At 43.0% G+C, this 72,089-nt stretch overlaps 1 protein-coding gene across 2 annotated transcripts; it reads right to left on the minus strand.

Annotated features, from left to right (window-relative positions):
• Positions 1–12,404: 12,404 nt before the first annotated feature.
• On the minus strand, positions 12,405–48,537 carry selenoe (selenoprotein e). 2 transcript variants are annotated; one of them, XM_060843953.1, is made up of 4 exons: positions 48,290–48,537; positions 14,340–14,416; positions 13,887–13,965; positions 12,405–12,674 (listed from the first exon to the last, which is right to left on the minus strand). In XM_060843953.1, exons 1-4 carry the CDS (start codon positions 48,320–48,322, stop codon positions 12,531–12,533), a joined length of 333 nt encoding a protein of 110 aa, XP_060699936.1. In that variant the 5' UTR covers positions 48,323–48,537; the 3' UTR covers positions 12,405–12,530. The 2 variants fall into 2 exon arrangements, with proteins under 2 accessions (XP_060699936.1, XP_060699935.1); XM_060843952.1 differs by lacking the exon at positions 48,290–48,537 and adding an exon at positions 40,269–40,352.
• Between the last annotated feature and the right edge of the window lie 23,552 nt (positions 48,538–72,089).

Consider the following 72,089-nt stretch of genomic DNA (forward strand, 5'->3'; position numbering starts at 1 on the left):
CTTATTCATGACAGCCAATTTTGATTTAGGATCAGTATAGAAGGAAGAAGTCTTTTAACCCATTGCAACTATGAGATTACCCATAAGAACAATCCACTTTTGGCCCCACTTTTCTTTCCCATGCCCTTTTTAAGTTTTCTTTTCAAGAATGAATCCCATTCACTTTGAAAGAGATCTTGTTGGAGCTATCTATATCAAAATAATCATTGGTGTAAAATCAATTCTCTTTTCCTAAACTTCCTTGGCATTGAATACTTGTATGAGGGAGATGAAGTTCTGAATTTAACCATTAAAAACTAGATTTGCTGGAACTAGAACTGTTAATTTTACCATTTGGTCAGTGATGGAGCAGAACACCCATTGTTTTGTAGAATCCAACCAACTCCCCACACATTCACCAAAAACAGGTACAGTCAACTTAACAGAGTTTTAAATGTAAAGTATCATTAGTATGTGGCCCTGAAGAGTAGGATTGAGCTGTTGAATAGCAAATGCAGCAAGGAACTGAGAAAATTTGCCAACCATGGCAATGGAATCCAATGGAACATTTTAAGGACTTGAGACAAAATGAATTGGAATTGTTTGGAAAAAAATAATGAAATACATTTCTTCTTCAGGCTTCAAAAAACATATGGCCATAAAGACACTCCCAATTAAGGAAAATATTTAAAATATGCTTATAAGGATCTTTCAAAAATTGCTAAACAGCATGGCTGAAAAGGGTTTATAGCTTGGAGATTTGGAAAGTGTTAAAATGCTGTCCTGGCATTGCCTGTAAACATATGTAATTTTACGATAGTTAAATAATTTTCATTTTTTTCTGTCACTGAACAGTGGAGACTTTGTCCCAATCGTCAATGCTGGGGTATACATAAGCACTAAAAAGCTTCAGGTCCAGGTGGCAGCTTCACAGAGATCCTGTAATAAAGAGTACAGCTTCATCGAGCTGAGAACACGGCTCTGTGAAGAAAGCATTTGAGTGAGATTCTGAATAATAGCAAATATCAGACTCCGGCACAAACCTGCCAGAACTTGACTCTCTCACACTAGAGGGTTTGAAATAATCAAATGCAAACCAAATGCAGCGTGATTTAGGGTAGTGCTAGTCTGCCATCTGCTGATCATCTTACAATAAACTGCACAAGGCAGCTCTTCACAAATATCATTGATCTAACATTTTCATATATACCTGGGGAACTTCAGTTCCATGGAGATCCCAGAGATTATTTTACAACAAATTGTCTTTATGTCACTTTTAATTACACTCTAGCAATTCAGCAGCAGCACCTTCAGAATGTGTGACTCCTCCTGGCTAGGAGGACAAGGGCAGCAGATGAATGGGAACTCACCTGCACATTCCATCCCATGTCACACACCATTCTGATTTGGAACTATGTTGCTGTTCCTTTACTGTCATAGGGTCAAAATCTCGGAACTCAGCTTCAGACAGTATCGTTGGTGTAATTACACAGACTATAGTAGTTTAACAAGGCAGCTCCCCATCACATTGTCAAGGATCACTAGAGATGGACGTTAAATACTGGCCTTGCCAGTGATGGTCACATTCCACAAAGAAGTAATTTAAAAAGTGAGTCATTTGGTTGTACAGAACTTGAGAATTGCTGACAAAAAATAAAGTTCAAAATCTCACAACACCAGGTTATAGTCCAACAGGTTTAGTTGGAAGCGCTAACTTTCGGAGTGCCGCTCCTTCAGGTGGTTGTGGAGTGCACAATTGTAAGACACAGAATTTATAGCAAAAGTTTACAGTGTGTCATAGCTGAAATTATACATTGGAAAATACCTTGATTGTTCATTAAGTCTGTCATCTGTTAGAATGACCATGATAGTTTCACTTCTTTCATATATAAATCACAAAACCTTTTTTAAAAGTTACATTCTCAGGTTAACTGTAACAAATGGTGTCAGCGCAGATAAAATGTTGAGATGTTGAAGGTGTTAGCCCTCTGTGTTCCCTGTCTGTGCCATAATGTTTAGACTGATTCTAATCTAAAAAGTGAGTTAACAGAGTCTTACATGGATTCATGCAGTTTTTGCGCAAAGTACAATGTAACTCTGCAAGTACAAATTCACCTCACAAATGTATATGTGTATGTGTGCATGTGGAGTTTTTTTGCGTGTGTGTGCGTCTGGAGGGGGGGATTGTGAGTGTCTGTGAAAATGTGTGTGTGTGTGTGTGTGTGTGTGTGTGTGTGTGTGTGTGTGTGTGTGTGTGTGTGTGTGTGTGTGTGTATAAAGAGGTCTAGGTCTGTGAGAGGGTGCATGTGTGAGTGTGGGAGTGTGTCTCAGTAGGAGTGTGTGTGCGTGGGTGTGTGTGTGTGTGTGTGTGTCTGGGGTGGGGAGTTGTGAGTGTCTGTGAGAGAGAGTGTATATATGTTCTCCAACTGGGAGGTAACACTGCTGTTTGTTGATTGTTGAACGGTGCCCATTCATCCATTACTGTAATCTTTGCTCGGTTTCACCAATGTACCATGCCTCAGGGCATCCTTGCCTGCAGCATATAAGATAGACAACGTTGGCTGAGTTGTAGGAGTACCTGCCACGTACATGGTGGGAGATGTCCCCTCGTGTAATGGTGGTATCAATCAACAGACAGGAGTGTTCTCTCCCAGTTGGAGAACACTTCATCAGACCTTCAGGTGACCATCCTCCAAGGCAGACTTCGAGACAGACAGCGGTGAAAAGTGGCCGAGCAAAGGCTGATAGCTAAGTTACCCATAGGGAGGGCCTCAACTGGGATCTTAGATTCATGTCACATTACAGGTGACCACCATTGCACTATATATATATATATATACATATACACACACACACACTCACACACACTCACTTTCTCACAGACACTCACAACGCCCCACCCCTGACACAGACACACACAAACCCACATGCACACATATACATATATGTTTGTGGGGTGAATTTGTACTTGCAGAGTTACATTGTATTTTGCTCAAAAACTGCATGAATCCATGTAAGACTCTGTTAACTCACTTTTTAGATTAGAATCAGATTATGGCACAGACAGGGAACACAGGGGGCTAACACCTTCAATATCTCAACATTTTATCTGCGTTGAAACCAATTGTTACAGTTAACCTGAGAATGTAACTTTTAAAAAAGGTTTTGTGATTTACATATGAAAGAAGTGAAACTAACATGGTCATTCTACCAGATGAGAGACTTAATGAACAATCAAGGTATTTTCCAATGTATAATTTCAGTTACATCACACTATAAACTTTTGCTATAAATTCTCTGTCTTCCAATTGTGTACTCTACAGCAGTCTGATGGAGCAGCAATCCAAAAGCTAGTGCTTCGAATTAAACCTGTTTGACTATAACCTGGTGTTGTGTGAGTTTTGACTTTGTACGCCCCTGTACAACACCGGCATCTCCAAATTAAGGAAAAAAAAAGACATACTGTCAAAGATTTTTTCTTGCACTATCAGGACTGATGCAAGAATGTAAATTTCAGAGGGAGTAACAATTTACACTACATAAGAAAGTATTGCTTTGCCATAGAGAATTCACCTGGAAAATATTGCCCCTCACGCTTTTATTTAATTCGAGAAAAGGTGTAATACTTTGACTTGTTCATCTTACCTTCAGAGGATAGATACCTGCTTATGAAATATGTAGCTTCTAGTATGAGTGAGTTACATTTTAAACCTAATTGATTACCTTAAATTGACTGTAAATGTGTTTCTTGGCATATTTGAGTTGTTCAGCAAGTGCTGTCCAATTGCAGCATTACACCTTATGTTGGACATGATGTTCTGAGTTCAACAAGCACAGGACTAGTTAAGTGCAGTTGACACTGTGGTAGTCTGCCAATTGCAAATAGTTAAATGGTTGTGCTGTTAGATATGAGCATCCAATCATTGAATATACAGCTACATATCTGGCATTGGATCAGAAATTCACACACCACATTACTCATTTGTGTGATACACAAAACTTACTTCTGGCTTAATTTCAGTATCCCGTTGGTGGAAAATACTATCCATGTTGCTCCTTCGTAATAATAGAGTGAAGGCCAGTATAACCTATTTGTCAATTGTTTTTCTCTCCCTTATCTTTCTGAGGTAATTCAAGATAGACTGGACACTTTTCAAGTCTGAGAGTGGTGACCATTCATGAGTATGCATCTTACATGGTGAGCAATGACCTGGTCAGGCTAGCCATTGTCCCAAAGGACAGTTTTAATACACTCTGTTTCAAGGTCAAGCTTCCATGGTGAGCAAATGGTTCGGGCCTTACTTTGTTATTAGTTTCAGGTTATCCCAATTTTACTTCATGTACAAATCTTACAGTCAGCACAGATAAGGGATTTGATCTATCACACTGAGCTAGATTGATTAGGAATGATGGGTGCACTTGAATTGTTCCATTAATGTTGAGGAGTTCCTGCACCCAACCTATGGACACGATCTTCAACCTTTTAGTTAAGTTCAGTTTGCTTTTGTAATCCTCCAGCAGAGTGGAATGCTTTGCAATAACTGCTGCTTCTGCACAGAGCATAATTGGGTGGCATGGTGGCTCAGTGATTGGCACTGCTGCCTCACAGTGCAAGGACCTGGATTCAATTCCTGCCTTGGGTGACTGTCTGTGTGGAGTTTGCACATTCTCCCTGTGTCTGTGCGTTTCCTCCCACAATCCAAAGGTGTGCAGGTTTGGTGAATTGGCCATGCTAAGTTGCCACTTTGGAGTAAATGTAAGGGTATGGGTCTAGGTGGGTTACTCTTTGGAGGGTCGGTGTGCCAAAGGGCCTGTTCCCATACTGTAGGGAATCTAATCAAATATTTTTGAGAGTTTCTACAGCAAAAGATGAGGAAGTAGCTGGCCAGATGATGCCCTGAATCTAACAAGCGTGAAGGTTTGAGGACAGAACAGAATTCCACACCACATGGTCTATTGATTATTATGACAGGGAACTGTTTCAGCTAAAGACACTGATTATTTGGTTGTCCTGGTCAGGATCTTGGTAACATCTATGAGTCACAGCACGTAAGCTAAACCACCTCACCAAACTGATAGACAACACATCCAACAATACAGCATTGAAACGCTTCTATGTATTATTTCTAATTGTTCATACTCTTCACTGTAACCATTTCATATCGTGAATGGCCAACAAACACCTGCCTTTATAATGATAGAAATCGTATGAGGTTAAAATGCAACGATAATGATGTAACACAGTGCAAAATACCATGGCCCGTTTACTGCCTTCTTTGTGCTGGATACAGGCTATGGGTGAAGAACAGTTAGAAGCTGAAACTTTGTTCCAACCTCCTGGTTGCTAAAACATATCCACCAATATTGTCTGCTTGCGATGTGAATAGCTGAATGCCATTTCAATTGTCGAAGTTTCTATCATGGTTAAAACATCCAACTTATAGTGCTTTGAAACCATAAATTATGAGAGAACAAATTGACTCGCATAAAAGGCTGTTATCTTAAGGGGGTAGGTCTATTTGTACTCACGACTACAAATTTAACATAGGTACATGTCTGAAATTGTTACTAGATAATTAAAATGGTCATTGAAATTCTTACAGTTTTAACAGGTTGAATAAAGAAGGGAAAATAATAATTAAAACACAGCAGCTGCTGTATGACTTTACGGCCAGCAATTTAACTCTTCACTAATATTTAGCATTAGGAGGCTCCAGTATATTGTTATACTTAGAACACGCAAACACTTCACCACAACCAAAGCGAAAAGTGCTGTTAATGGTGAATGTACACACAAAACAGAGGCCAGCTCCTACGCATGGTGATTCCTTTATTGATGAAGGAGCAGGCTCTCTCTTCCTTTCTTTGAGATCTCCTTCGACCGATTTATAGGAACTCCTTTTGTTGATCGTGGGACAGGTCTCCAATATGTTCAGTCTGTTACAGCCCATTTCAGGGGGTGGGGTCAGGTGACGATATTGAGAAACCAGATTCTTTTACAACGCAGTACACAACAGCAGAAGAATTGGGAGCAGGAGAAGGCCATTCAACCCCTCAGACCTGCTCTGCCATTGGAATGAGACTACAGCCAATCTGAGTGGGCCTCAATTGTACTTCCCTGTCTCCTCCCGCATTCTCCAACTCCCTGTTGATAAACCATCCATCTAACTCAGCCTAGAGTGTATTCAATGAGCCCCCCACTGCTGCTTTCAGAAGACTATTCCACAAATTAATGACCCACTGAGAGAAAAAGAATTCTCCTCATTTCAGACTGAACTGGGAGAGTTTTTAAACTCAGTCTCATGGTTCTAGATGCCTCCACAGTATGGGAACATCCTCTCAGCATTCACCCCATCAAACCCCCTCAGAACCTTGTTTCTTTTAATATGATCATCTTTCATTCTTCTAAACTCCAACAGGAATAGGCTGAACCTGCTCAACGTTTTCCCATAAGATGAACCCTTCATTTCAGGAGTCACTCCAATGAACCTTCTCTGAACAGGGTCTAGTATAATTATTTGCCTTTTTTAATGAGGAGACCAAGTGTATACACAGTACCTCAGATGTAGTCAAACAAAGGCATTATATTTGGAAGAGGGGGCAGAAAATTACAATTTCTGGAGCAAAGTGCAAATTGACTCATTTAAGGAATTCTTACTGTGGGGCTTGGTGAGATTTATTACTGTAAATACCTCACACTCACTCTGTTGTTGCTGCTGCACCCATCTTTTGCCAAGGCTCAAGTTCTACCACTCTAACTATTGTCTTCAGTACCTTCCCTTAATCAATTTTGTTACTTCACAAACTCCCATACTGCTAACCCTCATGATCTCCTCACTGCCTACTCACTCACCTGAAACACTTCACTGTCTTACCACAACCTCCATCAGCACTAAGAACCGTGCCATTCAGTTTCATCTCACTCAATCCCTCTCTTTCTCTCATTCCCCGTAGAATACAGCCCATAGTGGGGCAGAAAGGATGGAGGGGTTCCCATCTTCTCAGCCCCTACAAGCCCCCTTACAGAAAAAGACCGGAACCATTTCTGTGGGAATGCTGCTCCATCCAGGTCCTGTCAAATACATAAGTGCTGCTCCTCATTTCACTGTAACTCTCACATAATATCACCATCATTCTCACTCATTACACACCACTTCTAACCATTAATCTTGACCTTTTCTCTTGTGTCTAACAGATGCTGTCAATATCTCCACCACCATCATGGAGAAATAGCTGGTTCCTCCCAGAGCCACCTCCTCAATCTCTGAGAATGAAAGTACTGAGGGCTCAGGGGAAGCATCAGCAAGGCAGCCTTCTGTCACCCTCCCCACCAGCTCAGATACTAACACCTCGATGGGAGCATTAAGCTTAGAAAGTGTGGGAGCACAATGCAGTGACTACCTCAGTGTGACAACTCCACAGCTGGCCAAGGTAAAAGTACCCAGGTCACTGGCAGACGGAGGACTATTGGAGACCAGGCTCCTGCACAATGAAACTAGAGACCACATTAAGGCATTGTGGCAGAGAGAAGGAAAAGGAAATCTGTTGAGGATATTTTGGAGACATTGCAATGTAAATGAGTTCTCATGTTTGTGAAAGTTTCTTGGTTTTCTATAGATGTTTGTTTGTCCCTCTGAGTGGCCCTGAATGTGATTGCATCAGTGTGATGTCTGACTTCATGGTCACACAGGATGTTCCATGGATTAAATTCTGTGTCAATGGCCTTCTACAGTGTCTGGGGCCGGTATCTGAGGATGCCGTTGACTCACTGTGTTAGGGCCCCTTGATTGAGGGGTATCTCTATGGACTGTGCTAAAGACTCCTGCCCTGAAACCACGCAACATAGCTGACGGCTTGCTGTATACATGCAGTGTGTTTGCTGCATTGGCTGCTGGCATGTAGTGTTGGTGCGAGATTGACGTAGCACAGAGTCACACAGAGGTGCACTCAACTTCCAAATCCCCTTCCCCAATGGAGCATTGCTGAGCAGCAAGGCAAGCTGCCATGTTGTGTGCCAGTTATAGTCAGGTAAGGACGCTGTGAGCATGAAGGTAAGCAAGCACTGAGAAAGACGATGACCAACCCTGACATGCACCCTGCTCCACTTCCTGCCCTGGGTTCTTTTCCTCACATGCAAAGCAGCAGCTTTTCAATGCAAGTGGCCACTGCATCTTGCACTGAATGTCTTTGCTTCTGAAGCAGCATATAGCTGGATTGGACTGGTGACGGAGTTGAAAAATGTGGTGCTGGAAAAACACAGCAGGCCAGGCAGTATCCAAGGAGCAGGAGAATCGACGTTTCAGGCATAAGCCCTTCTTCAGGAAGCCCTTCCTGAAAAAGGGCTTATGCCCGAAACGTCGATTCTCCTGCTCCTCGGATGCTGCCTGGCCTGCTGTGTTTTTCCAGCACCACATTTTTCAACACTGGTACTCCAGCATCTGCAGTCCTCACTTTCTCCTAGTTGGACTGGTGACAACAGGGTTGTCCAATGTTACTTGCCAATGTAAATGGAAAGGGGCATTGTGTGGCTGATGCCCATGGATTGTGCCCTGAGATACTGATTGATGTTAAATAATGTGCAGCCTGACCACAGAGAGCAGCGATCTAAGGTCACCAGGTAACAGCTCTGACTTCCATGTTAAGAATTCACGTACCTTCCTCTCCCAACATCCTCACCAGTAACCTTCCACTGACACTCTCATTCATTTGGCTGAACTGGTCCTCACCCTTTATAATTTCTCCTTTGAATCCTCCCACTTCTTCCAGATAAAAGGGGTAGCCATCGGCACCTGCATGGGCCCAGCTCTGCCTGTCTCTTTGTTAGTTACAAGGATCAGTCCATCTTCTGCAGTTACACCAGCACCATTCCCCACTTTTTCCTCTGCTACATCGATGACTCTATCAGCATCGCCTCGTGCTTCCACAAGAGGTTGAACAGTTCATCAACTTCACCAACAAATTCCAACCTGACATTAAATTCACCTGGTCCATCTCAGACACCTTCTTCCCTTCCTGGACCTCTCCATCTCCATCAACAGTGACTGACACAACACTGACATTTTCTACAAACCCACTGACTCCCACAGCTACCTCCCACCCTGCCTCCTGTAAAAATGCTAGCTCTTATTTCCAATTCCTCCACCTCCACTGCATCAGCTCCCAGGAGGACCAGTTCTACCACAGAACACACCAGATGGCCTCCTTCTTTAAAGACCGCAATTTCCCCTCCCACATGGTCAATGATGCCCTCCAGCGCATCTCATCCACTTCCTGCACCTCTGCCCACCAACCCTACGCTCCAATCGCAGCAAGGATAGAGCCACACTCATCCTCACCTTCCACTCCACCAATCTCCGTATACATTGCATCATCCTCCACCATTTCCGCCACCTACGAATGGACCCTACCATCAGAGAATATTTCCCTCCTCACCCCTATTCGCTTTCCATAAAGACCCTTCCGCCCACGACTCCCATGTTAGGTTCACTCCCCCATCAATCCACCCTCTCCTCCTGGCACCTTCCCTGCTACCTAAGGAATTGCAAAATCTACATCCACACCACCTCCTTTACCTCCATCCAAGGCCCCAAAGGAGCCCTCCATGTCCATCAGAGTTTCACCTGCATTTCTACACATGTCATTTACTGTATCTGTTGCTCCTGCAAAGCGCTTCAGAGAATATCTCTGGGACACCAACCAAGCCCACAACCCCGTGGCTGAACACTCCAACTCCCCCGCCCAGTCCACCAAGTACATGCTGGTCCTGGGCCTCCTCCATCGCCACTCCCTAACCACCTAATGTCTGGGAGAAGAATGCCTCATGTTCCACCTTGGGACCCTCCAACGCCACAACATCAATGTGGATTTCACCAGTTTCCTTATTTCCCCTCTCCCGACCTTACCCCAATTCCAACCTTCCAACTCGGCACTGTTCTACCTGTCCATCTTCCTTTCCATCCATCTGCTCCACCCTCTTCTCCAACCTATCACCATCACCCCCACTACCATCTACCTATCATACTCTCAGCTACCTCCCCACCCCAACAACCTCCCCCTCCCCCACAACCCCCATTCATCTCACCACACCCTCAGCTCACAGCCTCATTCCTGATGAAGGGCTTTTGCTCAAAATGTCGATTCTCCAGCTCCTCAGATGCTGCCTGCCCTGCTGTGCTTTTCCAGCACCATACTCTTGACAAGAATTCAGATAAGAAACTGAATATTAATAAGGGAACTTCTGACATTAATAAAGTGTTTAACAATAAATCGCTCCCTAATTGGGTGGCACAATGGTTAGCAGTGCTACTTCAACAAGTGTCAGGGACCTGGGTTCAATTCCACCTTCAGGTGTCAATTTTCTATATTCTCCCCAAATCTGCGTGCGTTTCCTCAAGGTGCTCCAGTTTTCTCCCTCAGGTTAGATGGATAGATCATGAGAAATTGCCCATAGTGTTCAGGGATATGCAAGCTAGGTGGGTTAGTCATGGGAAATGCAGGGTTATAGGGATAGGGTAGGGGGGATGGATTTGGGTGGCAGCATTTCAGAGGGCCAGTGTGGATCCAATGGACTGAATGTCCTGCTTCCAAGCTGTAGGATTCCATGATTCTTAATTGGCAACTCTTCACTGTCTAACAGGGAACGTAGCTTGCTATTCAACAAGTAATAAAAGATTAAACAAATTGTTCCCGACATTGACAAAGACCTTACTGGACATTCCACCTAATTCTGCCTCAGATCTTGCTACAACCCAGAGGATTTTGTCAGATCTCAACAAGGGTCAGGTGTGGACGCTCTTGCATTAGTCATCACAGTTGGTTGCATTATCTTTGTTGTTTCCCTTAAGGGTGTTTGTTTTGCTCTCTCAGCTTGGTAAATTCAGAATGTTTCATTTTAATAGACTAGAAAATTGGCATCTCTTCATCAGCACTTTCCAGGTTTCCCAAGATATATTGAATGACAAGCTTCAAAACAGGGACATGAGGGTTTTGGCCTGCATCCCGCTACAGTCAAACCATTTTGTGATTACCAAAAAGAATAGATGGTAGAAAGAGCTGTTGAGTGACAAGACTCTGCTATGTGGAATGTTCCTGTTTGTGACACCCATGGTGTAAGTGATACCACCAGGGACATTATTGATGTCCCTGTCACTGGGTATCTCCATTGAGATGAACTGATCAGCCACTCTGTTTAATGAGGAGCTGTTGAAGCTGGTGGTCTCTTCACCAACACCTGAATATTTACAAGAGGTGTACAGACCAACAGAAAGGCTTGAGGTGCTGCACTATAGAGAGCCTTGAAATTGCAACTCTCTCCAAGGCTGACTGCTCCTCCCCTTTGCACCCAGCAATGCTCAATTTCTTAGAACACTGCAGGGGGGTGGAAGGGTTTACACCCCCTTCACATTCCCTGTGGATTAGCAGGGGATCACACCCACAGGGATGGCAGAAAAAGGTTACCCTTCCAGCTGGTGGAGCAATGCTCATGAAGTGTAAAAGAACAGAATTGCTTTTCCACCCTCATCACTATGTTTCCTATCGGAATGCTGGATGGTCACTAATGTGGGGCACCATGGAGGTTTATCAGGTTGAAGATAGTTTATAAATGCAACCTGTAGGGTTTGTGGGGTGCAATAGTCATGTCATTATCTCTGGATCTGGAGACTGCATTTAAGCCCACCTGCTCCAGAGGAATATGGTACTGTCTTTGAACAGATTGAATAAAAATATCTATGAATGCAAGTTGTTATTGTTGCATCAGGCATGTTCTAGTTCACTGTCTGTCACTAATTAGTGCTGACTTGAAAAATTAGCTCGGAGGTGGGGTGGGTCAACTAGCAAGAGGAAGCTCTATTCTGCTGCGTCTTGGTCTCCATTTATACTCACTCGATATGTGGGAGTCACTGTCCATCTCTAATTATCCTTGAGAAGGTGGCTGGTGAGCAGCCTTTGTGAATCATTGCAACACTGAGGGTGTAGTGCTGTTAGGAAGACCATTCCAAGATTTTGACCTGGTGACAGTGAAGGAACAGTGATGTCATTCCAAGTCATCATGAATGGCTTGAAAGGAAACCTGCAGATGGAGATGATCGTGGGAAATGATATTCTCAATCAATTAAAGCATACCGTGACGATTTTCCAAATGCATCGTGCCAGTGAATTGTTAAATCATTCTGTTCAGGAAAAAAGTATGACTTTTCTTGCGTTAGTAAGCTAAGGAAATATTCTCCCATTAATAGAGCAGCATCAAGTGATTGACACTCTGTATCTGACCTGTGCTATGTTCGACCTGGGTGTACTTCATGAAAATTGTAAAGGGAGCATTTCTCTGCACTGAATGATTCTTCATGCAAAGCCAAAATAGAACAGATTGCAAAGGTTAAGGATGAGTGCTGGGTTTTTTTTATTCTTGAAGCATTTCCCACACCAAGAAGCAGACATTCAGTTCGAGCCCTGACTGTTGACTGCCTTTTAGACTCGAACATCATCGGTGCATTTTGGAAGTCATCTCCACACTGAATGTGCAGTCACCACTGTGCATGACATTCATTGATTTACAGCTCATCTCGTGGAGCTTTTAATGGAAAATGCTGGAATTCCTTTGGGACTTCTTCTCCCTTCGCTGACTTTTTGTAAAATCCCAATGATTCAAGGAGAGCTGAAAGCTGATCGGCCGTCATATCCCTTACCAGGTAACGCTAAAGGAAGGAGAGCAGAAGGAGCTCAGTGGAAAGACATTTCTATAAGACATCATTTGGAACAATTATCTTCCACTGCTAGCAACTACTTTTGATAAAATTACATGGAGAAAGTAAAAGAAAAAAATCAACTGATCACTAATTGTCATTTCCTAGAGAAGTTGGGATTGCAGAATAGGTTAAGAGGGGATTTAATAAAAGTGTTCAAACACATGAGGGGTTTTGATAGAAACTGTTTCCATTTCCAGATCAGTCAATAGCTAGAGGACGTATTGGCAAACGAATCAAAAACAATTCGGGGATAAATAGGATCCATTATGATCCGAATTACACTGCTTGAAAGAATGGTCAAAGCAGATTCAGTAGTACCTTTCAAACAAAGAATTGGATTGCAATGCTATGGGGAAAGAGTAGGAGAGCAAGATTAATTAGAGAGCTCTTTCAAAGTGATGACACATGCACAATGGGCCAATTGGCCTCCCTCTGTGCTGGAAGATACTATTATTTGTAACTGTTAGCTTGTGGTCTGAGGCCATCAGCAGAGTGAAATGCTGCACAATAATCTTTTATTTTTACATGGGATGAGAGACACTCTGCACAACAAGGGTCAGGTGTGGATGCTCTTGCATTAGTCAACTGACTGACATAAACATGAGAAATGGGGTTTTATTGTATCACCAGAAAACCAAAGATCAGATCCCTAGCCTACTTCTGAGATCAACTGAGAATTTGTTAGCCTCTATTAAATCATTCTTTGTTAAGTGCTGACTCTAATTACTCACTGCAAGACCTGTCCTGACACAGGAGGTCAGTATATCAATGACAAACCATTCAGCTGCAGTTCCTGCTCCCTTTTCTTTCGTAGCGATAATGAGCAAAAGCATTTATTGAGCAGCATCCTTTGTGCATATTTTTCAGTGTCTCTGTCCATCTCTCTCCCCATCTGTATTATTCATCCTTTTCTTTGCTGACTTCCTTTGTTTTTCTTTTCTCATGCGAACGTTTGCATGTCTGCATGTCTTCCCCTCTTCTGGTTAAGTGTAGCGTGTTTAGTACACCCTTGTTTCTTAATCCATACTTGTTTGTTCTGTGTGCTGCTGTCTGACTGAACAGGTCATTAGGCACAAGAAAGACTCAAAATATTGAGTAGGTAAGTCTGAATCCTTTCTTTTAAAGATTTGCATAACAAACAAAATTGAAGCAAAAACTGACCTGAACAACTTCATCCTTCAGATTGTAGAAGAGGAGCTCAGGTTCCTTATCATCCTGTAAATCATACTGCAGATTGTGACTGAAGGATGGAGTTAAGGAAACTGTCTATGAAATCCACTGGTGGAGAGCATGGGATCTTTTGCCAGTTCTTGAGAGGTCATTGCTCACTATGCAATCTTACATTCGACTAGAAAACCGATGACTCTACCAACCAATTATGTAGGAACTATCCATTGCTGCTTGAGTAACGTTGAATATCAGAAATATCGATGGGCACACAGAATTGTAAGGATATTACTTAACCTGTTAGCAATTACTCCAGACTTTGGAAGCCTTAAATCCAGAAGATTACATAGCGTGTTTACAGCTCCAGTGAATCCCACATGTGAAAGAAAGAACAGGAATGAAAGTGCACAACACTTGTCTCCTCATTAAGGTCATACTAAAGGATACTACAATGCCAATCGGTTCATAAGAAACTCATACAACTCTGGCATCTTCTTGATTGATCATCCAACCAAACTAGGAGCCTAAAAAACAAAAGCAAAATGCAGGATTAACTGGGTGCAGAGTGGGTGAAATGATCTGAATCAGTTATTGGGTCAGTTACTGTAACCCATGCCTCTGGTTGGCGCCTTTAATATGTATTTCACTGTGCACACAAATACAAGCCAATTCTACTCCAGGTTCTTCCATTCTTAGAATCAATATCAGACAGCAGTATTGGAACCAAAATCTGGTGTATCATTTAAGTTGAGTCTGCTCCACTGTCTTACATTAAGGTCTTACATTAAGGCCTGGTTTACACAGTCAAAACAGGCACACAGGGCTGGGAAACTTCCCAACGCACTTCACCCAGCACTGGAGAAGTGTCCTGAGTAATGGGTGGGGTTTGGGGGAGGGAGTGTGGGTACTTACTGGAGTCAAAGCCAGAAACAGTCTGGGGGGTAACTGTGGGCTGCTGTGCTGACATTCTGATGACTTGGTGCTCTAGTACTTTGTCTCAGTTGTGTTTTGAATCTCACCCTTGCCCATTGGGCACACACTCTCCTCATACGGCCCTTCTCCCTGTGAACCCTTCTGTCTATCACCTACTTCCCCTCATACTTACAATAAAATCTATGCCCCTCATACCCTCTGTGCCAACAGATTCCCCTCGGCTGAACGCTATGACCTCTTGTACCATCCATGTATATTCAACCCGTGATATATTATGGCCACCATGTCAACTTATGTCCTCTACTGATTCCCATTGCCACCTACATCCCAACTTCACTTTAATACAAAACATACCAATACATGATTCCCTGCCTGCCATCACTTGGCCCTGCACACTCCATATTAACTCATCAGTATTAAGATTACACAAAGGACGTGGGCTTTGCTGACTACTCCCATCTCTAGCTGACCTTCCTAAGGTGCTGCCTTCCTGAACCACTGCAGTCTCTTTGTTGTTGCTGCACCCACAATGCTTTTACAGATGGTGTTCTAGGATTTTAACCCAGTGTTACTGAAGAACAGTGATATATTTCCAAGTCAGGATGGAGAGTGGTGTGAAGGGACATTTGCAGATGGTGAAGTTTTCATATAGCTGGAGCCCTTGTCTTTCTGTATGGAGGAAGATGCTGTCTCAGGAATCTTGTTGAATTTCTGCAGTGCATTCTGTAGATAGTGGTCACTGCTGCTACTAAGTGTCAGTGATTGTAAGAGAGAATGTTTGTTGATGAAGTGCCAATAAGTGGGCTGCTTTGTCCTGAATGATATCAAGCATCTTGAGCATTGCTGGAACTGCACCCATTCAAACAAGTGGAGAGTATTCCATCACACTCTTGACTTGTGCCTTGTAGATAGTGGACAGGAAGTGAGTTACTCACTGCAGAACTCCTGATCTGTAACCAGCTCTTGTCATCACAGCATTTATTTGGCTAATCCAGTTCATTATCTGACCAATAATAATGCCTAGCAAGTTGATAACGGGGGAAATCAGCAATAGTAATTCCATTGAATCTCAATTGGATGCTAGTTGGATTCCCTCATGTTTGGGATGGTTATCACCTGTCACGTGTTGTGACATGAAGGTTACTCACCACTTGTCAGCACAAGACTGGATGTTGTCTAGGTCTTGCTGTGTTTGGACATGAACTGCTTCAGCATCTGAGAAATCATGAATGGTGCTGAAAATTATGCAGTTGTATACTGACCTTATGATGGAGGAGAGTCATTAAGGAAGTGATTGAAGATGGTGGGAGCTTGGATGCCTCCTTGCAGAACACCTGCAGAGATGACCTGGAGCTGAGACGGACCTGCTACAACTTCAACCATCTTACTGTGGGCCAGGTAAGACTCCAGACTGTGGAGATATTACCCCCAATTTCTACTGACTCCAGTTTTGCTAGGGTTCCTTCATACCACACTCAATCAAATGTAACTTGGTGTCAAGAGTAGTCATTCCCACCTTCCCTCTGGAATTCAGCACTTTTGTCCATGCTTGAACTAATGCTGTAATGTGGTCAGGAACTGAATGGCCCGAATGGAAGCCAAACCAAGCATCACTGAGCAAATTATTGCTGAGTAAGTGTTGATGACACTGTTGATAACCTTTCCATCAGTTTACTGATGATCGAATGTGAACTGATGGAAATTGATCAACAGGCTATTGCACTGGAGACAGCGCAGAAGAGATTCTCCAGGGTATTGCCTGAGCTGGTGAATTGCAGCTACAGAGAAAGGCTAGATTAGATTAGATGAGATTAGATTCCCTACAGTGTGGAAACAGGCCCTTCGGCCCAACAAGTCCACACCGACCCTCCGAAGAGCAACCCACCCAGGGCACATTCCCCTACATTTACCCCTAACACTACGGGCAATTTAGCTTGGCCAATTCACCTAACTTGCACATGGTTAGCTTCTTGTCCTTAGAGCAAAGGAAGCTGAGGAAGGACCCGGTTAAAATATATAAAATCCTGTGGGGATATGCAGGGCAAATAGGAGGAAACCCTCCCTTAGTAAAGGGATCAATAATCAGGGAGCATAGGTTTAAGGCAAAGGACAGGAAGTTTAGAGAGGTTTTGGGGAAGAATTGGGATGGGGCGGGTATCTGTAACACACTGCATAAAAAAGGTGGTAGAGATGAAACTCTCACAACATTGGGTGATTCTTAATTTGATGTAACATGCAAGGCTACTGGCCAAATGCTGGACGTGGGACTAGAGTGGATAGGTGCTTGATGACCAGCATAAACATAATGGACCGAAGGGCCAATGTTGTAAGACTCTATGACCATTATTGTAAGCATGAAATTCACTCCTGTTCTCCTCCCTGAGCTCGCACCAGATAAAAGCCAAGATATCCCCCTCAGTCTCAGCTTCTAACTGAGACTCAGGATAGGGGAATCCTACCTTCCCATTCTTCTACAACATACAGGTCTTTATTTTAAAGGTGAAAATGTGTTGCTGGAAAAGCGCAGCAGGTCAGGCAGCATCCAAGGAACAAGAAATTTGACGTTTCGGGCATAAGCCCTTCATCAGGAATGAGTGTCATTCCTGATGAAGGGCTTATGCCTGAAACATCGAATTTCCTGTTCCTTGGATGCTGCCTGACCTGCTGCGCTTTTCCAGCAACACATTTTCAGCTCTGATCTCCAGCTTCTGCAGACCTCACTTTCTCCTCGTTTATTTTAAAGGATAAGGCTTCCCCCTTCATTATTTCATGCTTTTTCTAGACTTGGCAATGTCCTGCAATATGGGCTTTGCCTTTCTCTCAGCTGCTTAATGGTGAAAGAGGGTACTTACAGCCAGTGTCGCCCGAGCTATCTCCATTTCTTCACGATTCACCTCTTTTGCTGCCTTCTGTCCATTGGCGTGATGGATAGTCAATGCCACAGCACACAAAAGCAATGCCAGTGACATCTTCCCAAAGAGACCGACTGAGGACCACGTGGCACATGCATGACTTATAACCAACTGAAGGCTAAACCATTGTCCAGAGGGAGAAGACCCAGTGAGCACTGATACAAATTTACATTCCTCAGACTCGGGTAACTGGTATGCAGAAACAAATTAACTGTTGCACTGAGTTCATTAATGAGTACAGTGTTTCACTTGGCCTGTGCTTTCTGCAATATATCTATATGAAGATGGTCTAGTCCTTGTTCAGCCTGCACCAGGTGTCAGCTCACTTTCTTTCCCACGTAGGTATTAATGTTTAATCAAGGCAATAACCACACGTCAGCAGAACGTCTGGTGAGAGATGCCAAGTTGACAGCAGAAAGCTGCTCCATACTTCAGACCTCAGTCAGGCCCCAGGACCAGCTTAAAGAGAAGCTGGAGTTTTATTTTCCCCAGTAGACCAGCACACATCAGAAATGTAAAGCCTATGGATGCAAGTTTATAAGCTTGCAAATTCAGTGATATGGAAAACCCATTATTGACTTCCAGAAAATTATCCCAAAATCTCCATCCCTTTTCACTCAACAGCTGTTAAGGTAGAGTCATAGAAACAGACACAGCATAGAAACAGACCCTTCGGTCCATGCCGACTAAATATCCTAAACTCATCTACTCCTAATTGACAGCACTTGGCCCATATCACTCTAGCCTTTCCTATTCATAAACCCATCCAATTGCCTTTTAAATGTTGTGATTGTACCAGTTCCACCACTTCCTCTGGCAGCTCATTCCATACATGCACCATCCTCTGTGTGAAAAAGGTGCCCCTTAGGTCCCTCTTAAATCTTTACCCAATGCCCTCTAGTTTTGCTCTCCCCACCCCAGGGAGAAGACCTTGTCCATTTATTCTATCCATGCTCCTCATGATTTTATAAACCTCTGTAATGTTATCGCTCAGCCTCCGATGCTCCAGGGAAAGTAACTCCAGTCAAATCAGCCTCTCCCTATAGCGGAAATTCCCAATTCCAGCAACATCCTTGTAAATCTTTTCTGAACCCTTTCAAGTTTCACAACATCCTTCTGATAAGAAGGAGACCAGAATTGCATGCAGTATTTCAAAAATGACCTAACCAATATCCTGTACAGCCACAACATGACCTCCCAATACTCAATGCATTGACCAATAAAGACAAGAATATCAAATTCCTTATTCACTGTTCTATCTACCTGCGACTCCACCTTCAAGGAACTATGAACCTGCACTCCATGGTATCTTTGTTCAGCAACACTCCCCAGGGCCTTACCATTAAGTGTAGAGGTCCTACCCTGATTTGCCTTTCTGAAATGCGAACACCTAGCATTTACAAAGTATGTAAATTAAACTCCATCTGCCACTCCTTGGCCCATTGTCCCATCTGATCAAGGTGCTGTTGTACCTTCTTTGTTATCCACTACCCCAACTATTTGGGTTCATCTGCAAACTTACTAACTATACTTCCTAAGTTGACATCCAAAACATTTATATAAATGACAAAAAGTGGTGGACCCAGCACCGATCCTTGTGGCACTCCACTGGTCACAGGCCTCCAGTCTGAAAAGCAACTCTCCACTACCACCCTCTGTCTTGCACCTTCGAGCCAGTTCTGTATCCAAATGGCTAGTTCTCCCTGTATTCCATGTGATCTAACCTTGCTAACCTGTCTACCATGAGAAACCTTTGACTTTATTTTTGTTCTTTCATGGGACATTACCCATCCCTAATTTTCCCAGAGGGCAGTTCAGAGTCAACCACATTGCTGGGAGTCTGGAGTCACATATCTGCCAAACCAAGTAAGAACAGCAGACTTCCTTTCCTGAAGGACATTAATGAACCAGATGGGTTTTTCCTGACACTCAGTAACGGTTTCATGGTCATTACATCAGATCTCAATGTTTTTCTTATTGATTCAAATTCCACCATCTACCACAATAGGACTTGCGACTGGGTCCCCAGATTAATAAAAGGCCGTCATCTCTCCTACACTGGGAATGCCACTTCCTGTCTCTGAATAAAGGAGATGCCTTAGCAGAGGGGCATGGGTGTAAGTGCACACAGGTCTATAAAGGTGGCAGGACTGTATGACTATGATTCTTTGACTGATGGAAAGGTAGTTACAAATAATGCAGTGTTCTCAGCTTTGTTAGCTGGGGCAGAGAGTTCAAGAGGAAGAAGGTCATGTTGAACTTGTACTAGACACTTGTCCGACCTCAGCTGGAGTAGTGAATGCAGTTTCAGGTGCAACATTACAAGAAAAGTGCAGAAGACTGATTCCAAGAATCAGTTATGAAGAGAGATTGGAAAAGTTGGGACTATTCGCTTCGCAGAGACAAAGGCTCAGAGAAGATTGCTAGAGGTTTTCAAAATCATGAGCAAGCTTGTTTGTAAAATAGATTGGAAGGAGGTAAAAGGAATAAGAAGGCATAAGTTTAAAGTGATGTGCAAATGAAACAAGGCATGATGTGAGGAAAAGCTTTCTCAAACTATCTTTCTCAGGTAGTTCGGACATGGAATGCATTAGCCAGAGATGTGGGGAGGCAGGTTCAGTTGAGGCACTCAAGTGGGCGTTGGGTGATTATTGAATTGAATTAAATTGAATTAGAATTTACTTTATTGTCACATGTACTCAAATGAGTACAGTGAAAAGTTTATAAGCCACCATAACTGCGCCATCTTAGTTGCAAGGTACCTAGGTACAAATTCTTCAGTACAGTTCTCAGAAAAAAAACTACAAAGTTAAAGAAATAAAAGTCCAAATAAAAATAAATAAAAGGAACATAGAGATAAATTAGAAAATAGAGTAATAAAATCTTCAGAACAACAGTCCTTCCAACCCAGTCTATGCTGGCACCTAATTCTGAGACACGATCAGTTTTACTCGGCAAGTTAAGAACCATGTTGGGATTTTTGATGAAGTTACGATGACTGGCAGAGGCATGTGATATTGGCTTAACCCTTATAGAGATGCTAAGAGACTGTTTGATATGTGAGATTAATGATGTGACCATATAAAAATGCCTTATAGGTGAAGCCCAACTGGACTTGAAACAGGCACCACAACTGGCTTGGTGATTGGAAAATGCAGCAATAGGAGTATATGAGTTACAGGGTGTTCCGATGGAAGGAGACACCCTCGTCAGTCTTGGGGAACACCAGATGAGTGAAGGCAATTGCATGGCCTCATTCAAGACACATCCTGAACAGAGGGACTCTAGGCCAGCCCACAGCAAAACCCCAAAACAAAGCCACGCCTTAGCCAAACAGTTAAAACTTTCTTCAGAGTGCAGGCTGGCAAGCCATTGTAGTTGCTGCCGGTACTGAATGGCAAAATAGTCCCACTAGACCCAAACTGAGTAAGAAAACTCTTTGGCTGATGTCCAGGAGATTGCATTCCTGGAAAGCCCCCTTACCTCCGATTTTGAGGAAGTTAAATTACTGAGCAATGTCCAAATCAGAACTAATCAAAATAAATGTCTGGTTAAGCGGTCACCCAGTTCAAATAGAGGACAATACCAGAGCAGCTGTTTCAGTGATTGCAGAACCAATGTTTAACAAAATTCACTGTGAATGTCTTTCCTTAGGTTTGCACAAGACCTCAGCTGGACTGAGAACCTACACTGGGGAACTGTTACTGACTAACTTCGGTTCCAGTCTCTTATGAGAAGCAGTTGGTTGAGTTACCACTGACTGTAAGATTGATGGGGTGAAATAGTTTGAGAAAGATTCACCTGGATTGGCTCCATATTTTTTGATTAGACAATGGCTGCCTGAGTGAAGTCTTAATTAAATACCCGAAGGTTTCTCAGGAAGGTCTAGGAACTATCAAAGGAGCCAAGGCCACCTTGCATGTTGACCAGGGAGCAATTACACGATTGTGCAAGGTCAGTGCCACTTGCCTTATGGGCAAAAGTAGAGGCAGAAATCAGGAGGTGGGAAAGTGAAGGAATCATCATACCAGTTGCTCTGGTATTGTCCTCCATTTGAACTGGGTGACCACTTAACCAGTTTGCCGGATGTGCAGCACCAGTCGTATTGATTGTAAAGACTGGTGGGCCAGTTCACCTTTGTGGGAATTTTAAACAAATGGTAAATCACTTTTTGCAGCTGGATAAATAGCAAGTCCCTCACAGAGAGGATTTCTACACAAAGCCAGCAGTTTGGGGGGGAGGGGGGGGGGGGTGTGGGGGAGAGGAAGGGGCAGTTGTCCCTCATAATGCTGGAGATGTGTACTTGCTATTGTGGTGGGATGAGGATTCTCAGAGGTGAACTTTCAATTAATACCCCTAAGGGTTTGTATCAATATATAAGACTGCCATTTGGGGCATCATCAGCCTTTACCCCAGGCTGTCATTTATCGAGCTGACATGCTAATAACCGAGAAGACCAATATGGAGCGATTTGAGAAGCTGAACGTAGTCCTTAGATGTTTCTTCCAGGTGGCCATACGCCGAAGGAGGAAACATTTGTTCCAAGCACCCAAAGTGATCTAGATAAAAACAATGCAGATGCTGGAAACCAGAGTCTCGATTCGAGTGGTGCTGGAAAAGCACAGCAGGTCAGGCAGTATCCGAGGAGCAGGAAAATCGATGTTTCGGGCAAAAGCCCTTCATTAGGAATAGAAGCAGACAGCTTGAAGGGTGGAGAGATAAATGAGAGGAGGTTGGGGGTGGGGAGAAAGTAGCATAGAGTACAATAGGTGAACGGGGGTGGGGATGGAGGTGATAGGTCAGAGAGGAGGGTGGGGGAAGGTAGCAAAGAGTGCAATGGATGAATGGGGGAGGGGATGGAGGTGATAGGTCAGAGAGAAGGATGGAGAGGATAGGTGGAAAGGAAGATAGGCCGGTAGGACAGGTCATGAGGGTGGTGCTGAGCTGGACGTTTGGAGCTGGCGTAAGGTCGGGGGAGGGGAAATGAGGAAACTGGTGAAATCCACATTGATGCCATAGGAGTTGAAGTGATCTGAGGTGGAAAATGAGACGTTCTTCCGCCAGGCGTTGGGTGGTTAGGGAGCGGCGGTGAAGGAGGCCCAGGACCTGCATGTCCTCCACAGAGTGGGAGGGGGAGTTGAAATGTTGGGCCACCGGGCGGTGGGTTTGATTGGTGCGGGTATCCCAGAGATGTCCCCTAAAATGCTCTGCTAGGAGGTGTCCAGTCCCCCCAATGTAGAGGAGACTGCATTGGGAGCAACAGATACAATAAATGACATTGATAGATGCGCAGGTGAAACTTTGAAGGATTTGGATGGCTCCTTTAGGGCCTTGGATGGAAGTGAGGGGGGAGATGTGGGCGCAGGTTTTGCAATTCCTGCGGTGGCAGGGGAAAGTGCCAGGTTGGGAGGGTGGGTTGTTGAGGGGCATGGACAGTAGTCACAGAGGGAATGGCCTTTGCGGAAAGCAGATAGGGGTGGGGAGGGAAATATATCCCTGGTGGTGGGGTCCATTTGGAGGTGGCGGAAATGTCGTCGGATGATGTGGTTGATGCAAAGGTTGGTAGGGTGGAAGGTGAGCACTGTGTGTGGGGGGGTTCTGTCCTTGTTACAGTTGGAGGGGTGGGGTTTGAGGGCGGAGGTGCGGGATGTGGATGAGGTGCGTTGGAGGGCATCTTCAACCACGTGGGAAGGGAAATTATGGTCTCTAAAGAAGGAGGCCATCTGATGTGTTCTGTGGTGGAACTGGTCCTCCTGGGAGCAGATACGGTGGAGGCGGAGGAATTGGGAATAGTATTTTCCAGCACCACTCTAATCTAGACTCGAACTGATCTACCTCACTACAGAGTCACAATGCCAGGTAATACCCATTAGAAGATAAAGTGAGAGTGGTCAAAGGTGCCCTGGCTCCCATGTCTGTACTGGAGCTTAGGTCTTTTCTTGGGCTGGCGAATTATTGTGGAAAGTTCGTACATAACCTTGCCTCCATCCTGGCACCTTTGCAACAACTCCTAAAACTGGATCAGCGTTGGAAATGGTCACATAACCACACCATAGCTTTCAGGGAAGTGATAAAACACCTATCGTTATCTAAGGTGTTGGCACACTATGGTCCCAAGCGAGATCTGGTGTTGATATGCGTTGTCTCCTCATATGACATTGGCGTAGTATTAGCTCACGGGTGGCCCAATGGAGAGGAACGCTCAGTTACATATGAATCCAGGATGTTAGCTAATGCAGAGTGAAAATACACCCAGATAAAGAAAGGAGGTTTGGCTCTCATATTCAGAATCAGAAAGTTTCATCAATACTTTTACAGAGGTAAATTTATATTAATAATGGACCACAAACCCCTGTTATGTCTGCTTAAAGAGGACAAGGCAATGCTGCCCAGGGCTTCAGGTTGATTCAGTGGTGGACTCGAATTTGTGTAATTGCAAGTTGGGACATTGTCTGAGAGGCCAATTAATGAATGTGGATGCATTGAGCTGCCTCCCGCTGACAGGTACACAACTGTGGTACTGCCACAGGAAGAGTCCATAATTGTTTTACAATTTCTGGCCCCACTTCCAGTTACAGCTGATGATATCAGACTTTGGATGCAGAAAGATCCAGTCCTGGCAAAACTGAAATACCTGGTGGCGATGGGGGAAAGCAAAGGGCCATCACAACCAGAACTGAAACCCTTTTTGGACCCAGAGAGACCAGAACACAGTGGAGGATGGTATATCATGGGGATTAAGAGTGATTGTCTTGAACAAAGGTCGCTGCCAGATACTGACTGAACTCCAGCAGGATCATCCAGGGGGTTCCAAAATGGTGAGAGGTTATGTCAGGTGGCCAGACTTGGATGCAGACATAGTCACATTGGCGGACAGTGCCCAGCGTGCCAACCAGGACAGAGATTACTGCTAGCACCTCTGCTACATTCATGGGATAGCTGGGTATACCCTGGAATTCGCTACATGTGTCTGCGCAGGTTCTTTCATGGGCACAATGTTCTCAGTCATTGTGGACGCCCATTCACAGTGGTTGTACATGCATAAAGTTAATTTCTCAAACATGGGGACGGCAGTAGAAAAACCGTGAGTATCTTTTGCAATACATGGACTCCACAGATAACAGGTCATTGTTTACCAGCATAGAATTTGAGTATTTCCTAAAGTCGAATGGTATTTGTCATATAAAGACAGCTCCATACCCACCATCATCCAATGGGGAAAAAGAGCAGTCCAAACCTTGAAGGCAGGCTTACAGAAAGAGCCTACAGCTTCTTTAGATACCAAACTGTCCTGGTTCCTATTTGACCAAAGGGCCGAGTTAGCTCATGCAACTACAGGAATAGCTCCAGCAGAGTTACTCATGAGGCAAAGACTCTGCACCAGGTTAAATCTGATCTTTCCGGGGGAGAGGTGAAACAACATCAGGAATGCTAATGCTGGACACAAGACTCCAGTAAGCGAGAGAGAAGCGAGAGAGACAGTTTACTTCAGGGGACGAAGTTTGTTGTGGGAACCATGGGATTGGCCCTGCATGGGTAAGAGGCGTGGTCAATGCCAGGTCAGGTCTCGTGATGTATAAAGTTCAGGTTGGTGCGATGGTCCTGAACAAGCACACAAACCATATGAAAGCTGCAAACTCACAAGCAGTACAGGAGCAAAACCTGCCCAACCCCCTCAGAACAGTCAGAACAGCTATTGGAAGCTGTGGGTTCTCCCTCTCCATCAAGCGTTGAAAGTACCTCTGAATCTGAGAGGGACATGTTAGATGTGGCTGCCTCAATGTTTTTGCCACCTGAAGATGAGAATGAAATTCTTCCAAGATGCTCCAGGTGCAAGAGGAGAACAACTAACTGGTACGCACCACCCGTATTGGAGGCAGGATAGGAGGAACCTGACCCAGTGCTACAAAAATAGAGATCCGGTCTATGTCCTCAGACTCAGAGGGGGAGGGATACAGTGATTGTAATTAGCTCAGCCAAATGGCGCTCATAGAATACGAGTTCCCCTGATTGGGGCTGTTAACCTGGTCTACTCAGGAAGCCCTGGCTGACAGATATAAACAGGAGTATTAGAGGTTTTTGTTATTCTGAGTGCTGGCTCTGAGGGAGCTGGATCAGTATCGAGGACTCTCCACATGCGTAAATAAAGGGAAACTTGGTAATAGGACACCAGCCTCTGTGGAGTTATTTCAGTGACCACTTTGTTAAATGTGTCACCTAGTTACCTCTCAGCACCAGAGTAACACCAGACACTGGGCCAATTACAGAATGCTGATCTCACAGTTTTGCAGCTGCAGAGACTCCCTGCTTGTGCGATCATCTGAGATACATGGAGAAACCAACACTTCCCAGATGGCACAGGATGGGTACTCCACAGAGCCAAGAGGATATTTCCTCTTTGAGGGCACTCTGGCACTAGTGGAGACAATTTAAGGAAAACAGGTCTCGCTTTCGAGATGTAGATGGGGAGAAATTAGTGTTTGGAATTCTCTTCCCCTGAAAAAAAGTGCATGCTGTATCTTTGAACTTAGTCAAAGCATAGTTCAATAGATTTTTGATAGACAAGAGGAGTCACGAGTTACAAGTGACAGACAGAAAAATGATGGTGCAGTCACAGTCAGATTAACCACAAACTCATTGAAAAGTGGAGCAGGCTTGTCGTCCTGGTCCAAGATCGAGGTTCCTCTGTCCCTGTGATGCTGTAATACTTTTAGTAGACCAGCATATTTTACAATTCATTTATCAAACTCTGTTAGATTTGGGAGTGAAGTCTGAAAGTGTAAGGTAAGTCCCAGAGGACAAATCCAGCCGTGTACTTTAAATAATTAATGCAACTCACCGCTCCAAAATGTGCTACATGGCAATATAATATTAATTACAAATTTCACAATGAAATATTCACATTGCTTTAACTTCAATTCCCAGATGTATGTTAGAGGATGCAGTCTAATCAAATAATCAGGAAGGTTCATATTTGAATAACAGATATCAGGAGTGAGTCACTTGCTGGAAGGATCAACAATAATTCATATGTAAGATTGTGAAGATGTGGGTGTCATTTAAAATCTGGAATCTAATTAAATGGTTTGAATATGGTTTATATGTGGAATCATGGATGTAAGAGACTGAGATACAGACCAAACAGTCACTCAGACTGAGCTCTAGATGTTCTGCATCATATTTTTTTGTTAAATATGAGCTACTTGTTCAAACTATTTGTTCATTTATGAAGTTTATTTCTTTATTTATAAGACACAGTTTATTTAGATCAGGTCTGGACTCTATAGCTATCATTTTTGGATTGCCTGGTTGTGCCAACCTTTCTGAATGTGCATATCTTTGATATAAGAAATCAAATATGAATAATACCTCATGATGTGAAGCAAATGGCAAAGTTACTCTGGTCTTAGCAGACCATAGGGCTGCTTTCTCATTAGAGAGACAACGAGTGGTTGGTTAACCCAAGGTCATCACACCTCAGGTAAGTGGAGGATTGAGAAGGAGACCCCTTGATGATGACCAGTGAAGGAATTGGAGCCATATTGTTTGCATCACTCTGCTTTGAAGATCAGCTATCCAACCATCTGAGCTAACTGATCACCCAGTGATGACTATCACACACTTCCAACTTCAATCAATAACAAAAAAAATTAATGCAAACCCAGGTGGTATTTGTTTTTGTGTCTCATTGTCCTCGAAGTTGAGCCAATCTTCCAATGCCATTTATTTGAAGCTTTGCAATTCCTTAGATTGACTGAAATATTATTAATTGTTGATGCTGTCGTGCCTTTTCTGGGTTTGTCCAATTTAAGTCATGAACAAAGTTAAAAATCACACAACACCAGGTTATAGTCCAACAAGTTTAATTGGAAGCACTAGCTTTCGGAGCGATGCTCTTTCATCAGGTGCACAATGACCTAATGAAGGAGCATCGCTCCAAAAGCTAGTGTTTCCAATTAAACCTGTTGGACTGTAACCTGGTGTTGTGAGATTTTTAACTTTGTACACCCCAGTCCAACACTGGCATCTCCAAATCATAAGTCATGAACAATTGCAACAAATGTCCATTGGATGGTGCTGTCTACCCATGAACCAAACATCAAGTGGCAAACTCAAACCACAAGAGAAAAACTTCTGTAACAGGGAGATTACTATCGATAAAATGCAACCTGAATCATAACGCCACAGAACCCTCCCAGATCCAGCACTCATATCAGGGACACCCTTGACATTAACAGGAACCTTGTGAAACATTTTACAACACATTTAAAGCAAGATTATTAAAGTTCCAGACTCAGTTTTCCTATAGTATGGAAGAGGAATCTTCATGACTCATGTCTGTTAACAGGAAAATCAGCATGGCCCCCATTTCTCAGAACCACAAATCTGTCTTCTTTTCCCCTAGAAATTCATTGCTCTTGATTTACTTTTATGTTCTCTCCAGCTTTGATAATATATCCTTTGCACTATAATTGATCGTTAATTAAAGTTTCTTCATTGAGCAATTCCTTAACTATAGTTGACAACATGGACCTACTAAGTGGAGTGACCAAATATTTACTCATGAAGATGTTGTCCTTGAATGAACCCGACTGTCAGTACAGTGTATGCATGTTTTAGCCATCTCAGATAAATACTGAGATAGCAGTGTGCAGATTGTTTACTTACAAGAATTTTTAAATACTTCTGCAGTCAGGAAATGCAATTACAGCTTAGCATCTGAATATCTTCTGTGTTTGACTCTTTACTTTGCTCTGAGTATACTCCCAGGCCTAACCAACCGAGCACAGATCAGTTACCAAATTCAAATAAACAAACTCAAAAGAATCGAATCTACACTATGCAGACTCTCCACTGTTAAAATGTTGCCTACAGTATAGCAGTCTAAATACTCAGTTGGCAGCTTCAGATCCAGCCAATCACTGTCCATACAATCACACCTTTAATGCATATGTTCCTTTGTTCACTCACAAGTGCACCAGCTATTAACAAGGACACTCCAGCAGAACAGAGACATCCCAACTCTGCAATTGCAATTATTGAGTTAACACCCCATATGTGGTTTGATTCAATCCTGCAATCACTTGGTGCCTTAAAGGGTATTATCTTTAGGTAATGATGGAAAAGATAAACCACATCAGTGGTGTCAGCAGAAACTCACATGATTTGAAGAAAATTTTCACTATAATTAGATTAGATTCCCTACAGTGTTGGCCCTTCGACCCAACAAATCCACACCGACCCTCTGAAGAGTAACCCGCCCAGACCCATTTCCCTCTGACTTATGCACCTAATACTATGGGCAATTTAGCATGGCCAATTCATCTGACCTGCATATCTTTGGATTGTGGGAGGAAAATGGAGCACCCAGAGGAAATCCACGCAGACAATATGCAAATTCCACACTGCCAGTCGTCTGATGCTAGAATTGAACCTGAGACCCTGGTGCTGTGAGGCAGCAGTGCTAACCACTGAACCACTGTGCCGCCCCCATATATTAGCAGAACATGTTACTTCGTGGTACAGAACTTGAATCTTGCTGAAAAGTCAGTCAAACTGCTGTTATCTTGTTCACGTCAGGACAAACACACAAACGCCAAACTTCAAACAGTCCTAACAATTTTTAGATTAGATTCACTATGGATCCACACCAACCCTCCAAAAAGGAACCCACCGAGACCATTCCCCTATCCTATATTTAACTCCAACTAATGCACCTAACAATATGGGCAATTTAGCATGGCCAATTCGCCTGAACGACACATCTTTGGATTGTGGGAGGAGACCGAAGCACACCCACAGGGAGAACGTGCAAACTCCACACACACAGCCGCCAAAGGCAGAAATTGAACCTGGGTTCCTGGCGCTGTTAGGCAGTGGTGCTAACCACTGAGCCACCATACTGCCCAATTTATATTAAAGGAGAAAAAGATGCAGATTAATTGACAAGTTGACTGTGATTGATTGAGGTATTGTTATTGAAACAGCAACGGGGAACTATAGCCTCCTCGCATCCCCAGATAAATCAAAAATGCACAAGGCTTGAATGTGTTCCTTTTGGTTGGATAGAACATTCCTTGTGTGCAAATTATATCACTCATGTGATGTATAAATGGGCCATATCACAAGCTTGACTGATCATCTTCAATTGATTATTCAAGTGGCTATAAGCACACTCAGAATGGTTCATCTAGTGCTGCTCAACTGCAACATCATATCTGACTAGAAACATTTTGTTTTAGTGTTGCATGTTGTGCATTGTGTGAGTACAGGAAGCAGCACAGTGGCTCAGTGGTTAGCACTGTTGCCTCACAGCACCAGGAACCTGGGTTTGATTCCAGCCTCAGGTGACTGTCTGTGTGGAGTTCGCACAGTCTCCCCGTGTCTCCTCCTGATATCCAGGTTAGGTGAACTGGCGGTGGGAAGTTAGATGGATTAGTCATGGGAAATGCAGGCTTACAAGGATATGGGCGGGGAGGGGGATGAGTTGGTGTGGACATGCTAACCGGTCGAAGTCAGAGAGTGGTGGTAGATGGTAAATATTCAGCCTGGAGCCCAGTTACAAGTGAAGTTCCGCAGGGATCAGTTCTGGGTCCTCTGCTGTTTGTAATTTTTATTAATGACTTGGATGAGGGAGTCGAAGGGTGGGTCAGTAAATTTGCAGATGATACAAAGATTGGTGGAGTTGTGGACAGTGAGGAGGGCTGTTGTCGGCTGCAAAGGGACTTAGATATGATGCAGAGCTGGGCTGAGGAGTGGCAGATGGAGTTCAACCCTGCCAAGTGTGAGGTTGTCCATTTTAGAAGAACAAATAAGAATGCGGAATACAGGGTTAACGGTAGGGTTCTTAGTCAGGTGGAGGAACAGAGGGATCTTGGGGTCTATGTACATAGATCTTTGAAAGTTGCCACTCAGGTGGATAGCGCTTGTAAGAAGGCCTATGGTATATTAGCATTCATTAGCAGAGGGATTGAATTCAAGAGTCGTGAAGTGATGTTGCAGCTGTACAGGACTTTGGTTAGGCCACATTTGGAGTACTGTGTGCAGTTCTGGTCGCCTCACTTTAGGAAAGATGTGGAAGCTTTGGAGAGGGTGCAGAAAAGATTTACCAGGATGTTGCCTGGAATGGAGAATAGGTCGTACGAGGATAGGTTGAGAGTTCTCGGCCTTTTCTCGTTGGAACGACGAAGGATGAGGGGTGACTTGATAGAGGTTTATAAGATGATCAGAGGAATAGATAGAGTAGACAGTCAGAAACTTTTTCCCCAGGTACAACAGAGTGCTACAAGGGGACATAAATTTAAGGTGAAGGGTGGAAGGTATAGGGGAGATGTCAGGGGTGGGTTCTTTACCCAGAGAGTGGTGGGGGCATGGAATGCGCTGCCCGTGGGAGTGGTAGAGTCAGAATCATTGGCGACCTTTAAGTGGCAATTGGATAGGTACATGGGTGGGTGCTTAATCTAGGATAGATGTTCGGCACAACATCGTGGACCGAAGGGCCTGTTCTGTGCTGTATTGTTCTATGTTCTATGTTCTATGTCAAGCCAAATGGCCCATTTCCACTCTGTAGGGATTCTATGAATGTGCATTCTGCCAATTGCAAACAATTGAATCAATCAATCTCACACCTGCACACCCTGAGATTCAGATACAACATTAGCAGAATGTTTGCATTCCCTATGAGTGGAATGATTACTGCACGTAGCAGCATGAAATTGTTTCCTTAACCTGTTGTTCAAAATTATTTGACCTATTTTACCTTTCCAGGATAACTTGCAGTAGACTAAGCACATCTCAGGTGGAGAAAATGGTGGTCCTTGGATCATTTGTGAGTTTGCACAATACGTAGGAAAGACTATTATCCTACAGGATTGCTTTGATGTGCTTTGATTCAGCATCAAGCTCACAAGGCAGAGGAAATGGCAAGGCCCTTATTTACAGGATTGTTGATAAAACTAATCTAGTAGCCCATCCAGGTGGACAAATCCCAAGATTTGTGTTGGCCAGTGAAAGCAGGCTTGCTCCAGGCAACAGCGGTTAACCCATTAGCTGATTCGTTTTTTTTAATCTACATATTGAGAAAAGACAGCACTGAAGACCATGCAGAGGAGATTCACCAGGATGGAGTCTTTCAGTTAACAAGTAAGTCTGGGTAATCTGGTATTGTTTTCCTCAGAGCAGATGGGGTTTGGGGGTGGGGGGGTGGGGTGCTCCTGATTGAGGTCTACAAAGGTAAGAGTGGTGTTGATAGGGTAGATAAGGAGAAACATTTTCCTTTAGCGAGGGAACAGCAAACAAGGGGCTCAGTTTTGAGTAAAGTGAGGATGGTTACAGATGATCCGAAGATTTTTCACCTAGCGGACCGTGGGTACGTCAACCTCACTGTTTTGGTTTAGAGATACATATTGGACTTGACACCAGGGACAACTTTTCTGTTTATCTTCAAAATAATGCCATTGGACCTGTACTAATCCGCTGAGAGGGAAGTATGGTCCCCAAACAATTGCTTCATCTGAAGCATTCCCCCCCCTCCCTACCATACTCCCAGCCCAGTGGGTGCAGCACACCCTCAGTATAGTAGAACTTAGAGTCTGCGCTCAGGTGTCTGGAGTGGGGTTTAAAATGTGATGAGAGGGCAATGCATTGACACACAGAGTGGCAGTGGAGATAGCATTTTGATTCCTACCAGACTGAGCTGTCACTTAATTACCATAAACAAGCAAGATGAGGGTTGGGCTGAGGAGGGGAATGGAGGCACAGGTAAGTTAGTGCCCACCGGGTTTGGTATTATGTCATATTTTGTACAGTTTCAATGCTGTTTGCAGGCTGATTCTGATGAAATTTATCAGGTCTTTGCCTGTGAGGCAGCTGGGAGGAGTATCACTTCTCCCATGTCTAAGAACTCAAAAGGCCAAACAATTTATCAGCACTCGGGAAGTGGAAATCAAAACAGGAGATAAGGACCAGGGAGCTAAGTATGTTAATAATCTTCATGTGAGTTTACTTATTTACATGTGTTTTCACAGCAAAGAGAAAGAATCAGTCTATTCCGAAAAAACTCTGCAATCTAAATGAAAACTATACTAAACAGCTTGAAGTATGACACAAGGGGATGTTTTGAGTGTTGAGACTAGTCTTATGAGAACTGCCAGCCAAGGACCAAAGCACCGTCCCATTCAGGGTAAACATTTAGTGAAGCATTTGGCTTATCTGAAGGTCAAGGAGTTTCAGAGTACAGTTTATCAACAGGGAGGAGCAGAGAGAGACTTAAATTTAACATGCCACAATAAAGTGCAGAAGAACATAGCACAGTAATGTGTGACAGCCTGTATCAAGTCACACTGGCAAAGCTGCAAATCAAAATGGGCCAGAACTGTGTCCTATCGCCATTCATTTCTGGAGCTTCACTTGTTGCCAGTCAATTGGGTCTCAATATTAAAGCTAGTACTGCAGCTCTGGCCTAACATTTTCTCAATGCACCTTTAGTAAAGGCTACAGGTTCCAGCACCCTCCACACCCTCTGTTGAATTATGAAGCCCACACTTTAGCAGTTTAACTGGACTGTAGGTCTTACACAAAAACATCGAGCTGAGTCCGCTCAAAGGTCTCTGACCTTCAGCAGAAAGTGGCAAGGCCTCTCCCCCAGCTCCAGTCTATGCTAGAATTTTAATTTGTTGCTACGAAAAGTATCTTTTTGATGGAATGATCTCTGACCTTCTGCTGCATGTGTATTTCTGAAATGTGGAAGATAGATTCACAATGTTTGATTCTGCAGCTACATGTAATGATTTTCTCACAAGTGTGAATATCCTCCATTCTGCATTCAGTTCCACTCAGACTTAGAGGGAGCAGTCTGATACATTAGGGTTATATAACTCACTGTCTAAAGGGTAATTCTTTTTTCTTGTAATCAAAAAGATCAATCATCACTCTGGTTAGTAAGTTTGCAAATGACACAAAATTTGGAGGTGTAGTGGACAGTGAGGAAAGTTGCTTCGGAATATGATCCACACAGTCATGGTGGAGCAGATGATGGGGTTGCTGCCAATGTGCTTCTACTGCTCGGGCAGTCTGGGTTGGGAAGCCCCCCCACCTTCTGTATGGTCCAGACAGAGTATGCCACACCATCCTGGTGTGCTGTCCTCTGCACGATTGGAGCAAGCAATAAGATGATCCACTGGATGCTGAGGAACTTGTCCAGTCTTCTGAGGGGGAGGGGGAGGAGGAGGAGGAGGATGTTAGAGTGGAGGAAGCCTTCCTTATCCAGAACTCAGCCACTACAAGCCAGAAAGGACCCGACTAACATCCGGTTTCAGTAGGAATATAAAGACATCTTCGGTCATTAGGACATCATTTGGCTTGCATTGTGTGGTGAATTTCAGCCTCTATTGGTTTTGTTTGTTTTCTCTGTCACTGGCATTAATAATGTTTGGAATTGTCCAGTTGCTTGCCTATGTGTGATGATGCCCTACTGGACATAATGGCATAATGTGGGTGTCCAAGGGGCTTTGGAGATCCTTTGGAGTGGTGACTTAGAGCAAGATGCTTAAATGGAACATAGTTACAGACAGGTGCATTGGTTACAGACAGGTGGACCAGTGGTTTAACAGTGACTAGAGTGAGAGAATGGGGATTTGGTACTGGGGAGTGTCAGCCATACCAGCTACGTGCCATGAGCAATGCGGCTTTGTGACTGTCGTGCCATCATGTTGCCAATGAGGAGCAATTCTGGATTGCTGAGTCATGCCTGGGTGTACAGCAGCCTTTGAAAAATGGCACAGTCACAAGGGTCTTTTGAAGGATATTGGGTGAGTGGTGAGTTGTTTTGGGAACAGTCTGTGGTAAGATGGAGATGGAATCGGATGTGAAAGATGCCACAGAGGCAGGATGGGTAGTTAGTGGTGAGTCTGCTGAGACATGGCCAAGACTCCCAATAGGACTCACACCAAGAAACCTTCCAAAAACCCCGATGCAACTTGCACTTAGATTTTAAAAAAAATACAGATTCAACAACAAGTATCTATTGCAGAGCATTGTGATCACTTCTTTCACCTGTGATGTGTGTGTGTGAGTAAGTGAGTGATCTTTATGTGTGTATATTTGTGTGACTATCTCTGTGGAGTGAGTGCTTGTGCGCTTATGTTTGTGTAAACGAGTGTCTGTGGGTGTATTCATGTGTGTACGCACATTTGTGCATGTGTGTGTCTATGTGTGAGTATTTCTGTGAGAGTGTAATTATTTGTGTGAGTGAATGAATGTGTTTGAGTGTGTGAGTATTTATAGAGTCATATAGATGTACAGCATGGAAACAGACCCTTCGGTCCAACCTGTCCATACCAACCAGATATTCCAACCCAATCTAGTCCCACCTGGCCCATATCTGTATTCATATACCATTCCAGATGCCTTTTAAATATTGCAATTGTACCAACCTCCACCACTTCCTCTGGCAGCTCATTCCATACACGTACCACCCTCTGTGAAAAAAGTTACCCCTTAGGTCTCGTTATATCTTTCCCCTCTCACTCTAAACCTATGCCCTCTAGTTCTGGACTCTCCAACCCCAGGGAAAAGACTTTATCTATTTATCCTCTCCATGCTCCTCATGACTTTATAAACCTCTATAAGGTCACCCCTCAGCCTCCGACACTCCAGGGAAAACAGCCCCAGCCTGTTCAGCCTCTCCCTATAGCTAAAATCCTCCAACCCTGGTAACATCCTTGTAAATCTTTTCTGAACCCTTTCGAGTTTCACAACATCCTTCCGATAGGAAGGAGACCAGAATTGCATGCAATATTCCAACAGTGGCCTAACCAATGTTCTGTACATCCGCAACATGACCTCCTAACTCCTGTACTCAATACTCTGACCAATAAAAGAAAGCATACCAAATGCCTTCTTCACTATCCTATCTACCTGTGACTCCACTTTCAAGGAGCTATGAACTTGCACTCCAAGGTCTCTTTGTTCAGCAACACTCCCTAGGAGCTTACCATTAAGTGTATAAGTCCTGCTAAGATTTGCTTTCCCAAAATGCAGCACCTCGCATTTATCTGAATTAAACTCCATCTGCCACATCTCAGCCCATTGGCTCATCTGTTCAAGATCCCATTGCAATCTGGGTAACCTTCTTCATTGTCCACTACACCTTCAATCTTGGTGTCATCTGCAAACTTACTAACTATACCTCTTATGCTCACATCCAAATCATTTATACAAATGATGAAAAGTAGAGGACCCAGCACCGATCCTTGTGGCACTCCACTGGTCACAGGCCTCCAGTCTGAAAGCAACCCTTCACCACCACCCTCTGTCTTCTACCTTTGAGCCAGTTCTGTATCCAAATGGCTAGTTCTACCTGTATTCCATGAGATCTAACCTTGCTAACCAGTCTCCCATGCGGACCTCATCGAACGCCTTACTGAAGTCCATATGGATCACATCTACCGCTCTGCCCTCATCACTCTTCTTTGTTACTTCTTCAAAAACCTCAATCAAGTTCGTGAGACATGATTTCCCACGCACAAAGCCATGTTGACTATCCCTAATCAGTCCTTGCCTTTCCAAATACATGTGCACCCTGTCCCTCAAGATTCCCTTCAACAATTCTCTCACCACTGAGGTCAGGCGCACTAGTCTATAGTTCCCTGACTTGTCCTTACCACCTTTCAAAAACAGTGGCACCACGTTAGTCAAACTCCAGTCTTCCGGCACCTCACATGTGACTATCGATGATCCAAATATCTCAGTAAGAGGCCTAACAATCACTTCTCTAGCTTCCCACAGAGTTCTAGGGTACTCCTGAACAGGTCCTGGTCATTTATCCACTTTTATGCATTTCAAGACAGCACATTCATCCAGCACTTCCTCCTCTGTAAGATGGACATTTTTCAAGATGTCCCCATCTATTTCCCAACATTCTATACCATCCATGTCCTTTTCCACAGTAAATACTGATGCAAAATACTCGATTAGTATCTCCCTCATCTCCTGCAGCTCCACACAAAGGCTCTCATGCTGATCTTTGAGAGGCCCTATTCTATCATTAGTTACCCTTTTGTCCTTAATATATTTAGTATCTTCCCCATCTCCTGCGGTTTCACACATAGGCTGCCTTGCTAATCTTTGAGGGGTCCTACTCTCTACTTAGTTACCCTGTTGTTCTTAATGTAATTATAAAATTCCTTTGGATTCTCCTTAACTCTATTTGCCAAAGCTATCTCATGTCCCCTTTTTGCCCTCCTGATTTCCCTCTTAAGTATACTCTTACAGCCTTTATACTTTTCTAAGGATGCACTCGAACTATCCTGTCTGTACCTGACATATGCTTCCTTCTTTTTCTTAATCAAACCCTCAATTTCTTTTGTCATCCAGCATTCCCTATACCTACCATCCTTTCCTTTCACTCTGACAGGAATATATTTTCTCTGGACTCTCGTTATCTCATTTCTGAAGGCTTCCCATTTTCCAGCCGTCCCTTTACCTGCGAACATCTGCCCCCAGTCAGCTTTTGAAAGTTTTTGTCTAATACCGTCAAAATTACCCTTTCTCCAATTTAGAACTTCAGCTTTTAGATCTGGTCTATCCTGGTCCATCACTATTTTAGAACTAATAGAGTTATGGTCCCTGGCCCCAAAGTGCTCTCCCACTGACACCTCAGTCACCTGCCCTGGTCATGTTTTGCACCTTCTCTAGTAGGTACATCCACATACTGAATCAGAAAATTGTCTTGTACACACTTAAGAAATTCCTCTCCATCTAAACCTTTAAAACTATGGCAGTCACAGTCTATGTTTGGAAAGTTAAAATCCCTAACCATTACCATCCTATTATTCTTACAGATAACTGAGATCACCTTACAAATTTGTTTCACAATTTCCCTCTGACTATTGGGGGGGTCTATAATACAATCCCGATGAGGTGATCAACCCTTTCTTATTTCTCAATTCCACCCAAATAACTTCCCTGGATGTGTTTCTGGGAATATCCTCCCTCAGTACAGCTGTTGTGTTATCCCTTATCAAAAATGCCACTCCCCCTCCTCTCTTGCCTCCCTATCTATCCATCCTTAGCGTTTGTATCCTGGAATATTAAGCTGCCAGTTCTGACAATCTCTGAGCCATGTTTCTGTAATTGCTATGATATCCCAGTCCCATGTTCCTAACCCATGCCCTGAGTTCATCTGCCTTCCCTGTTAGGCCCCTTGCATTGAAATAAATGCAGTTTAATTTGTCATTTCTACCTTGTTCACTGCTTTGTCCCTGCCTGCCCTGACTGTTTGATTCACCTTTGTTCTCAACTGTACCAGTCTCAGATTGAAATCTTTCCTCACTATCTCCTGAGGTCCCACCGCTCACCCCTCCACACCCCTTCCCCCACCGCCCCCCTCCACACCCCCAACCAACCCCCCAACTTTCAAGTTTAAATCCTCCCGAGCAGCTCTAGCAAATCTCCCTGCCAGTATATTAGTCCCCTTCCAATTTAGGTGCAATCCATCCTTCTTGTACAAGTCACTTCTACCTCAAAACGGCTTCCAATGATCCAAAAATGTGAATCCTTCTCCCATATACCTGCTGCTCAGCCATGCATTCATCTGCTCGATCCTCCTATTCCTCCCCTCACTAGCTCATACCACCTGAAGTAATCCAGACATTACTGTTCTCGAGGACCTCCTTTTTAAATAGAAGCCTAATCCTCTGTAATCTCCCTTCAGAATCTCATCCCTTTCCCTTCCTATGCCGTTGGTTCCGTTGCATACAATGACCTCCTGCTGGCCCCTCTCCCCCTTGAGAACATTCTGCACCCTCTCAGTCACCCTTGATCATATGTTTTTGTGGAGGTGAGTGATTATCAAGGGATCCTTCTATCAGATTATTATAACAGTAAGGAACACTGTCGCTTTTATCAATGCTTCTTTCATTGCTGCATAAGACTGGAAGTTGAAAGAAGAAAAACTTTTCTGTTTGATCATGGTGAAATGAGAAAAAAAATCACTTTAAATATATCTTGGTAAATTCTCAGGCAAGAGCAAGCTTGCTGTTTGAATGTATGTCTGTATATGTATTTACATCCACATGTATATTTGTGCGTATATCTATTCAATGTACATGTGTGACTGTGCAATTGTGAGCATGTGTCTGAATGTGTACGTGCATGTGTGTGTTTGCATGTTTGTCTGTCTTTTTGCATGTCTCTGGGAGAGTTAGTTTGTATGTGAGTGTGATTGTGTATATTTGTATATCTATGCATGTATGTTTGAATGGTTCTGTGAATACTTGTATGTGGGTACCTGCCTATACCAGTGTTTCCACGTGAATGCATGTTGATGAATTTCTTCAGAAGAACTGTCAATTCCATCTCTGTCCACAGAAGCTGCCAGACCTGCTAAGGTGCTGTGCCAATGTTTGACGGCACTAGGACCCCTTGACCAACAGTGTGTTTTCTCTTGGCTAAACTGAGGACTAGACCCCACCTCTTTTCTGACATGGCTAGTTGGTTGAGTAAATGTGCAGCGTATTTGCCACGCAGTCACCTGGCACATGCTGTAGGTGTTGGATTGACATCAACTTGGTGTGTCATTCCTAAAGATGACCCCCTCAACACGGGACACATCCTAGAGACAAGCAGTGTGTCTTTGTGGTTGCACTAAAGAACACATCAATACAGCAGTACTGAAGCACCAATGCACTTTTAGGCAAGACAAGACATGGATGGTGCATGCATGCAGGTGGACACCATGCGAGTAAGGGTGAAGAGAACAAGCGAACAGCACTGAGACAGAGCCTGGTCCAATCCACAAGTTCAATTCCTCTCCCTGCAGACAAAGTCTCCCTGCTGCTGCCTTCACTTCTAGGTCCTGGCACATGCTGCAATACAATTCAGTGCTTCCTACAGCTGGGTGACAGAGGTGGCATGGTGTTTATGAGAGGTAAACAAATGTCAGATGCCTATATCCATGAATGAGGGGCCAATGATTGTGCCCTAAGATGCTGATCAACATGGAGTTTCTTCATAGCCAGCAGGTAGCTGAAGGCATCACGTACCTGCTCTGACCTCCACGTCTAACTTTTTAGCAAGTTCGGTAAGATACACAAGTGAATATTAATGAAGTGAGATGCAACATTAAGAAGAAATGTAACAAGCTATAATTCCCCTTAATTGGAAACTCGCGGGTGTGGCTCTGATTTGCTCTCAATGTTCTTGATGGAACCTCTCATCCAATTCTGCCACAATTCTTATTGGAGCCCACGTTGCTCAGATTCTGCTCTGTGTGATAGAGGTTTGCAACACTGTCTTCTTGGGAAAATTGTGTTTGGCATCTCTTTAATTATTTCTTGATATCTAGTCTGATGTTATAAATAAGATCAGAACACTACAATAATAAAGTGAATTCTTTATACTGCTCATTGAAAGAAATCAGTGGGCCCACTCAATTTTAACACTGAGATTGAATAGTTTTTGATACAGTTAAAATCAGACTCAGTGTAGCCTTTCTAAATTTTCAGGCAGCCTTACCACCTTGATAACATACCTGTCTCTGGCATTGAACTTTCCAACCTAGTTTTGTTTGTCCACTCATCTGCTGCCTCCAATGATGTAGCTCCAATCTCAGCAATTACAGTGAACTGGAGATACTCCATGCAATATTGCTGTGAGCGGAACACCATGCACTGGTTAAAATTTTTCTGGCTTTGTTGTTCTACCCTGTCTGGCAGCAAGGTATTTCCACTGTGGAAAATTCCAGCGCACGACTTGCAACCACTGTGTATAACCACTAGATGGAGCTTTCACAGTCAATACCAGTTTAACCATGAGGGAAATATCTTCAGAAGCAACAACATGGCTCCTTCAAAACTGCCCGTAATGAAAATCAACTAGGCAAAAGTGAGGACTGTAAATGCTGGAAACCAGAGTCTGGATTAGAGTGGTGCTGGAAAAGTACAGCAGGTCAGGCAGCATCCAAGGAGTAGGAAAATCGACATTTCGGGCAAAAGCCCTTCATCAGGAATGGAGGCAGGGAGCTTGCAGAGCTCTCCATCCGACTCCTCAGATGTGGCCTGACCTGCTGTGCTTTTCCAGCATCAATCTAATCCAGACTCCTGTAATGAAAATCATTCAACCTATGGCCCATTTGTAGACCACCCTGGATTCCAGGCCAGGTTGGATTATTGCAAAGATTTTCTGTTTTTGGTGATGTATCAATGATAAAATTGTGTTCACACACTTGCCTAATTACTGAGTCATAGAGATGTGCAGCACAGAAACAGACCCTTCAGTCCAACTATTCCATACCGACGAGATATCCCAATCCAATCTAGTCCCACCTGCCAGCACTTGGCCCATATTCCTTCCTATTCATATACCCATCCAGGTACCTTTTAAATGCTGTAATTGTACCAGCCTTCACCACTTCCTCTGGCAGCTCATTCCATACACCTGAAAAAGTTGCCCTTTAGGTCCCTTTTATATCTTTCCCCTCTCACTCTAAACCTATGCCCTCTAGTTCTGGGCTCCCCTACCCCAGGAAAAAGACTTTGTTTATTTATCCTACCCATGCCCCTCATGATTTATAAACCTCTATAAGGTCACCCCTCAGCCTCCTACACTCCAGGGAAAACAGCCCCAGCCTGTTCAGCCTCTCCCAATAGCTCAAATCCTCCAACCCTGGTAACATCCTTGTAAATCTTTTCTGAACCGTTTCAAGTTTCACAACATTCCTTCCAATTTGCAGGAGACCAGAATTGCACACAATATTCTAAAGTGGGTGAAACAATGTACTGTGCAGCCGCAGCATGACCTCCTAACTCCTGTACTCAATACTCTGACCAATAAAGGAAAGCATACCAGACGAAATACAGTGATACACATGACCAGTTGGGAATGCTTGAAAGACAGTTAGCTCTGTGCCTCATAGCACTCAGTGTGAACACTCAGAATATGTCCAACAATCCCTCTAATTGGTCATTGGCGAGGTCAAATTTTTGTTGACTGGGTTGTATTCCGCAATCATTTATAAACCAGAATCCAAACACAGAACGTGACACATCTTTTATATTGTATTAGGTGGTGTAACAATCCTGTGATTCAAATGCACACCAACAGGTCACACTGTAGATGAGAGCTTGTGGGAGGAGTCAAGTATTGTTTTCAAGGCTCTGGTTCCTCAGTTACATAGCCCGTTTTTAATCACATCTTACCCTTGACTGACACACTCATCCCAGAGTCTCCCTTGAGAGAAATCCCTGGACTCTGAAGCTTTGTCACATAATAAGACCAGGAGGAAGACTTGAAGAGTGAGGCTCTAAAGTTAAATTTGGACAATGATCTCCCCACAACTAAGGGTTTTCCTATCGGGTTATTACTTAAATCCACCATTGATGTGTCCTGTAAGTGGTTTGGTAATGTGCCGTCTGGGCTATTACAGACTGGCACATGTTCGAACCCAATAGTTATGGTTGCCTTTAAGAAACAGGGAACATTTGAATTCTCCAGCCACCGCAAAGGGAAAGATATGTATGTACAGTATTTTCATATGTGTGTGTGTGTGTGTGTATATATATATATATATATATCCTGTCTGAGATGTTGGTGCTCAATAGGAACCTTTTGGAGCAAGTGACAAGTTGAACCCATTCTGGTTTCGACATCAGGTTTTCCCAGTAGCTGCAACGAGTTTCTGAAAGAACTGTTGGCCTGGAAGTGGTTACGAAGATAAGAGGAAGAATTTTCTTGCAGTTATAGTTCATATCTCATGACCAAGAAATGTCTGAAAGCACTTTACAATGAATTTAGTACTTTTAAAAAAAACATTGCTAATTTGTGCACAGCAAATTTCCATAAACTGTTATGTGATAGTGACCAGGTAATTTCTTGTTCTTTTTTTCTCTCTGTGACATTAATTAAAGAATTTATTTGATTGCCAAAAAATATAGAAATAATATTGCTCTTTATAGGAAAATTTATCTCTGCCTGAGAGGGTACATTGCATCTGAAAGACGGCAGTCGTGATGGTGTAGCATTCCCTCAGTACTGGAGTGGAGTTTTAGCTTTGATTTTTATGCTGAACTCCTGTGTTAGGAACTGAACTGGGAACCCTCTGACTGAGAGGTAAGCATGTTTCCAACTGAGATACAGTTAAAAGGGACAACGTGAGAAACTGGGTCTTGTTGAACTAAGCAGTAGGCAGTGTTCGTGCTGTTGTTTATCTATAATAAAATTCCGAGTAGAGATCTGAGGTCTGAAATCCAGCAGAAATAATAACATTAGCATTCCACAGCTGGGAAAGCAATAGTACAGAGCAGGGCAGGGCCTTGGCAGATCTACATCGATTGGTCCCACTGGAATTAACTGTCTGACTGTCTTCCCTTCACAGGATTCAGGGCTAAAACAAAAATGGAAAAATACTTTTGAGTGCTGGAAAGTGCTTTATTCCTGAGTGATTCTGAACTCTGACTCTGAACTAACCCCAAATACTGACTGTTTTAAAGAGATTGACTTTGAGCCTTCTCAGTTAGCCTCAAGCTATCAAAACTTAGCTGTAGACACTGAGTAAAACAAAATGATGATGGACTCTCACTTGCTTCCCTACGGCTTGTGTCTCAATTTTAGCTCCTGTCCAATGAATATATATCAGTAAAAGGGAACATTTGAACTCTCCAGTTGCTGCAAAGGGAAAGATGTGTGTACAGTATTTTCATATCTCTGTACAGTGTATACTGGTTAAAGTGCTGTGATTAATTTCTGTTTGATATTCACGCATATGGGCAGCACGGTGGCACAGTGGTTAGCACTGCTGCCCCACAGTGCTGCAGACTCAGGTTCAATTCCCGCCTCAGGCGACTGACTGTGTGGAGTTTGCACATTCTCCCCGTGTCTGCGTGAGTTTCTTCCGGGTGCTCTGGTTTCCTCCCACAGTCCAAAACAAAATGTGCAGGTCAGGTGAATTGGCCATGCTAATTTGTCCGTAGTGTTAGGTGTAGGGGAATGGTGGGGGTGGGTCGGTGTGGACTTGTTGGGCCGAAGGGCCTGTTTCCACACTGTAAGTAATCTAATCACCTGCCAGTATCAGTATCTGCTCACCTTTACGGTGTGGATCTGCCTTCAGGACTATTTAGAAAGCTCATTGTGGGATATCTTCCACAGACAAAGGTGCAGCTGATGCAAAGAAGGAGAGCACACTTATCAAATGGGTAATGCAAAAAACAATGGAGGCCTTTCAGCCCACTGTGCATGTACCAGAATATAGAATCATTTTTCTCAAAACCGAATTAGATTTATATTGAAAACAGATAGAAACAAGAAGATCCATTCCAGTTGGACGAAATAGATCAAAAGATCATTCTCACTCACTAGAAAAATAGAATATCAAGCAGTGACCAGCAGTCATAAGTACTTGAATAAGAGAGGAGTGAAGTACTAACAAAATATATTCCAACTAGAAAGCCTGGCACTGCATTAAGAAGTGTTTTTCATAGATAAATACAAAGGTATAAATACAATAGTGTGCAATGTGAATAAAAACGGAGGAGGAACTATTAAGGGAGGGTTATAAGGAATCTTCAAAATTTCACAGATGCTTAAGAGCTTCTCTGAACTATGGACACAGTGTCGAACTACTCTTACATTTCCTTTCATACAGCTCTTTGCTGCAGCATTGCTTGGTGTCCCATTAAGGTCCAGACATATCCCCTTCGCATACAGCTGATTGGCCTCTTAATTTGACTGCAGTGAGTGAGTTGCAGGCTTATGTCATAGAGTCATAGAGATGTGCAGCACAGAAACAGACCCTTTGGTCCAACTCATCCATGTCGACCAGATATCCTAACCTAATCTAGTCCCATTTGCCAGCACTTGGCCTATATCCCTCTAAACCCTTCCTATTCATAACCCATCCAGATGCCTTTTAAATGCTGTAATTGTACTAGTCTCCACCACTTCCTCTGGCAGCTCATTCCATACACACACCACCCTCTGCATGAAGAGGTTGCCCCTTATGTCCCCTTTATATCTATACCCTCTCAACTTAAATCTATGCCCTTTAGTTCTGGACTCCCCCACCCGAGGGAAAAGACTTTGTCTATTTATCCTATCCATGCCCCTCATGATTTTATAAACCCCTATATGGTCACCCCTCAGCCTCTGATGCTCCATGGAAAACAGCCTCAGCCTATTCAACCTCTCCCTATTGCTCAAGCCCTCCAACCCTGACAACATCCTGTAAATCTTTTCTGAATCTTTTCAAGTTTCACAATATCCTTCTGATAGGAAGGAGACCAGAATTGCATGCAATATTCCAAAAGTGGCCAAACTAATGTCCTGTACAGCCACAAAATGGCCTCCCAACTCCAATACTCAATGCTCTGACCAATAAAGGAAAGAAACAACTACCCTACCTACCTGCAACTCCACTTTCAAGGAGCAATGAAACTGCACTCCAAGGTGTCTTTGTTCAGGAACACTCCCCAACATTCTTGGAACACAAAGTAAAGTCAGCAAAAGATAGATTTATTGTAAAATTTAATATAACTACCCTGACAGGACAGTAATGGATGTGCCTGCCTGGATGTGCTCACATTTGAAGGAGCTCAGAGCAAATTCAGGGCCAGATACAATGTGTAAATGGGAGTGAATGAATCCATTCCTGCACAGCACCAAGAGGGTTGGTTTGTGGAGAGATTTGCTGGAAAAGCACAGCAGGTCAGGCAGCATCCTAGGAGCAGGACAATCGACGTTTCAGGCATAAGTCCTTCATCAGGAAAGAGGGCTGGGGGCTGAGAGATGAAAGGAGAGGGGGTGGGGTTGGGGGTAAGGTAGCTGAGAAAGTGATAGATGGATGAAGATGAAGGAGAAGGTGATGGACAGGTCTGGAGGGCGGTGCTGAGTTGGAGGCTTGGGACTGGGATAATGGTGGGGGAAGGGGAAATGAGGAAGCTGTTAAAATCCACATTTATTGCATGTGGTTACAGGGTCCCAAGGCGGAATATGAGGAAGAACGCCTAATGTGCAGCTTGTGTGTGACTCTGACAGTGTTCTTTGTGTCTATGTTGTGGGTTTACAGTCTCACTGGAGGAGAAGCTGTCAGTAGAGCAAGGTGAGCTGTTATAGGTCTCAGAGTGTGGTGCATAGAGTGAAGTCTGGAAGTGGTCCCACCTGATAGGTTCTGTATCTAACATTATACATGGAGCCAGTTTATCACGGAGCACTCCAAACTGCCAAGGGGGGATCTGAAATTCCTCCAGCACATGATCAGTAATTCCATCAGATTATAATCTCTCCCTGCCATTCAACTATACACACACAGAGAGACACACACGCACACACTACATCCTTCCTGTTTCATGTTTCTTCCTGCGCACGGAGCTAGGAGTCTGACCCATTCCATCTACACTATGACCAATGTGCGCCAGGCATCAATGTGTTCAGTATGTCAGGTCATTGAGAAGCCTGCCATATGAACTCTGCCCCTGCGCGTCGGCAGAATGTGAGGATGAGTGGCTACAGTGCTCACCGAATGAGACTGTATAGCTCAGCAATAGAAAGTCCATCGCTGATGCAGCGACATGAGCAACAAACACCAACGTCAGCGAGCTCCACAGAATGTTGTACTTAACGAGCAGTGGGTTATAAACCTGTCTTTCCATTTCTAGAAACCGCTTGAATTTAATTTGGATGCAACAAGTGGTTTCCTTCTGTGCTGATGAAAGTGAGCTGCTACAGTTTCAACCCAGATCCAAAGTCAACAACATATTTCAGCAGGTCTGAGAAAGTCCACCCAATCAGGGCATCACAGGAATAATGGAGTGGGTGTGCTTTCCTTTATTATGATTGAGGTTAATGATTGCGACATTGTCGGGTGAGTATTGCTCTGCAACTATAACCCATGTTGCACCTGACCTGGAAATATTAGTGGGTACAAAATAGAAGGAGCTTTAATTTGCCTTGAACCTTTTCTGTATCTTCTGGGGGTACTGGCTGGACCTCTGGTTTAGTAGAGTGATGCCAAACAATGCAAATTGAATTCCCATACTAGCTGAGTGTCCCATGAAAATCCCACTTCCTTTAGCTTGTCCCTCACTTGTAGTGTGGTGAATCTCAGGTTAAACCACCATCAACTGTCTCGCACTCTCTAATGACCCCTCCAGCCCTCTGGGACTGCGGCAACTTGACCTTTTTTTATCACTGGATACTGACATGAATTCTATGCCCAATGCTGAAATCCCACTGATTTTTAGACCAAAATTAAAAATCAAACTGTAAAATCTTTTTTCATGACAAATTTAAGAGCTGCATTGAATGTTCAGAGAGTTCAGTTTAATTATCAAATGATCTATGAAGTACTCTTTCAACAGTAGATGGCAGACTGAGGTTGTTCCTGTCAGGTTGTAACGTACTGGGCAGTTATAAAATGGAAGTTGGAAAGCTAACTCCTATATAATCAAAGTATTTCTTCTATTTACATTTTGGTCTGGTAGAATGGAGGTTTCCTTCAAACTTAAGGAGCATTCTAGTCACAATCCCACCCTATAGCTGGTTTCCCATGCACTGTGACTTTTACCGAATCTCTCCGCCAAAGGTGATAACTGTTGCTGAGGGATAGTTTTGGGCATAGTCCAATCTCCTATATCTCAGTCCGGTGGCTATTCTTTCTGTCAGCCTGGATAGTTACTACCAGGGTAAGTGGCCGTTTGGGGGTTTAGTGCAGGCCCAATTCAGACATCAGTCAATGTTCAGGGATCAGAGAGAGGAGGAGCATTGAGGGTAATTGTTGAAACAGTACTGCTATTCCAACATGAGATCAATTAATTCACTACAAGTCAGGAATTGACCCTTCTCGATCTGTCGGCCTCTATAACTAACCGGGTAACCTCCATCTATTGGGCGATGAGAGGGTGGAACTTCTCTTGATTGGATGCAGATTTAATCTGAAAGCATTCCTGGTGGTTACAGTGAAAGAGGTCACAACTGAGGTCACTGTATCATTTGGAGCTCAAGTCACGAATTTGAGAATAGTGCATGGGGCAATAATCTGAAAATTTAAACCTGTGACATCAAGCTCGATCTGTGTTGGACAAAGCAACAGCCACTGTAAATTTCTCAATCCGGGAATACTTGCTGCTCTTTTTCTTAAAATAAGTTCAGTGCAGTTTTTTTTTGGGAGCTGTTAAAGAGCCTGAACGCTCTGAGCAACAAGAAAGCAAGGAGCCGTTGCTATTTCCTCCCTAAGCAGGCCTCCCAGTAACCGAAGCCATGTGTGCTGAAGGCTTGTGGCTCCACAGGCACAGGGCAGCTCAGATACATGACAGGCAGCCGACACAAACTATGTGTAGCATCAGGAAATCAGGCAGAGATCTCAATCTGTGCAAGATCCTCTTGGCTCCACAGTTAGGTTTGTGTGTCTGAAGACAGAAGTAAGCCGTTCTCCACTCCTGCTAATTTAACCAATTTCTCCCTCAGAAATCTTGCAACTGACAGAGACACTGTTCTGGCATAGAACTCTCTGACCTTTTCCCTGTCCTCTGTGTTATTTTTCTTTGTCTCAGCATCTCTTCTGACCTGATTATTGGTGAGGATGCAAGTTCCACACATCCACGGACACCCTCTGGCACTGATCGTCCAAGAAGGTGATTTTTACCACGAGGGACATCAAATGCTGTCTTCACTCTAACCTTCACTCTTTCAGTAGAAATCATTAGGATAGGCAGGAAACCTTCCTCAGCTGATTTTGTTTACTCTCCAGCCCAGTAGATACTTTCTGGCCGAATGTCCAGCTGTTGATAGCTAACACAGCACGAGTGGGGAATGGATCCTGCCCCACTCTGTTTACCCAGTCAGGCACTGGGGAATTCTCCTTGTTTTCCCTTCCTACTCAACATTGGTTCTTGTGTGAGGCTGTGGTAGTGACGTATGATGTGAGTTCCAGCTTTAAATTACTGCTGTGTTTCCTGTCTCCAGCAAAGTGTTGGTGAAATTCCCTCAGGAAATGAAGCTTGGGTTTCATAGTTGCTATAGATTGTGCCGCTGGAGAAGTGCTCAATGAGAGCCTCATATATTCCCACTAACTTGACAGAGCTGTGATTGCCGCTGTCTGCATATCACTATTTGGCACGGTTCAAGAAGTTCAAATTGACCCAGATTTCAGGAAGAATACCAGCATTTCTAATCCACATGCCTTTAATAATCTACAAATAACACAAGTATTTGTGGTAAGCAAGGGAAATCATGAATTGTGAATCATGTATTTCTGGATAATTATTTTCCTTATTGTTGAGTTGTCGATAGTATAACGTGATCAGAAACATTTTCAAACATTACTATTATATCTCCTGATAAGAAAGGATAAAACACATTAAACACTATTAAAAGCAAACTGCTGAGGATGCTGGGAATCTGAAACAAGCACAGAGAATGCTGAAGAAACCGAGCAGGTCTGGCAGCATCCACAGAGAGAGTTAACCTTTCAACTCATATATGACTCCTTTCAGAAAAGTAACACAAAAAGCTAAAATTAACATGAGCTGCAACAACATATTACCACCACACATCCTGAAAGATATGTACTTTAACAAGCGGTACTCCATTGTACAGCCTGTGAAAGGCCAGTCCACAGCTTTTAACTGATCACCGATTTCACACAGTGTCAGAATCACACAATAATCCCAAAATGCAAGCTCATATTGGTTTTGCCAATTATTCTCAATATCAACAGTTCAGCAAAGACAAGACTATAGGTATGCATAGACCTCAGTATTGTGGCAATTCATGCGATTCCAACCATACTCACTATGATAGAACAGACAACATGTGATACAACTGAACCTGTGAATGATCTCAAACATCTCTCCCCGGACCAATTCAACATGAACAACAATGTTACCTGGGATGCATAGCGCAGGGAGACAGGAAACGCAGCCACAATTTAAAACTGGAACTCACATCAAAGATCCTTAACCCCATTTATTGATCCTCCAAGGATGGGCAATGCACACACTCAGGAGAAACTTTGAGCAGAACTGAATGAGATGGAACAAAATGATTTAAATCAGAACATCAATGACCACACCCTTGAAGTATCTCAATCACATATGTTTTAAAAAAAGATTGAACTATAAGAGAATGCCTAGATCCAAGGTCTGGAAGAATTGAATGTTAAATTTTCCACAACATGTCTTTTTTCCAAGCCTGATGTGAAGCATGGAAGCCTCTCTGCATAGTGGGAGAATACCAGGAGCTCACATATCCAGGATGCCATTTGACAGTATTGTTGATGATGGTTAACATTCGGTCTCTCAGTTCGCCAAGACCTATCCCAGTAGCGCATGGATATGATTGTTGAGAATGTAGATAGCTATTTGCATATCTGACAATACCTCAGTCATGGGGAAGGTAAAGGCAGAACAAGACCACTAGTGAGGCCATTGTCATTACTCTAGGCAACACTGTGGCGTGTTCGGCTCTATGTGTTGCCATGCCCAGGTCTGACAGTTGGTTGGACATTGAGTTGGTCAATCAAGAGTGAACCGATGCCAACCAGCCAACCACAGAGGATACTGATTAAAGAAAACAAAAGGAGGGAGAGAATTTTTTCTAACTAGTCTTGACAGGTGCAGAGTGATTTTTGGAAGCTTTGAAACTACCTGCATTGTTTTTACACTCATTTTCTGTCCTGTTAAATAATTGTTGAATGTTCTGACAAAAGAATCCCCCCAGCCTGTAAGAAATTAATAAGTAATTCTGGAAGTTGTTTGCATTCACCAGTGACTCTGAAATCATACATGTCTGGGAATAGCACATTGTCCAAGAATTGCATGAAGGTTTGGCATCCATTGCTCAAAACTGTTTATTGGAATGACAAATTCCAATTCTTTTGTTTTCTTTTAATTTATCCCTTAACTGCATCTGTTTGGCTATTTATCTGTGTGTGAGTTAGAGTTCTGACTCAAATAAAATTTGGTTTCAATCATAGATATTTATTAAATTAACTTATTGTTTAGCATTGTCCAGCTAATGTTACCACATTAATACTAAATTGTTAATTCTTGTTCAAATTATAAACTTGGTGTCCATGGTCTGTCATTTGTAAAGCCTGATGAAGAACAATTGGGCAAATTTGAGAGTCACTGAACATTTTAATTTCACTATGTTGAGAATCCAGGAATAATATAGCTGATTTAGTTAGGCTTGGTACCCCTGGGTTGCAACACCATAACCTTACTTGCTGATCACCATAGTCCAAAAACATGGTTGGGTATTTAGCACCAAGAAGTGCCAGATAAACATCAGCCAGATAAACTACTTTGGGTTAATTTTCTTCATCCATGGTGACCATCCTGATCCAGATAAGATCAAGGGCACTCAACAAGTATCAACCCCACAATATAAAGAAGATCTGCAACATTGCTTCAGGAATTTATAACTTCCTCTCTCCATATATTCTCAAAACATCTCCGCTGAAAGATTTACTCAACAAGGATGTCCCCAGTTTGTGGCAGGGTGTCTTTCAACACATTTTTGGTTCTCTCTAGCAGTTCATGTCAATAAAACCATGCCTGCTGCAAAACTATGACCTCAAGAAAGACATGATTCTCAACGTGGATGCATCACAAAAAAAGCTTGGTTGCAACTTTTCCCAGACAAAGAAAAAAATTACTTTTGGTTTGAAAGCCCTATTCCAGCGTATAGTGGGAGACATTAGCTCATCAGCATTTGGCATCCTGCAGCTTGACACACTTGTTTGTTAAGAAATTCACGATTGAAACATCCAGTCTATGCGAATAATCGGCTTGAAATTGCCAAGGAGTGCATTGTCACATCTACTTGGCAAATGTGAGGACTGCAGATGCTGGAAATCAAAGTCTGGATTAGAGTGGTGCTTTGATGGGCTTTTGCCTGAAACGTCAATTTTCCTGCTCCTTGGATGCTGCCTGACCCCTGCTGTGCTTTTCTGGTCACATCTACTTGTCAAGGTGCAAGGATATGATTTTGAATTGAGCTGTAAGCCATGTACCAGGATGATTATGTCTGACACAGTGGTACCCCCACAAAAGCCCAGATACTCTGCTTGCTCTGCACATTGGTGCTCTTGACCATGAATGTGAGGACATTCTCAAGATTGATCTGTTCCACTTCGGCTGGAGCAAGTGTGATTAGTTGATATTAGCAACTGCTGAAGATAATCAACTTCAAGAATTGAAAAGAAAGTCATTATTCAGGGACGTCCTGACAGTATTAAAGGAGTATTTAAAAAGATTTTTTTATCTTGGTCTTACAAAGAAAACCTTGGTATACTATGACAAGTCATTTTCAACAGCAAACAAATTCTAATGCCAAAAAGCAATCTTTCAAGATGTCATATCCACGTTACACCAGGGACACATGGGGTTGGAATGCACAAGACAACTAGCAAGTGAATCTACTTACTGGCCATGGATACATCAGGATATTCAACATCTCATAAATGCATATGAAGCATACAAAATATACCAAACCAAGCAGCAGAGTGAGCTTCTACACCCACACAATATTCCATTTCACCCCTTCGATGGAGCTAGCAACAAACCCATTCTCAGTGCGCAGGAAAGACTTTAATCCTGTGGCAGATTACATCTCTCAGTTTCTCACTGTACACTGACCTAGCAACACAACAATCATAACCATCACTGATACGCTGAGCACTATATTCAGTTTATTCCATAACCTAGAAGGGATGGTGCCTGCCATTGGATTGGATTTTGCTGGTAAACCATTTAAAGTGGGGAGTATTAAGTGAGGAGTGACCCATAACACACCATCACCCCATCATGCTCAAATGTAGAATGTATTGTAGAAAAACAGGAGGAGAAGTACATGACCAGGGAAAGAATGACTAAAACTGAGTACTGGGCAGAGAAGGTCAGTTCGAAATGCAATTACAAAAGCTTGATGAGCAGAAAATGCTTCTAAAATATGCAGCTGGCCCAGATCATATGAAGCCATTACTGAATATGGCATTACATTACAAAGGAACCTATGCCAGCTCAGATCAATGTCCGACACAATAATCATACATGAATGGAGTGAAGAGGAACATGCTGATGTTGATGATGATGCTTGTGCGGTGGTCTTCAGTAACAGCAAGCAGCAGAAAAACAAACAAGCTGTCAAATTAATGCAAAAAAAACACTATGGACTTCTCCAGATAAGAGTCTGGTCACTGGATCAGGGCAAGTTGTAAAACCTCCCAAAAGTTACAGTGACATTTGAAATGTTAATAATGTAAATTATGCCTTACCTATATGCAATTATTGAAATTAACACATGCCTACTTACAGCCATGTAAATCTGCTTGGCTAAGGTTTTCTTAGGTAAAAAGGGGATGTTGTGTTATGTTTCATGGTCTGTATATCAGTATGCCATTAAAAGGCACAATATGTGTGTATTCCTTTAAGAGGCATGCTTGTGGCTATGAGTCAGTTCCACAGGGCTGTAGTGAGACCACATCTGGAGTATTGTGCATTGTATTGATCTCCTTATTTAAGAAAAGATGTAAATGCATTGGAGACATGTCAGAGGAAGTTTGTTAGATTCATTCCTGGAATAGGAAAGTTGCCTTCTGAACGAGGGTTGGGAAAGTTAGGCGTGTGTACACTGGTATTCAGAAATGCAAAGTGGTGACTTGATTGAAACATGTAAAATTCTGGAGGGCGTTGACAGGATAAATGTGCAGCGCTTGCTTCCTCTTATGGGTGAATCTAAAGTTAGAAGCCACTGTTTAAAATCAGAGGTCACCAATTTTTAACAGAGATTAGGCAAACACTTTCTCTCTGAGACTTGAGAGTTTTCGGAGCTTTGACTCTGCGGAGGTGACGGAAGCAGAGTCATTGGGCTGAACCTTGTGTTTTGTTGGCCAAGTCCAAGTGACATCATGTTTTCGGGAGGGATTTCCATCATGAGGGCCCAGCAGGTTTTCTTGCCTTATCTCACCAAAAATTGCAACAACATTAGCCCAACCCTAAAGAGTCTTGACTGCAATGGAACTGAAGGCCTGACCGTGACCTCATCCCCAGTAAGGGGCACACTTGGAAAAGCACCAGCAGCTCCTGGCAAAGTTCCCAGTAGTGGAATTGCATCAGAGGCTTCACTGACATGATGCCTCCCTATTTTAGGCCCTCTATCCCACTCCAAACACCGGTAGGCAGAGACCCTTAACATCCCACCAATTTTGTTAGTTGGTTGCTGCATTAAAGCTGCCTGTGTTCACTTATACTTGGCCTTTTCAAATCTGTAGCTGCCTGTCCATCTCTTTGCTGCTAAATGATATTAGTTCAGATGCTCTTGAATTTATCCTTGTTCAAAGCAACAGAGAGTGCTGAGGAGTTTTCATTATCCTCTGCAGACAGGACTTCAAGCTACGCACATTATACGAGTTCATCACACTTTTCTAGTGTGATCCACTAATTGATTGGGATCATTCTGGAACAAATTCCTGGCTTCGAGTGCCATTTTTTTGTTTTCAGTTGAGTAGCCGAGACTCAGTGTGTTTACACAAACAGGAATAGATTGATGAGAATTCAAACCCCCAGCAGGATGGGAACCAAAGAGCTGCCAAGTCTCCCTACAACAGCTGTGGTTTTACTCCTGACAGCAACCTCTCCCGTGGTGCACCTCGATTTCCTCTCGGGGGATTAGAATGTTATATTTAACAATCAGGCCTGTTGTTAGCTCTATGTTCTAATCACGGTGACTCTCTGCACTGCTTCTTGACAGAACAAAAGCAACCGTTAGGGTCTCTGTAGATTTTGAACAGAGAGAGTATGGTCAGTGTAACTGAGCAACAAAACCACACGTATGCACAGCCTGAATTCCAGTCAGACAGTAAAGAATGAACGACTCTCCTGTTGCTTTCTGCCTCAGTCCGTTGCCTTGTCTTTTGTTTGCATTTCTGTTACACTTTGCCTTGCTTGCTCATTTTCTGTTTCAGTCTGTTTCCCTGCGTGCGTCTCTCTCACTCACTCACTCTGCGGTGGTGCCTTTCCCTTTGGAAATCTGTCTGTCCTTAAATCTAGCACATGCAATAAAATATGTCTCCATGCAACATTTCTCTATCAGTCCATTAGGTAGTAATATTCTGTCCTGTGTTTGTGTGTCTCTGCTTTTCTGCCTCTCTTGATTTCTTTCTCTGGCTCCATGTCTTCCATGTAGCTTTTTTTGTCTACATTTCACCAAGTGAACTCTGATAAGGGTCTGAACGATATGGGCCTGTGGTGAGATTTGTGACAGAAATGGATGCTTGACGAAGACCCTCTTGACATTGAGGTCATCTTGCTCCATCTTTGACACTTTTCACGAGCAGCATGGCGAGATGCTTATCGGTTATCAGTGATTTGCCAATGGATGGAATTTAATGCTTGTCAAGTTACTTGTCACGGTCACACTCACCTCATTAATATTCTGATTGCCATTTTGCCAAACCCTTTTCAACCAATGAGCCATCAGGAGAAGACATCAAGAGAACTAGGGCAGTTATTTGGCAGAGTCAGCTCTCTTCCTTCCCTGAGCAGCCCCCATCTTGTCTATGGAAAATTTGCATTCCAGAGTACAGTATATAAGCACGAACCATGTGTACCCTTCCACCACCGACTTTGGCACCTGATATTCCGGGAACTTTCACCATCATCCTGGCACCTCTGCAATGCCATTCCAGGCCTTACTTGAAGCTTTGAGTAGCCCAGCAGGTCATGTCGGCAACCAACAGTCTTTGCCTGCACTGGGTGAGGTTACGTAAAAGGATATAGGTTCCCAGCTCACCAGTATCAAGCTGGTACCTACTGGCATGCCTTGCCTTGCTTCACCATGCTTTGCAATGGGAATTGGCAAAGCAGTCACACAATGAGGCAGTTGGCGTGCTGTCTCACAGACTGCCGTCCAGGGTCAGTATGTCTTGTCAAACATCTGTATGCCAAGCCAGACTTGCAACTTACCATGCGGCAGCAACATTTACACCAAATACCAGGCACCTGCAGCAGGCAGTAAGATAGGTCTGCATGTCTCAGAAGAGTACTGAGGCCCATGGGGGTTACCTATCCTTCAGAAAGGCCCAGCACAGTTAGACGAGGACAGCCTCCCATATCAGTCTCAGGCTTTGGGCATGGTTATGTACTAGTCAGGATGATGCTTCATTGGGAAGGATTGCCATGCCTCAGTGCTCCAGGGTCACGTCATGGTCAGTTCTTTGCCCCCATAGCCGCCAGTCTGGGGAGGGAGTGGGTATAGTTGGGCTCATGTGTGGCCATGGTGTATGAGCTGGTGCTGGCCAGTTGAGAGGATCAAAAGCCATCCCTTCACCTCCGTTCATAGAAATTAATGGGGAAAGGAGAGGGTGGATGTAAGGGAAGGTGAAGAAGCAGACAGCTGTAGGCTAATGTAAATGGGTTGCCTGATGACCCAGGGAGGTTTGAAGCCCTTGGGTTTAGAGAATGGGCACCTTGAAAGGAGAGGATGGTGTTTGGCACCACCTTCATGCTGAGGTTGAGAGCCAATGGTTATTGTTCCCATTGTGAAGCACATGGATATTACTCAACATTGTGGAAAATGGGTATGAGCGTCTCGGAACGGGCAGGATAAGTGAGCCAATGTATGAGTGAGGGCCTGCATGGCAACATGGAGAGTCCACAGGGGAAGAACCTTGGCTATGAACACATGGTGTATGAGCAATACAGGCATGGAGGCAACGTTGTCTCGAAGCTGCACAGTTTCGTCTTGAGGAGGTCACTGCCACGCATAGGCCTCAGAGATCTACCAGCAAACACAAAAAATAGTGGGAACATTGCATACAGGGATCCTGAGAGTGAGAATTCTCTCCTTGTATGAGGTTCAGACATGGATATCTGACAGCCACCTGGCATCATTCTAGCCGGTTATGGGAGGTATCCTCCTGCAAGGAATGAGCAAGATGCAAGTGGATGACATTGCTGTTAATTCTGGTATATGTCAGGACAAGGTGTTTCAAGAGAATGAGGAGGCAGCATAGAGAGTTATCGGTGTGAGAGTATGGGTCCGTCAGGCAAGTGACTGAGGGTATGTGTCTCATACAGCAGAGGGTGTGTTGGAACATGACCTGTGATGGGAGCTGGGTGCACTGATGAGGATAGAGTAAGTGTGAGCTACAGGAGAACAGAATGTAGCACTTACCTAGGCAGAAGGGAGAAGGTCATTGACCTGCTTTCAGCACTGATGCCCAGTCCTCCGCGCCGTGAAAATGGTACTGACCCAGGTGGTAACCTCTGACCTAGACTGGCATTACCTGGTGGTGTGGGCTCTTGTGAAGGACTTTCAGAAAGGGAACACACTTCTGCTATACCACCCCGTCCACCAGGATCACCAAATCCCTCCGGGAGAAAAGCAGTGCCAGCCTCTTATTTTCTGCCATCTCTTCTCACTGTTTGTAGGACCAGGTAGGACAGCTGCCAATTGCCAGTGTTTTTCCAGCTGAGTGACCATCTATCAAAGGTGGTACGGTCACAATAGTTGCTTGTCAGCTGCATGTCAAGTTCTTCTGGGAACACCGCGTAGTAGGAGGGTGTAGAAATTAGGGGTCATAAATATCACAGGAGCAGAAACAGCAATCAACATGTCAAGTTTGGTAAGATATGGTGAGAATACCCACACCAAGAATCCCTCCGACAAACTCAATGTGACACACACTTAGCCACAAAAACTTATGGTTCAGCTCTTTGTCTTTATATGTCTGTGTCTCTCATTCTTTCCCTCCCTTTCCGCCTGTCTGTCTCAATTCATTCCAATATATACAGTATTAACTGTGCCTGCAGGCTGTAAAATCTGTTTTGAATGAAAATGTCATAATTAACATTCTCCATGTTTGAAGAAAAGCTGCAATTGCATTGCATTTTAAGTCCCACAGATATTGCTGGAATGATATTGTCTGCAATGAAATTTTTGCACAACGATAACATAACCAAATTGCAGATTGAAAAAGGCTGTTTCAAATTTCAAATCATCCCAAGGCTGAGCAACATCAGACATAGATACGCAGTTTATTGGAACTGTAATCCTGGGAGGGAAAAGCCAAAGGAGGAAGTGGCCTTACATGTCCTAAGCTCTGGAAATTCCTCTGGAAATCTCTCACATCTTTAGGTCTCCTCTGTAACTAATAACAGCTCTGCTAATAACTACAATGCATCATCAGTGATGCAGATAGTGTTAGATCACATTGAACTGAGACCAGAGTTAAGAAGATTCTAATGGAGTTCTGCAAAACCATGTTTCTATAAATAAAAGTTCATTCATTTGCATTATTGTCTAAAATATCCAGAAGTTGGTTGTTATATTTATATATTCTACTTTAAGTTGCTCCCAAAAGCAGACCCCTTTCACCCAGTTTGTGATCAACATCTCCCAGTAAGACCTTGGCAAACTAAAACAGAAATTTCTGGAAAAACTCAGCAGATCTGATGGAAAGTTAACATTGTAGGTTCTTTGACCCTTCTCTAGAAATGACACGTGAAAGTAGAATGAGTCTTTGGTGAACACCTTGCCGAATACTAGAAGGGAAAACAAAACTAATAATGGTGAACAAAAGAAAGACTTAAATGGAAATGCTGAGGGAGGAATATAACTTCTTCAAGGTGGACATGCCTGGAAGAAATGGGGCACTGAATTAAACACTAAAATAAAACAAAGAATTGCAGATGCTGGAGGTCTAAAACAAACCAAAACAGAAATTGCTGGAAAAACTCAGCAGGTCCGGCAGTATGTGTGGAGAGAAAGCAGGGTCATCATTTTGAGTCCAGTGGCCCTTTCTCACTAACTTCTCAAAGGTTTTGGTGTCAAATTTATTTTGATTACGCAGCTGTGATGTAACTTGGATGTGCTACATTAAAGAAGCTACAGAAATGCAAACTTATTGTTCTTATGAAAAATGCTAAATTTCAACTGAGAGGATTTAACGTATTCTCAGAGAACAAATTTTACTGTCTTTATTTCTATGGAAATGTTTTCTTAAAAAGTGCACATTTGATTAATCCTCTGCCTCTCATTCTGCATCACTTAAATAAATATAGGCCAACATTAAGGAACTTGGATCCTTATACCCTCTTTGGATGTTGCTGGCTTTAAACTCACTGTGACATGTTTATTTGTTGGTGTTCAATGTAGTCAGGCAGGCTTTGTGAAAACACACATCCCTCCTAAACTCTGCACTGGAGGTTAGAATGTGGCAATTGTTTACCACAAATGACTATAAAGGTACAAACTTTAAAACAGAAATGTTTAAACATGAAGGATGTGAAAGAATAAAAAAGTGAAATAAGATTAGGCTGAGTGCACTGAATCTGGTGATTTATTGGCTCAGCCCAAGTTTTGTCAAAGTTTTTTGGAGTAATTTCCGACACAAGACCAATTGGGTTTTCTCCCTGTTTCTTACCAAACTAGCCTTAATAATCATTTGGCCTGCCTCATGGGATCTGTCACATCCAATCTAGTCCCATCTTACCACCTGCCTTACCCCCAACAACTGGCCATTTGGCAGCTATCCCAGAATTCTCCAACAACCCATCTTTAAAGCTCCATTGTGCACTTGGATGAGCACTGCTGATCTGAAATTACCTTGTGTGGCTCCTATCATTTGCCCCAGACATGACAGACAGAGGGAATTTCACCTTGCTTTGAAGAGACGGTCCTGGAGGATCTACTCGATGGGTTGGGACAGTCATGGGATTTCCTCTTTCCCCAATGGAGGCCCAAAAAACAGACCATGCCAGCCTGCTCTGAGGTTGCCAGTCTTAGCCATCTGGAAGAATACACAGCAATATAGGAAGAAGGTCAATGATCTCGTCCACTCTACCAAGATCAATGTCACCACTTTCTGATGATACCATGCACACACTGCATCTCTGCTACAGCATCCTCTTACCCCCAATTCTCATTATCCACAACTCTCACTATTGTCTACAACATCTTTCCTCATCTTTGTCATCCATCCCAACCTCTGACCCCATTAACCTTCTGTGCTGCCTTATCACTAACTTGTGACAACGCCCCACTTGCACCCCCAAATGTAACAGCAGTGCCATCAACTTTCACCTCCTTTAATATATGCCTCTGTCTCATTCCAGGAGGAAAACAGCTCACAATGGGTGGTGTGCTGCCCATCATTCTGCCTCTCACCCCCTACCTGGGTAGAATCCTGACTCTGACCATCCCTGACTGACCGTGCCCAATCCCAGTAACTGACCTTGGTTTAGTTTTGCCCTTCTGAACAAAAACTCTTGCCCTAAGCTTGACTGAGATCTGCTGACAACTGTCACATGCTTCTTTCTTTTGTGTCTGAGCTAAATGTCACGAGTACTCAGAAGGTAAGGCACAAAAAAGGCAAAGCAGAAATGCTGTGGGCACCCAAGTAGGCTCAAAGTGAAAGAGTGCACTGAATGATGATTGAAGATCCCAGAGATACAGCCTGATCCTGTCCGTGAGCTGGGTGAGTGTTCCTGTGCACACAATGTCCTTGCTGCAGCATTACAATGAGAGTTGCAAGTGCAACCTGAGGTGCAGCATTGAAGTGTAGAAACATCCAATGGAGATGTACCATGGAGGTTCTTAGAGACTGGCACATATCTGATGCTAATGTCCATGGATGCTAGGTGCATGTGGCTGGTGTCCATGAAGCATGACTTAAGCTGTTGGTGCCCATCAGAGCCAGCAGCAAGTTCATGTTGCCCGGTATTCATGTTGTTTTCTTGTTTGCTTCTGAACTCTTATTGGAAATTTTGACTATATAGAAATTTGGATATTAATGAGGTGAGTTGGGCCATCAACAAGACATTTAACAAACAATAGTCCCCTTTAATTGAGAACCTTGCCATGCCACCTCTGTAAAGTGTGAAAAAGGGATCAAGACCATCCAGTCCGCCTCACTAAACTTCTCATCTGGTTCGACCACAAGTCTCATCATTACCTATGATATTCAGATCCCTGTAAGATACTGCCCATAGGTTATATGATCGGTGTGCAGATTGTGAAGCCACCAGCATGGGCAACAGCACATTCTTTAGTGCAACAAGTTCTAATCAGTCTGACTGAGGCTTGTTGTGTAATGGCCTGAAAGGGTTAAGACTGAGGAATGCCTTAAGTACCACCCACTATGAAGACATCACATAAACTTGATGGGAGAGCAACTTTGGGCCTGACATGTTTTTATTGTAATGGCGATTCTGATATTGGCCTTCTATATAACCCCCAGGACATTGGGAGGAAATCTGCCCAATAGCTCATACATCAAACTATATTTTTGACGATTCATTTTACAACACTGTTGGCCTAAGAGCTACTCAAGAAGGCCACATCCGCTCATCGGTTTACTTCTTTGTTCAGAGAATGGCAGAGGAGAGCAGCAGTAAGAAAAAAAAATTGTCAAGAAAACATTTAATGTAAAAATAATTATTCTCTGCTTTTTCAGAGGACATTGCTCTGTTTTGTCTATTAAAATTTCACAAACCTCTTCCTCCCAAAAGCTAACAAGTGAGGTCAAAGGAACAGGAAGGCAGGAGGCAACATCTCTGGTCATTACTAAATACCAGAGGGAGTAAAAGTTTAAATTTCAGGCTTGTTTTGGTGATCCTGTTGGAAGTTTGCATTGGCCAAGTTAATTTCCTTTTGAGGTCGATGGCACAGGTGTTCAGCACTGGGATCATGGGACAGACTGAAAACGCCAACCAGTCTTAAACATCGCAGTGTTGCTGTGAATGCCTTTTGACAGTGGCAACTTACCCCTAAACTGATAAACAAAAAACAGCACAACCACAATAGCACTCAGAAATCACACACCAGGCTTCCTGTTGTTTTGTACCCAAAGTCATAGTGCCAATACCTAAAGATGCAAAATATAACCTTGTCAGCCAACTGGCATGCTAGAGGAATATACACAGGACATAGAGGAATGTTGGCCATTAATTGAGATTTTTGAATGAAATTTCTGCCTCCACAAAATCCGCCAGAGAACATTTTGTATTTAAAGGTGACCCTGGTTGTTGGAGTTATGGCATGAACTCAAGCCTCTGCATTCTGAAATTGGCTCAAATTTTAAGCTGACCTTTTAGAATCTAAAAGCCTTCTCGAGATTTTGTATAAACATCAGCAAGACCAGAAGATTTTATTCTTTTAACCCTTCAGTTTTCATAACAAGAAGTGGTTTGATGCCTATCATTCTTGGCGAGGGATCTGCTGGTCCATGAAGCAAGGATTAGAGTCATAGAGATGTACAGCATGGAAACAGACCCTTCGGTCCAACTTGTCCATGCCGATCAGATATCCCAACCCAATCTAGTCCCACCTGGCAGCATTTGGCCCATATCCCTCCAAACCCTTCCTATTCATATACCTATCCAGATGCCTTTAAAATGTTACATTTGTACCAGCCTCCACCACTTCCTCTGGCAGCTTATTCCATACACATATCACCCTCTGCGTGAAAATGTTGCCTCTTAGGTCTCTTTCATATCTTTCCCCTCTCAAGCTAAACCTATGCTCTCTAGTTCTGGACTCTCCAACCCCAGGGAAAAGACTTTGTCTATTTATCCTATCAATGCACCTCATGACTTTATAAACCTCGAAAAGGTCACCCCTCAGCCTCTGACGCTCCAGGAAAAACAACTCTAGCCTATTCAAACTCTCACTATAGCTCTAATCCTTCAACCCTGGCAACATTCTTGTAAACCTTTTCTGAATCCTTTCAAGTTTCACAACATCTTTCTGATAGGAAGGAGACCAGAATTGCACATAATATTCCAAAAATGGCCTAACCAATGTCCTATACAGCCGCAACATGACCTCCCAACTCCTGTACTCAATACTCTGACCAATAAAGGAAAGCATACCAAATGCCTTCTTCACTTTCCTATCTACATGCGACTCCACTTTCAAGGAGCTATGAACCTGCACTCCAAGGTCTCTATGTTCAGCAACACTCCCTAGGACCTTACAATTAAGTGTATAAGTCCTGCTAAGATTTACTTTCCCAAAATTCAGCACCTCGCATTTATCTGAATTAAACTCCATCTGTCACTTCTCGGCCCATTGGCTCATCTGATCTCATATTGTAATCTGAGGTAACCTTCTTCGCTGTTCACTACACCTCCAATTTTGATGTCATCAGCTAACTTACTAATGATACCTCTTATGCTCATATCCAAACCATTTATATAAATGATGAAGCCAGCACCAATCCTTGTGGCACTCCACTGGTTACAGGCCTCCAGTCTGAAAAGCAACCCTCCACCACCATCCTCTGTCTTCTACCTTTGAGTCAGTTCCGTATCCAAATGGCTAGTTCTCCCAGCATTCCCTGAGATTTAACCTGTTAAACCAGTCTCCTATGGGGAACCTTGTTGAATGCCTTACTGAAGTCCATATAGATCACATCTACCACTCTGCCGTCATCAATTCTCTTTGTTACTTCTTCATAAAAACTCAATCAAATTTGTGAGACATGATTTCCCACACACAAAACCATGTTGACTATCCCTAATCAGTCTTGCCTTTCCAAATACATGTACATCCTGTCCCTCAGGATTCCCTCCAAAAACTTGCCCACCATCGATGTCAGGCTCACTGGTCTTTAGTTCCCTGACTTGTCCTTATCATTTTTCCTAAACAGTGGCACCACGTTAGCCAAACTCCAGTCTTCTGACACCTCACCTGTGACCATTGATATCCAAATATCTCTAAGAGGCCCAGTAATCACTTCTCAAGCTTCAAACGGAGTTCTAGGATATACCTGATCAGGTTCTGGGCATTTATCCACTTTTATGCATTTCAAGACATCCAGCACTTTCTCCTCTGTAATATGGACATTTTCAAGATACTCATTTAGTATCTGCCTCATTTCCTGCGGCTCCACACAAAGGCTGCTTTGCTGATGTTTGAGGGGCCCTATTCTCTCCCTAGTTACTCTTTTGTCCTTAATGTGTTTGTAAAAACCCTTTGGATTCTCCTTAATTCTATTTACCAAAGCTATCTCATGTCCCCTTTTTGCCCTCCTGATTTCCCTCTTAAGTATTCTCATCCTGCTTTTATACTCTTCTAAGGATTCACTCGATCTATCCTGTCTATACTTGACATATGCTTCCTTCTTTTTCTTAAACAAAACCTTCAATTTCTTTAGTCATCCAGCATTCCCTATACCTACCAGCCTTTCCTTTCACCCTAACAGGAATATACTTTCTCTGGATTCTCGTTAACTCATTTCTGAAGGCTTCCCATTTTCCAGCCGTACCTTTACCTGCAAACATCAGCTCCCAATCAGCTTTTGAAAGTTCTTGCCTAATACCGTCAAAATTGGCCTTCCTCCAGTTTAGAACTTCAACTTTTAGATCTGGTCTATCCTGGTCCGTCACTATTTTAGAACTAATAGAGTTATGGTCACTGGCCCCAAAGAGCTCCCCTAGTGACACCTCAGTCACCTGCCCTGCCTTATTTCCCAAGAGTAGGTCAAGTTTTGCACCTTTTCTAGTAGGTACATCCACATACTGAACCAGAAAATGTTCTTGTACACATTTAACAAATTCATTTCCATTTAAACCTTAACAATATGGCAGTCCCAGTCTATATTTGGAAAGTTAAAATCCCTTACCATAACTACCCTATTATTCTTACAGGTAACTGATTTGTAACTCCTTACAAATTTGTTTCTCAATTTCCTTCTGACAATTAGGGGGTCTGTAATACAATCCCAATAAAGTGATTATCCCTTTCTTATTTCTCAGTTCCACCCAAATAACTTACCTGGATGTATTTCTGGGAATATCCTCCCTCAGTACAGCTGTAATGCCATCCCTTATCAAAAACGCCACTCCCCCTCCTGTCTTGCCTCCCCTTCTGTCCATCCTGTAGCATTTGTATCCTGGAACATTAAGCTGCCAGTCCTGTCCATCCCTGAGCCATGTTTCTGTAATTGTTATGATATCCCAGTCTCATGTTCCTAACCATGCCCTGAGTTCATCTGCCTTCCCTGTTAGGCCTCTTGCATTGAAATAAATGCAGTTTAATTTATCAGTCCTACCTTGTTCTCTGCTTTGTTCCTGCCAGCCCTGACTGTTTGACTCGCCTTTGTTCTCAAATGTATCAGTCTCAGATTGAAATCTTTCCTCACTATCTCCCTGGGATCCCCCACCTTACTATTTTAAATCCTCCCGAGCAGCTCTAGCAAATCTCCCTGCCACTATATTAGTCCCCTTCCAATTTTGGTGCAATCTGTCTTTCTTGTACAGGTCACCTCTAGCCAAAAGCAGCTTCCAATGATCCAAAAATGTGAATCCTTCCCCCGTACACCAGCTCCTCAACCATGCATTCATCTGCTCTATCCTTCTATTCCTGCCCTCACTAGTTCGCAGCACTGTGAGTAATTCAGATATAACTACTCTTGAGGACCTCCTTTTTAACTTTCTGCCTAACTCTCTGTAATCTCCCTTCAGAATCTCATCCTTTTCCCTTCCTATGTCGTTGGTTCCAATGTGTGCAAGGACCTCCTGCTGGTCTGCCTCCACCGTGAGAACATTCTGCACCCTCTCTGAGACATCCTTGATCCTGGCACCAGGACCATTCTGCTTTTTCACTGCTGGCCACAGAAACATCTGCCTGTACCTCAGACTAGAGAGTTCCCTAACACAATCGATCCCTTGAAATCTGATATATCTCTCATTACATTAGAGTTTATTTTCTTCTCCAAATAATTGCATTTCTGACAGGATGTCAATGGATTGCCAATCTGTGGTGAGATGTTCGTTTCTCAAGTTTCATGCTCTTTAAAAATTGCAAACCAAATATTTATTGTACTGTGGTACTTTCTCTATTTTTATTTGCTGGTTTCTCACTCTTTTATTATATTTTGTTTTGTCTGTACAAATGGCAAGCTTGAGCCTGGAAGTGGAGTTTGCCTCCCTCCCCCCCCATTCCCCCCCCCCCCAAACCACAAGCCTCCCCCCCCCAACCCCCCCACCCCCACCACCCCCAACCCCACCACCACCGCCCAATAAAACCATTTCACTATTTGTGAAAGGGAAAAGGTAGAATTAACTATTTGGATAGAGGAAGGTCTCTCTCGTGTAGAATTTGTTTTCAGTGTTTCCATCTGTATTTTATCCAACAGCACGTTCTTTGGTTTGAATACTTCAGCACTTTAAAGGCGCCCTTTTTAAAAGAGAGAAATAAGGTAAAGTACTGATTGTGCTTCAGTGTGGGGCTTATAGTTTTAGTTTTGGTTGTAGCATTTAATCTTTGTTGTAGTTTTAACATCAGGTCTAAACTCAGATTGATGGATGATTGTTAGGAAAAAAAGACTTTTCTCAATGGCTGCTCTGTTGTTCCCTAACAGTCTTGAGCATCCCTTTCTGCCACTAATTAGCTGTCATCACAAACTTTCCATATCCATTTACGCCACCATTATGCAGTTTGTGAGTTTTTGATACATTAATCTATGTACAAATACACAGTCTGGTTCTTGGTGAGTCAGATATCTTATGTTTATTTGTACTACTAACTATTTAAAAGGTTACAATATCACCAACTTACACACATGATCTTGATTCTTTGTTTACTGATATTACTGTACATTATGTATGTAAAACTGACTGACTGAAGTCACTATGCTTATTCGAGAGGGAGAGATTAAAGGTGGGTACCTTTTTACTGGAGTATCGCACCTCATAATATCATGTAACATCTTTAAAAGTACATGCCTATCTGCTTTGAAGTTTATGCCATAAAACAACATTAGAAGACTAAGGAAAAAGACCAAAGTTGGAACAACAGGACTAATCAATAAAGCTTTCAGCAAGACAGCACAGGCACGATGGGTCAAATGGCCTTTTTCAGGGCTATATGATTCAGCAGTGCAGCAAAATGCTAGAACACTGTGCTGTGGTACAGCAGGATTACCTTCCTTACAGCTAGGTAGTCTCATTTTGGCTGGTGACATCTCCATCCCTCTCATAAATGTGCAGATAGCTATTCTGATACAGTGATGAATAATGAGTCTCATCAAACTTCACAGCAGAGAAAACCCATTCCAATTTAAATTTTGATGCAACTATTTTCTCTCTTTGAGAACCAGTTTAAAAGAGTTTTTCTACAAATTAAACCCACCTTCTTGCTGTACATCAGGGGATACCAGAGGAAGGTTGTTTGTCCTTTGATTGTATACATGGCTACAAGTAATCCCTCACTCATCTATAAAACATAACTTGTCCATTCTAATTATTTGCTTACGCCGAAAAGCTACTTTGGCTAGTTACATAATAGATAGAAAGAATCAGAGTTTAACTGACATTTAGATGATCTGGAAGGATTTTAATATTCTCATATTTCAATCTGTACTGCTTTGTTCAAGTAAATGGTCAATTAAGCTAAATGTGTTTTACAACTGAGTCACAAATGAATGAATTCATCCTCAACCTCAATTGAATAATGCTCCAGGAAGTAGTGCAAAAAACTGCAGACCTTTTCCTGTGGCTGTAATTATGACATGATTGACAGTTTGATTTGTTTTACATCATAGGGTCTATCTTCAGAAGATAAATCTCAGGGAACATGTTCCCAGATCATCAACTCTTCTGAGACCATCAACATAAAAACTACACATAGATCGTAAGAAGAGACAAAGAGGTTCATATATTGCAAATGTTAAAAGGAAATGCCACACAGTATTATACAGCATTGATGGAAGCTATTCAGCCCATCATGTCTTTCACAACTCCTGGAAAAGAGCAATTCAATTAGTGCTGTTTACTGCTGTTTGCTAATGACTGTGATTTATTTCTATTTCAAGTACATACCTAATTGAGTTTTGAAACTTATTACCAAATCCACTACCCTTTCAGGCTGTTTATTCCAGATCATAACAATACACCCCATCTTCTATCTAATCTTTTGACAATCACTGACCCACCCTGTGGTGGAAGGAGATTTTTCTTATTTCTTTTCCCTTGAGCCCTCACGATGTTGAACATTTCTATAAAATGTACTCTTAACTTTCTCTGTTTAATGAATAATGATCACATCTTCTCCACTCTCTCTGCACAATTGCACTTCCTTTTTACTGGAATATCACATGTCATGATATCATGTAACTTCCTTAAAAGTACAATGCCTGAGAAATCTCCTCTGGATGGTCTGTATTTTTTTTTCAAGGCCTTGCCATCCTTCCTTAAGATAATGGCGCATTTTCATCATGGTTTTGTGCGAACGAGGGAAATCATGTCTCACAAACTTGATTGACTTTTTTGAGGAAGTAACCAGGTAGATTGAAAAGGGAAGAGCAATGGGCATTGTTAACTTGGAAGTTAATAAAGCCTTTGATAACATTACTGGTAGACTAACTAATAAAGTTAAATCACATGGTATTCAGGGTGAGCTTGCCAATTAGATACAGAAATGACTTCATGGCAGGAGACAGAGGTGGAGGATTCTTTTTTAGACTGGAGGCCTGTACCAGCGGTGTTCCACAAGGATCAGTGCTGAGTCCATTTTTGTTTATTATTTATATAAATGATTTAGATGAGAATATAGAAGGCATGGAGTCATAGAGTCATAGAGATGTACAGCATGGAAACAGACCCTTCGGTCCAACCTGTCCATGCCAACCAGATATCTCAATCCAATCTAGTCGCACATGCCAGTACCTGGCCCATCTCCCTCCAAACCCTTCCTATTCATATATCCACCCAAATGCCTTTTAAATGTTGCAATTGTACCAGCCTCCACCACTTCCTCTGGCAGCTCATTCCATACACATACCACCCTCCGTGTGAAAAGGTTGCCCCTTAGGTTTCTTTTATATCTTTTCCCTTTCACCCTAAACCTTTGCCCTCTATTCTGGGCTCTCAGACCCCAGGGAAAAGACTTTGTCTATTTACCCTATCCATGCCCCTCATAATTTTGTAAACCTCTATAAGCCTCCGACACTCCAGAGAAAACAGCCCTAGCCTCTTCAGCCTCCCATGGTTAGTAAGTTTGCAGATGATACCAAAATTGGTGGTACAGTGGACAGCAGAGAAGATCATTTAAGATTGCGAAGGGATCTTGATCAATTAGGTCACTGGACTGAGGAGCGGCAGATGGAGTTTTATTGGGATAAATGTTTGCATTTTGGTCAACAAGGATAAGACTTACACAATTAAAAGTAGAGTCTTGGGTGGTGTTGTAGAACAGACAGACCTAAGGGTTCATGTACATAATTCTTTGAAGTTTGTATCACATGCAACCAGGGTGGTTAAGAAGCCATTCGGTATGCTTGTTTTCATGCTCACACCTTTGAGTATAGGGCTTAAGATGTCATGTTGAGGTTATACAGGACATTGGTAAGGTCTCTTCTGGAGTACCATGTCCAGTCTGGTCGCCCTACTATAGGAAGGATATTATTAAACTGGAGATGGTTCAGAAAACATTTACCAGGATGTTGCCAGGAATGGAGGGGTTGAGTTATAAAGAGAGGCTGGATAGATTGAGATGGTAAGAGATTGAGGGGTGACCTTGTAGATGTTTATAAAATCATGATGGGCATAGACAGGGTGAATGGCAGGTGTCTTTTCCCTCGGGTGGGGAAGTTCAAGACAAAGGGGCATATTTTTAAGATGAGAAAAGAAAGATTTTAAAAAGACATGAGAGGCAACCTTTTTACCCAGAGAGTGGTTCATGTATGGAATGAACTTCCAGATGAAGTGGAGGATACAAGAATAATGACAATGTTTAAAATACATTTGGATAAGTATATGAATAAGAAATGTTTGGAGGGATATGAGCCAGGACCAGGCAGGTGGGACTAGTTTAGTTTGGGATTATGGTTGGCATGGACTGGTTGGACCGAAGGGTGTGGTTCTGTGCTGTATGACCCTATGATATTTTGAATTGGTTAACTTTGCTTTATATGGATTTAACAATCCCAATATTGGCCAATGGAATTACTGAAGCAGTGATTTCTATTTAGTTTACTGCATTTGGGCTGGGGCAGATGTGCTCTGTGAATTATTTGCTATCTGGCTTATTGTTCCTAATTTTTCTTTCATCTGTAGTAAATGTATGCCAAAATATTTGGCCTATATCATGGCTTAAGAATATTTATTCTACCACTTGCAGTGTATGACAGATTGTGAGTTTCTGACTTATCAAGTTACCAAAAGATTAGCAAAGGTGAAGAATCAATCGGGATAATGCTATGACATCAGAGACTGGGCATGTAGAGTCACACTGATCATGGGGAGTGAAGGACCTGGAACAAGACATGAAAAAAATGCAATGGGAAAGCCGTAATAGCCAATACATCCAGACGTGAACAGCAGCCAAACAGCTGATTGGTCACAACTTTGTCAAAGCTTTTCAATATTTTCTGTTCAAATGGTTCGGAGATCTTATCACATACCTCTTGAAACCGGGCCTCCTGGCTCAGAGGCAGGGACATTACCACAGCATCACAACATCCTTCATCACTCCTTCAATCATAGGTAGCGATTGTGTGGGATGTCCAATTTAATAACTGACAGCTTTGTAACGTTTACCGGGAGTAGCTGGATCTAGTATTTTGACCAACAATTCCAACAGACATAATAAATATTTTAATGGGCTCCATCGTAAAATGTGTATTGCCCAGTCTTAACACTCAGTGTAACGCTTGTCTCAAATTAGCTGACCTTAGTCACTTGCAATTGAGGTGTTGCAATAGATTTTGGTATCCCTGGGCTGGCAAAGGGAGGACCAGAAAGCATTCTTGCTTCAGGTCATTAGTCAGTGGCTACTATTGGACTGCTCACATACAGACTGGATTGGGCTCAGCTGTATGGTTTGCATAGCCTTGTTGATACTTATTAATGCAAAATGAGGAGAAACTGGAGGTAAAAACAGCAGCAACTCAACAATAGACCTGCAACCATTAGCATATCCTGCAGAGAGGAATGGAAATCAAGGGCTAATATTAAGGCTAATTTCTAAAATATGTTCTACTTCAGAAATTAACTTACTCCGGCTTCACAAAATCCTGTGGATGTATAAATGTCCCTTTTAGGCCTGTTGTTTGGCTGTTGTTTTCTTGGTGAGGAGTCACTGGTATGGTCTGGTGCACTGCCAGCCTTTTGGAACAGAGCCAACCTTCTCCAGGTTTCTCCTCAAACACTGGGAGTTGTGTTATTTGAGTTAATATGTGTCTGCATTGATGGAGACTGGAGGTTTTGACCTGATAGTTCAGCATCAGCAAACCGCCTCCACAAAAATGAGCCAATTCACTGTTAATATTTTGTTTGTACAATTGCCATCTGTATACTGGCGTTCAGTGTGCATACAAAGACTGAAGGGGATTATGGTATTTGAAGCCAGTCTCAGGCATTTTCCAGGTCATTCCTGTGTTAACAAATTCCTGACTGAGATCTTTGTGTTACTTTCACTGCATCAGATTCTGTGCTTATTATTCACTGTTTTGTTCTCTGTGCACTGTCCCTTTTACTTGGTGCCTGCATGCCAATCAAAATGGAGCAGTTACCAATGTTAGGTTTGCTGCTGCACTAAGGGCTCCGTCACTTGTCGAGAAGCATAACCTATTGAAATGCCTCCACAGAGGCCGTGATATTATCACCAAGTCCCCCTTGATTTACACATGGAATGTCCTTGACTCAGGTCCAGCTCCCTCAGAGTCAACTCTCAAAGTGAACAGAATGTCTGACACTGCTGAAAATGTGTTGCTGGAAAAGCGCAGCAGGTCAGGCAGCATCCAAGGAGCAGGAGAATCAATGTTTCGGGCATAAGCCCTTCTTCAGGATTCCTGAAGAAGGGCTCATGCCCGAAACGTTGATTCTCCTGCTCCTTGGATGCTGCCTGACCTGCTGTGCTTTTCCAGCAACACATTTTTCAGCTCTGATCTCCAGCATCTGCAGTCCACACTTTCTCCAGGATATCTGACACTTCTGTTTTTTTCAAAGAACAAAGGTCCCCCTTCTTTTCTTTTTTTTTCCCACTCCCTGCAGCGCCCACCTCTCCCTAAATAACTCCAGGACACTCCCTGTTTATATATATTTTTTTCTTCTTTTTTTAACCCCCACACTACCGCCTAACTGCGGTAGTGCTCATTTTTTCCCCAGCACCCATAGTGTGTGTGTGTGCAGGTGTGAGACGCAGTGAGAGACACAAAGTGCACAAATCTCTATTCAACACTTCTGTTTATTTTTTTTTTCTCTTTCTTTTTTTTTGCAGCTGTGAGACACAGTGAGAGACATAAAGTGCACAAATCTTTATTTAATTTCCACCACCAGGAAAAGTAGGAAAACACCCGAGTGGCCTGTGACGAGCAGTGCCCTTCACATGAAAGGGCAATGCTGTGTGAACAAAG

Source organism: Hemiscyllium ocellatum, chromosome 24 (genome assembly GCF_020745735.1).
Source record: "Hemiscyllium ocellatum isolate sHemOce1 chromosome 24, sHemOce1.pat.X.cur, whole genome shotgun sequence".
NCBI lineage: Eukaryota > Metazoa > Chordata > Chondrichthyes > Orectolobiformes > Hemiscylliidae > Hemiscyllium > Hemiscyllium ocellatum.